This window comes from Brassica rapa, unplaced genomic scaffold (assembly GCF_000309985.2).
Source record: "Brassica rapa cultivar Chiifu-401-42 unplaced genomic scaffold, CAAS_Brap_v3.01 Scaffold0086, whole genome shotgun sequence".
NCBI classification, from domain to species: domain Eukaryota; kingdom Viridiplantae; phylum Streptophyta; class Magnoliopsida; order Brassicales; family Brassicaceae; genus Brassica; species Brassica rapa.
Window position 1 is genome coordinate 1 of NW_022610031.1, and position 55703 is coordinate 55703.

General features: G+C 47.0%; 3 protein-coding genes, 1 non-coding gene and 1 pseudogene across 4 annotated transcripts; 2 read left to right on the plus strand and 3 right to left on the minus strand.

Moving 5' to 3' along the window:
- Nucleotides 1-7306: 7306 nt before the first annotated feature.
- LOC117129735 lies at nucleotides 7307-7953 on the minus strand (the record flags this gene model as incomplete). Its single annotated transcript, XM_033283009.1, has 1 exon — nucleotides 7307-7953. A coding segment is annotated over exon 1 (366 nt), but the record flags the coding sequence as incomplete, so codon positions are not given.
- A 285-nt stretch (nucleotides 7954-8238) lies between these two features.
- LOC117129736 lies at nucleotides 8239-9563 on the minus strand. Its single transcript, XM_033283010.1, has 2 exons — nucleotides 8447-9563; nucleotides 8239-8279 (listed from the first exon to the last, which is right to left on the minus strand). Exons 1-2 carry the CDS (start codon nucleotides 9561-9563, stop codon nucleotides 8239-8241), a joined length of 1158 nt encoding a protein of 385 aa, XP_033138901.1.
- A 12562-nt stretch (nucleotides 9564-22125) lies between these two features.
- LOC117129733 (putative cytochrome c biosynthesis ccmC-like mitochondrial protein) lies at nucleotides 22126-25556 on the minus strand. Its single transcript, XM_033283008.1, has one exon. It carries the CDS (start codon nucleotides 25500-25502, stop codon nucleotides 24759-24761), a length of 744 nt encoding a protein of 247 aa, XP_033138899.1. The 5' UTR covers nucleotides 25503-25556; the 3' UTR covers nucleotides 22126-24758.
- A 2356-nt stretch (nucleotides 25557-27912) lies between these two features.
- LOC117129734 lies at nucleotides 27913-31861 on the plus strand (annotated as a pseudogene).
- Nucleotides 31862-53639: 21778 nt separating this feature from the next.
- LOC117129737 lies at nucleotides 53640-53745 on the plus strand. The gene has a single exon (XR_004453338.1). It is a non-coding gene; the product is annotated as a small nucleolar RNA R71 (small nucleolar RNA).
- The last annotated feature ends 1958 nt before the right edge of the window (nucleotides 53746-55703 follow it).

The window sequence follows — 55703 nt, forward strand, 5'->3', positions numbered from 1 at the left end:
TCAGCATGCTGGCCCTTCCCGTGGACTGTTGGGTGATTTTGTCCCAAGTGGGCTGTCTGTTCAGTACACACAGGACGTCCATGGGTGTCCGCCATGTAAGACCCGATCCCGGCTGCCTAGCTGCGGTCTATGCCTCACGTCGCTCGGTCCACTTCCTGGCTGAACCTCTTAATTTTCGCCCTTTATTAATAATATCCCTAAAGGCGAGGGCTAACTTAGATCTTAGCTAAAGACTTCCCTTGTAAGGCCCGTTCCCGCTCTTTAAGCCCAACATGAACCGCGGCCTTAACATCCGTTCTTATACAATGATTCCGAGTTCCTTTAGGTGACGGTTCGAGTATAACATTCAAGGACAAACAAACATAAGGGGCAAACAGATTGTATATATATAACATAATGAGATCCATACATCATTCATAAGTTCATCTACTAGTTTACACACTTAGTCTATCATAAGTTCACAAGTTGCACAATAGGCTATCAATACTACACGCTTATCAACAAGGACCCATTCACCACACATCTTCCCATGGCCTGAGACTTCACGTACCTTTCCTTTACCACGGTCCAAGTCTGGTCCTGAAACCACATAAATCACATCATGAACACATATGGCCGATAACCTAAGCAACAAGTCTAGAATGGCATGGTTCGGCCCTTAAGAACTAGGATCTGTCCAATTTGGACATACACAGATAAATTCCCAAAAACTAAATAAAATGCATGACAATTCATGATAATTCCCAACTAAGAGATTCCCATAGTCAGATCTCAACGGAACCGACCCGGAATGTGAGATCCGACCATAGATCAGTCCGGCCAATGCCTAGGACTTTATCCCTGGACCGGCCATGGCCTTGGTACAGTGTTCCCTGTCTGAATCAATCCAATAACATCACAACACACTGTAGAACAGGCTATCCAGAAGAAGTAAAGAGAATGGATGCATCTGCCAAGAGAACCGGCCGCAAGGCCGCACGGATCATCCGCAGGCCCGGGGCCGTTCCTTGCAGTCTACACCACTAACCTTAGGCGTTCTCTCCTTCTCCTTCTCCTTGTCTTTTTGTCTGGTATCCATCTTCACGGCCTGGCCTTCCCACACTCAGAACACGCCGGCAAGCCAACACCACCACACACGGTTCTCTTCTCTAACCGCCGGTCTCTCTCTTTCTTTCTTTCTTTTATGAGTTTGGCAGAGCTTTGCCTAAGGAATTTCGTGCCATTTTCTGTGCCAGGGACTCTCTATTTATAGAGAAAGCCAACCCCAACTACCCTGGAGAAATCGACCAAGCAGTTAAAGAGAAAGGGCACAAAACTGCCCCTTTGCACTTTTTCGGGAGTAACCGCCCAACTGCTCTTCCTTTCCTTTGGGCTGTTCGAAAATCAGGCCCATAATCTTTTCCAGAGTCCCTTGCCCAAGGCCAAGACCCCACGGACCCTGGGTGGTTCAGGCCAAGACCCCTCCAGCCCATAACCGCCCATGACCCGGCCAAGCCGGCCCGGACCATAACACTTCACCGAGCTGAGTTGAGCTGGCCACTAGCTGGCCTCAGCTGAGTGAGCTAACCTATCAGATCCAGTGAGCTACCAAGGACCGTATGATCTGGTTTCACACTGTCCCCAGCTGGTTGAGCTTGTACCCGACCTTATCCAGCTGCTAGATTACTCGGCAAGTCTCCTAAGCTTTCTTCCATCCATCCTGGTTAAGGCTCAGCTTCCTGATATCCTTAACCTTCTTATTTGAGCCATGATACGCTTGTCATTAGGCCAAATGACCTGTCTGGTGCGTCTCCTCGCACCATGGCTCGTCCCAACGATCCTACCTAGGATCGGCGATGCTACATCTGTAACACCCCCGAACCCTTCTAGGCATAGGTCAAACCACCGGCCAACAATCAAACAAGAACATGACCGACGGCCCGACCGTCTACCAAGGCTCAGGAGCGCTACAAGATGGGTTAACGGACAATCCAGCCAAAGTTACAAAAAGTGCAATTTGTAACTAGGCCAGGCCGCCCACTAACACGTCCCGTCAGACCAAAGCCTAAGGCTTCTCAACCCGTACTCCAATCTGACGTTGTGTTAGCTCGGACAAGCTAATATCAGAACAACAAGGCAGTTTCACAAAACATTCGCTTTATTTATCTTATATAATATCTGGTTTACAATACACAAAATATTATACAAGTGGTGGCATGCCAAGAAAGCGAAAGTACATACTTATAGTCTGAAAGCGTCTTAAGCAAAAAGATGCAAATCTACACCAGCCAGCCTAGCCTCCCGCGCTTTCTACGAGCTCACTACTGGTCACCTGAAAACAACAACGAGTGAGGAGTGAGTAATCTAGCATTACTCAGCGAGTTACAATCCCCCACTAACAAATACAACCCCTCGCTATCCCACCCCAAACAATCTAAAGCGAGAGGTTCACCTAACAACACAATTTAATAACAATAAGCAATATTCGAAATACGCAGCGGTAAACCATAGCAAGATAACTAGCATTACGCTAATTACTAGCTTATCACCAAACTCAAACTCGATTTAAACCAGGGTTTAACAACCCAAAACACGATATAATATATATAACAAACTCGGGCCCTGGTGACGTTAGGTTCCTCCTTCACTATCGGCAATATCCTATCTCCCTACCACAAAGGCCGGAAGAAGGAACTTTCAACCGACCGCGGCCCACAGTCCTTCGGGTCACCGCGCGACAGCCCACAGTCCTTCGGGTCACTGTCCCATTACACCGTCGTGTAATACTCAGCCATAGTACATGACACCGTTCGTCTGAGTCTTCCCGATCCAGCGAATAAGGGGTTTCCTTGAACCCGCCGGGTACGAGGTCTGAAGGAACACTAACTCACCCCAATATGCCTAGCATTGTGGGTTACACAAATGCTATCGGCCAATATACGATTAATACTAAACCCGGTAAAAATAACACAAGGTTTCAAGTAATAATCACAACACAATCAACCACATTCCAGAATCTAGCATAAAGACTAATTCCAGAATACCTAACTATCCACAACTTAGCGATATCATCTAAGCATTCTGCATTCGCTAACTAACCAATCAACCTAACCATTAGCATGCTACTACGGTTCTCAAGCAATAACTAAGCATGCTATCAACTTAATCAACATAACCTCAATTATTAACTACTCAAACCGTTACTCAGTTAGACCTGGCCTCCTGCCATGATCCAACTTCCAAGTAACGGGACCCTGCATAAAAACAACTCAGCAATCAATTGATTATAACTCACAGTTTTTGGTTGACCGTGGCCTTGACCCCAAACCCGTCTTCTGCGTTCCGAACCCTTTCCCGACCTTCACAAGTAGACCCACTTCTGAACTGATCTTGAGTCGAGCAGAACCTCTCTTAGATGTAGACTCGAATCGAGTAGAATAACTGTTCTCGAAAACTGCCGAAAAGACTCGAAAACGATCGAAACTCGAACTTTCTTTCTCTAGCTTTCTCTCTCACGTTTTTCTCTGAGTTTCAGGTGTGCTGGATGGTTTGAAATGAGCTGGGGTCGTGGGGTTTATATAGGATGCAGCAACCAATCAGAACAAGCCGTGTGGCAGCCCGTGTGTCGCCTCGCATGGCCCCGGACGCATGCGTCGCCGCACCTCGTGCTCCACATGTCTGATGGCATGACCAGGACATCATGCAGAGTGACACCATGCCCTACAGATGTCTGATCCACGGCCTGACCTCATCCAGATTGACACTCAGCGCACACATGTCGCTCAGCATGCTCCGATCGCAGGTTTCGCGGCACCTCGTGCTTCTGGGTGTCAATCAGCATGCTGTGCTCTCCTGGGCTTCAACACCTCCTGCTTCCCTTGCCACATACCATGCAAGGCAGGTTACATCACGTCCTTATCTCATAGATAAGGCCAGCTCGAGCTTCTCGGTCCATTCGACTGATTTCGACCCTTCCGATGAATTTTCGTCCCGCGATCAATCCCGAATATTTTTCTACGCCCGTTCTGATGAGATGAATATTTTTAATAAACTCCAAGTGAATCCTGACCTTGATGGAAAATATTTCTCGAGCCTCCGGCTTCCTCGAAAAATCGATAATACCAAAATTAGGGTTTTCGCCAAACTTCGGGTTTTCCCGTCGTGCTTCGATCCCGTCGTGCTTACTTCCCGTCCTGCTTAACTCCCGTCCTGCTTCCAACTTATAATATCTTCCAAATGATATTCTGGTGATAGCCATTAAGTTTTGCAGAAAACTTAGTGGCTAAGAAATGACGGGTTTCTGAAACGTCGAGCTTCTAAACCATCGTGCTTCCAAAAATGTTATGCTTCCAAAACATCCTTCTGATCAATCTAACACTTTTCTAACCATGGTCCAGCAGCTTATGGTTCACCCATGATCAATTCTTCGACCATCCATTGCCCGCAGTACGACCACTAAATAATAATATATATATTTTTTAAGGGTTTCTACATTCTCCCCCCGTTAACAGAATTCGTCCTCGAATTCTATGGCTCTGAGGGGCCTCCTTCTTTCATTACAACGTCCTCTCGGAATAACTCCGGGTGATCGGTTTTAAATCTCGCTTCATCCTGCCAAGTAACATGAATCCTGTTTTGTCTTCCCCAGAACACTTGTACTTGAGCAATCTCACGCTTTTTGAGCTTCCGAATACGCCGTTCTCCTAATCTGATTGGTCCTTCCGGATACGTAAGGTTTGTCTCCAACTCCTCGATTCTCTCGGGTTCAACAGCACTTGGATCCCGTATATGTTTCCGAAGCATGGAAACATGGAATACTGGATGTAGATGCATATCTGCTGGCAGATCCAATCGGTAAGCTACCTCACCAACTTTCCCGATGATCTGTACGGACCAATGAACCTGACCGCAAGTTTCCCGCCCTTGCCAAATCTGTCCTTCCCTTTCTGTGCAGTAACCTTCAAATAGACCCAATCTCCTATCTCAAAAGTTACTTCTCTTCTTGACTGGTCTGCGTACTTCTTCTGACGGTCTTGAGCCTTCTTCATGTTGGCCTGAATCGTCTCCAGTTTAATCATGGTCTCCTGAACAATAGGTGACCCAAACATTCTTCTTTCGCCCACTTCCGTCCAACACATAGGCGTCTTGCATGGCCTTCCGTATAATGCTTCATAAGGTGACATCCCTATGCTCGAATGATGACTGTTGTTATACGAGAACTCAACCAACGGTAAATGCTTCTCCCAAGTTCCTGCCCAATCGAGAATACACATCCGCAGCATGTCCTCGATGGTCCGAATGGTCCTTTCCGTTTGGCCATCTGTTTCTGGATGGAACGCCGTGCTTCTGTACAGTTTAGTTCCCAAGGCTTCTTGCAGTGCTTCCCAAATGATGCCGTGAACCTTGGATCGCGATCTGAGACGATGTCTGAGGGTACACCATGTAACTTCACGATTTGGTCGATGTACAGCTCGGCCAAAACTTCAACTTTATCAGTGTCCCGCATAGGCAACAAGTGTGTGACCTTGGTTAACCTATCCACAATCACCCATATCGAGTTGTTCGATCTACCTGGAGCAGTAGGTAATCCGGTGATGAAATCCATGGAAATAGAGTCCCATTTCCATTGAGGTATCGGAAGACTCTGCAACAATCCTCCTGGAACTTGATGTTCCACCTTGACTTGTTGACAAGTTGCACACTGAGCAACCCATTGTGCTACTGATCTCTTCATGCCCGGCCAATGATAGTATCTTCTCACGTCTCGGTACATCTTCGAACTTCCAGGATGGATACTGAGTAAAGAATGATGTGCAATCCTTAGTATCTCATCTCTCAGCCCTTGTCCTTTAGGAACCGTGATCCTCCCATTAATTAGCAAGGTTCCGTCCTCCGCCAAGTAGTATCCCGCATTATTTGGCCCGGCTTGTCCTTTGAGTTCTTCAGCAATCTTCAGTAACTTCTCATCCTTAAGTTGTTCTTCTCGAATTCTCTGAATCAAGCTGGCCTGATTCACCGCTTGAAGTCCCAATGGCTCGCTTGTCTGCCCTTCCAAAACGACCAACTTCACTTGTTTCAACTCCTGGTTCAATAGCTCCACTTCTTTCTCTAAATCTGCGTCCAACTTTCTTCGACTTAAGGCGTCCGCAACAACATTCGCTTTACCAGGATGGTAGCGAATCCGTATGTCGTAGTCTGCCACAAACTCCATCCACCTACGCTGGCGCAGGTTGAGATCTGGCTGAGTGAAGAGGTATTTAAGACTTTGGTGGTCCGTGTATACCTCCACTTCTTCCCCGTACAAGTAAGATCTCCAAATTCGCAAAGCGAACACCACGGCCGCTAACTCCAAGTCATGTGTACTGTAGTTATCCTCATGCTTCCGTAGTTGTCGCGAAGCATATGCAATGACTCGCCCATCTTGCATAAGAACACAACCTAACCCAACGCGTGAAGCATCCGTGTAAACCGTGTAAGGTTTACCTTGCTCGGGCAAAGCTAACACAGGTGCGGTCGTGAGAGCTTCCTTCAACTTCTTGAATGCCCTCTCGGTTTCTTCCACCCATAAGAAAGGAACTCCTTTACCGGTAAGTTTAGTTAAAGGCTTTGCAATGGAGGAAAAGTCCTTAACAAACTTCCGATAATAGCCCGCAAGTCCGAGAAAACTCCTCACTTCTGTCACAGTGGTAGGTCGAGGCCATTCTCGTATGGCTTGGACCTTTTCTGGATCAGCAGCCACGCCCTCTCCTGATACTATGTGACCCAGAAATCCTATCTCTCTCTTCCAAAACGAGCACTTGCTGGACTTGGCAAATAGCTTCTGATTCCGTAACCTCTCCATAACCAGTCTCAGATGCTCTTTGTGCTCTTCCTTACTTCTCGAGTACACCAGGATGTCATCAATGAAAATGATCACGAACTTGTCGAGATAGTCGTGAAACACTTCATTCATCAAACGCATGAAAGCCGCAGGCGCGTTTGTGAGACCAAAGGGCATAACTACAAACTCGTACTGCCCATACCTCGTCCGAAACGCCGTCTTCATAATGTCTGACTTGGCAATAGGAATTTGGTGATACCCTGATGCCAAATCAATCTTCGAAAACCAACTAGCTCCCTTTAGTTGGTCTAACAACTCGTCTATCCTCGGAAGAGGATACTTATCTTTTATCGTGATGTTGTTGATACCACGATAATCGATACACAACCTCATGCTTCCATCCTTCTTCTTCACAAATAACACAGGAGCTCCCCAAGGTGAAGAGCTCGACCGGATGAATCCCTTTTCCAATAGATCTTCCAATTGTTTCTTTAGCTCGGCTAATTCCGCAGGTGCCATCCGATATGGTGCCTTAGCTATAGGTTTTGCTTCAGGCTCCAAAGTAATGGTAAAGGGATTACTCCGAGGTGGAGGTAATTCCTTTAGTGGTGCAAAGATATCCTCAAACTCTTGGACCACTTCTATGTCTTCGACCTTAACTTCATCATTAGTGGCTCCTCCACTAACCGATAAGGTCACCAAATATACATCCCCGTCTTGAAACAAATCTTGTACTCTCATCGCTGCTACTAAAGACACGGTCATACTAGGACTGATTCCATAGTATACCATCTCTGGTCGTTTACCTCTGCCGAACAACAACCTTCCCTTTCCACAGTCGATCTGAACTCCGTAGCTCGATAACCAATCCATTCCAAGGATTACCTCGTACCCTTTCAAAGGCACGACTAACAGATCTGCCACAAACTCTTTGCCTTGAATGACCAATGGAACATTCTTGATACACTGATTTGCTTGAAGGGTTCGGTCTGCGGGGGTCAAAACGGCCACGTCTATCCTGTCAACCACAAAACAATCCCAAAACCGGGCAGCTACTTCAGGGGTCACAAAACTATGTGTTGCCCCCGAGTCGAACAATACATGTGTGGGTTTACCAGCAACATGTATGGTTCCTGCCACAGTAATCCAATCAACAATATCTTAATCACAAAAATACTAATCAAAATTCTCACAACCATCAATCATCATCCTAAATTTCTAAACGCGCAACCTAGCGATCAAGCAATCTATACCTAACCAGCATACTAACTAGATTCCAGAAACTAAATTTCCATTCAATAAAAAGAAGAGGTTAAGCACCCACAATACCTGTGATGGGACCGCTTGACGGTCCTGCATTGTCTGGGTTTTCTACACCTAAGGCATAAACTCTACCTCCTAGGTTTTGCTTCTTTGGTGCTGGCTCAATAGCTGGACGGCTAGGAGGAGCTCGGATTGCGAGAGGGGTCGCAGGGATTGGCTTGTTTGGACATGACGATGCATAATGGCCCTTCATACCGCAAGAGAAACAAGTAACATCTTCCATCCTTATAGATGAATAACCCTGCTGGTTACTCCGTTGTCTGTTGGGACAAAACTTAGAAATATGTCCCGGTTGATCACATATGTAACACACCACAGTGTTACCACGATTGTTGGCTTGGCCTCCAAATCCTCGCCCTTTTCCTTTGTAAGATCTTGGACCCTTGTTGAAATTTGGCCTTTCTCCTTGGCTAAACTTGGTGTGTCCACCAGAATGTGGTAAGGTCTTCCTTTCAGCCTCCAATACAGTTTCAACATTAACAGCTTTTTCCACTAGCTCAGATAAGCTGCTAAAGTTGCTTCCAGCTAAACGACTTCCAAGCTCCGGCTTCAATCCGTACATAAAGTTACGGATCATAGTTGCTTCATCTTCACGCCCATCAAAGACATGTCGCCTCAACCTTGTGAACTCAGATTCGTAACTCCTCACTGGCCTATCTCCTTGAACAAGGTTCATGAACTGGCGCTCCAATCGATGCTTTGCTTCTGGAGGAAAGTATTTCCTCTCAAACTCTCCCTTGAACGACTCCCATGATGTGATGTTGTGTCCACGCTGTCTGTCTATGCTGTCCCACCATCCTGTGGCGTCGCCTTCCAAGTAGTACACAGCGATCTTCTTCTTATACTCCTCCGGGCACTCCATGGCTTCAAAATTCTTCTCCATCATAGTAATCCACTTGTCGGCCTCAATAGGATCGGATCCTCCTTTGAACTTGTAGGATCCAATGTTCTTCATGGTAGATAATAGCTTGGAAACTTCAGGGGGTTGAGTACGCCTGCCTTGGTTACCAAGTGCCTCGGTCATCACGTCATGTAAAAGCTTCAAGGTGTTTTCGGTTCCATGATCTTGTGGTCTTTCGGTGGCACGGTTCTGATCTGGCCTTGGGTTTGATTGAGCGGATTGATCATGTTGATGTCTCTGGTCCCAATTACGACTTGGGCCAATACTCGCCATACTGTCTTCTCTCACTCTAGTCATGTTACCGTAAACAGGAAAAGATCTTGTTCTCTGCAGAGGGCTCCTATCGTGTCCAAACATCTCACTAATGCCATTTCCATTATCCTGATCTGATCTGTGACCCAATCCTCCGCCTGTCCAATCCATACCCTCTCCCCATATCCGACCTCGTCCATCATCACCTGTCCCGCGATTAGCCATCTGCACACAATAAAAAGGGTAAGTCATATTCCTACCACGGGAAGCGGCTGGTTTCCTAATCATCTTTTTGCGACTCCTTTGACTCGATAAAACCGTTAAAAAAACACTTGTGTCACGCATGGACGAAACCATGCTCTGATACCACCTCTGTAACACCCCCGAACCGTTCTAGGCATAGGTCAAACCACCGGCCAACAATCAAACAAGAACATGACCGACGGCCCGACCGTCTACCAAGGCTCAGGAGCGCTACAAGACGGGTTAACGGACAATCCAGCCAAAGTTACAAAAAGTGCAATTTGTAACTAGGCCAGGCCGCCCACTAACACGTCCCGTCAGACCAAAGCCTAAGGCTTCTCAACCCGTACTCCAATCTGACGTTGTGTTAGCTCGGACAAGCTAATATCAGAACAACAAGGCAGTTTCACAAAACATTCGCTTTATTTATCTTATATAATATCTGGTTTACAATACACAAAATATTATACAAGTGGTGGCATGCCAAGAAAGCGAAAGTACATACTTATAGTCTGAAAGCGTCTTAAGCAAAAAGATGCAAATCTACACCAGCCAGCCTAGCCTCCCGCGCTTTCTACGAGCTCACTACTGGTCACCTGAAAACAACAACGAGTGAGGAGTGAGTAATCTAGCATTACTCAGCGAGTTACAATCCCCCACTAACAAATACAACCCCTCGCTATCCCACCCCAAACAATCTAAAGCGAGAGGTTCACCTAACAACACAATTTAATAACAATAAGCAATATTCGAAATACGCAGCGGTAAACCATAGCAAGATAACTAGCATTACGCTAATTACTAGCTTATCACCAAACTCAAACTCGATTTAAACCAGGGTTTAACAACCCAAAACACGATATAATATATATAACAAACTCGGGCCCTGGTGACGTTAGGTTCCTCCTTCACTATCGGCAATATCCTATCTCCCTACCACAAAGGCCGGAAGAAGGAACTTTCAACCGACCGCGGCCCACAGTCCTTCGGGTCACCGCGCGACAGCCCACAGTCCTTCGGGTCACTGTCCCATTACACCGTCGTGTAATACTCAGCCATAGTACATGACACCGTTCGTCTGAGTCTTCCCGATCCAGCGAATAAGGGGTTTCCTTGAACCCGCCGGGTACGAGGTCTGAAGGAACACTAACTCACCCCAATATGCCTAGCATTGTGGGTTACACAAATGCTATCGGCCAATATACGATTAATACTAAACCCGGTAAAAATAACACAAGGTTTCAAGTAATAATCACAACACAATCAACCACATTCCAGAATCTAGCATAAAGACTAATTCCAGAATACCTAACTATCCACAACTTAGCGATATCATCTAAGCATTCTGCATTCGCTAACTAACCAATCAACCTAACCATTAGCATGCTACTACGGTTCTCAAGCAATAACTAAGCATGCTATCAACTTAATCAACATAACCTCAATTATTAACTACTCAAACCGTTACTCAGTTAGACCTGGCCTCCTGCCGTGATCCAACTTCCAAGTAACGGGACCCTGCATAAAAACAACTCAGCAATCAATTGATTATAACTCACAGCTTTTGGTTGACCGTGGCCTTGACCCCGAATCCGTCTTCTGCGTTCCGAACCCTTTCTTGACCTTCACAAGTATACCCACTTCTGAACTGATCTTGAGTCGAGCAGAACCTCTCATAGATGTAGACTCGAATCGAGTAGAACAACTGTTCTCGAAAACTGCCGAAAAGACTCGAAAATGATCGAAACTCGAACTTTCTTTCTCTAGCTTTCTCTCTCACGTTTTTCTCTGAGTTTCAGGTGTGCTGGATGGTTTGAAATGAGCTGGGGTCGTGGGGTTTATATAGGATGCAGCAACCAATCAGAAACAAGCCGTGTGGCAGCCCGTGTGTCGCCTCGCATGGCTCCGGACGCATGCGTCGCGGCACCTCGTGCTCCACATGTCTGATGGCATGACCAGGACATCATGCAGAGTGACACCATGCCCTCCAGATGTCTGATCCACGGCCTGACCTCATCCAGATTGACACTCAGCGCACACATGTCGCTCAGCATGCTCCGATCGCAGGTTTCGCGGCACCTCGTGCTTCTGGGTGTCAATCAGCATGCTGTGCTCTCCTGGGCTTCAACACCTCCTGCTTCCCTTGCCACATACCATGCCAGGCAGGTTACATCACGTCCTTATCTCATAGATAAGGCCAGCTCGAGCTTCTCGGTCCATTCGACTGATTTCGACCCTTCCGATGAATTTTCGTCCCGCGATCAATCCCGAATATTTTTCTACGCCCGTTCTGATGAGATGAATATTTTTAATAAACTCCAAGTGAATCCTGACCTTGATGGAAAATATTTCTCGAGCCTCCGGCTTCCTCGAAAAATCGATAATACCAAAATTAGGGTTTTCGCCAAACTTCGGGTTTTCCCGTCGTGCTTACTTCCCGTCGTGCTTAACTCCCGTCCTGCTTCCAACTTATAATATCTTCCAAATGATATTCTGGTGATAGCCATTAAGTTTTGCAGAAAACTTAGTGGCTAAGAAATGACGGGTTTCTGAAACGTCGAGCTTCTAAACCGTCGTGCTTCCAAAAATGTTATGCTTCCAAAACATCCTTCTGATCAATCTAACACTTTTCTAACCATGGTCCAGCAGCTTATGGTTCACCCATGATCAATTCTTCGACCATCCATTGCCCGCGGTACGACCTCTAAATAATAATATTTTTTTTTAAGGGTTTCTACGACATCCCTAGTCATTAATAGCCTAGATCCTTTCAACAGATACGCAGTGGATTATTTTGTAGTTAACCATTGGTCTAAAACCAATCTAACACTTGGCTGGTCGAGTCACCTTAGCCTTGGTCAGTTTACTCAACTACCAATTAGCTTAAAGGTCAATCCTAAACCCAAACCAAGCCATACAATTCTGAGGTTCCATTCCCCTAAACCATTCTATCTATATCTACATAAGTAAATGCTAGATCATACCTTTGCCACATCTACGGGCTTATTAGCTCATTGGTCCTCCATTGACTCGAATTTCTCTTGCTTGACAGCTGGACCACGATCACTCAAGGATCTTACTTAAGGTCCTTATCTTGATTCCTGCATCAAACAACTCCCCTAGGTACTTAGTCATTCAACCAACCATCCCCACAGACATAAGTAATCTTTGAGAAGTCTTTGAAAGGATTAGGGTTTGCATCTGGCCTTTCTCGGCTCATGCACACTCAAACATCCCCTTGCCATATAGGCAATAGTACCCAATCCATATTCTGGACTGACAAATCTCATTAGATCCTAAGTCAATCAACCAACCATCCTCACATGACTTGGAACTGATGAGTCATCATCTGGCCTGACCGGCTTTGGGACTTAACCCAAACAACATATATGATTTGCTCATACCAAACGATGCATTCCTTAATCAGATTAGTTCCGACACCTTGAACCATCATTCAGAGGTCAGGTCGTCCATACTCAACCATGATCAGATCTTACACGGCCTTCCTTGAACAATCACACTTAGGCTCAGTATCTATGGTCTACGACTCATAGTACTAGCCATACACTTCGTCATGACTCTTAGCCAATCTCGAAGCTATCAACACCAAGGTTTATATCTAGAAGCATCACATCAATACTCTTACTCCAGCAACGTGACTATCCATACTAGTGCTCGGCCATCGAACGATCGTCATGAAACATGATCCGACCACCAGACTTGATAAGCCATCGTCTACTTAGCAGGTACTGATATAACCGGCCTTCCATTGCCATCATGTGGGTCTACGCCCTACATAATGCATATGGCGCCTATCCTACTCACCAACCCAAGGTTTATTGTAAGATATCCCACTTAGCCTTTGCGGCTAAAGCCGTCCAACCATAGCCGGATCATCCATAGTGTCGTCTAACCGTCTGGTTAAGATCTAGGTGCGATCGACCAGTTATAAGTCGGGCCCAAAGGCTCACGGACCTTCTTACCTGATCCGACCCAAAGCCTGGATCCATACCAGAGAGTAAGGCCCAAGACCAAACCGGATTGCCTTGCAACCAATCAGACCTTGCGACACAACACTTCGGTTAAACTAACCGTCCGTCCGTTCGACTATGCAGCCGCGGACTGTCCCCTTGGTTCGGCCTAAGCCTTGAACCAATGGCACCGTTTGGAACTCACACCCTTTGGGAACTAGTACACTTTGGACAACTCGTGCCCTTGGCAACTCATGACCCTTGGCATCTCGCACCCATTCAGATGCTCCAACCGTTCGACTTAACAGTCCATATGGCTGTCTGGTCCGTGCGTGTGTCCGCCTATGGCCAAAGACCATGCCTTAACTTACACAATGCATGAACATTGTGACTGTTCACTGAAGGGTTGAAACCGTTCAGAACAGAACCCCCCTATCCAATCGGATCACCTGAGGCCGGTTTAGACCATGCCGCGCCTAACCCAACGGTTATGGACCGCGACTTCATTACTCAACCAGAACCAATGTTATAACAAATCCCAACACATCAACAAGGCCAAGCCAATTACAGAAGGAGTAGCAGAAGAATTGGATGAAAGAAACAATAAGAAGAATAGGACACAATCCAAACGCCCATGGCTAGACCCCGGTTCAGACTGTCCGATTGTCTTAGCCGATTGAGTCGGTGGTTACCCGACTGACCCTATAGACTGAACCCACGGCTTTCGATCCTTCTCCAGACCCTTCTCTACGCTTGGGTATTCATCAACACACCGGCCTCCTCTCCCTAAACCGTTCTCCTTGCCGGAGATACAAAACCACCAGACCGCCCTTTTTCGGCCGATCTCTTGGCCAGAACTCTCTCTCTCTCTCTCTCTCTCTCTACGTTTTTCCATGAGTATTTTACTCTGGAATTGGATAGAAATCGACCAGAGAGCCCCATATGTATATAAAACGAGGGGTAAGTTTGCCCCACGAACAGGTAGACTTGCTAGCGAATGGGCACACCATCGGCCAAGGTTGTCCCTTTTTACGGCCACTTCCATCCCTTCGCCCTTCGATTGGGTTTGGGGTCGGTCATAAGCCCAACCCACGCCCCAAGCCTCCTGACTTAGCCCACGGCCTTCCCAAAGACCCAACAGCCCATGGCCTCATGGCCGGACCTCACAGCCGGCCCTGACCCGGACCGGACCATCGCCTAAAGCCCGAACAGTCCGTCTAGCTGAGGTGAGCTGACTCTCAGCTGCCTCAGCTGGGTGAGCTAGTTGTCCAGATAGTGGAGCTGACTTATAGGACTGAGCTGGAGTGAACCAAACCTAGCTTCATTGAGCTGGCCGAGCTACTTTACTTCGTCCAGTTACCGTCTTACTCGTCCTAGCTGTCTCTTAGCTTGTTATATAGGTTAAGTCTAAGTTTCCTTATGTCCTTAACCATCTTTCTCGACCATGGAACGCTGGCCTTGATGTCCTAAGACTGGCTTGTACGTTTCCTCGAACCATGGCCGTCCCGACAATCCGTTCCAGGATTGGGGGCGTGACAAGTCCCCCACTTGTAATGGATTCGGCTCGAATCCGTGATGATTATACCTTGTCCCAAGACAAATATTCCAAACAAAATTATTCTAGTCTTGATCAGAGAATAGAACAAGCTTGATTAAAACCACCGAATCACCACTTCGTTGATCAATTTTCCTTTGACCATCGTTGTACAAGTCTCCCCCAACTTGATAAGGATTTAACCACAAAAATCCTATCAAGTGGTCCTTTCTGGTTTCGCTGATGGCACCCTTACTTGTCTACTTTGACCACAGTCGAGGGTCCATCAAGCACCCATTCAAGTGATACTTGAAAATCCATCCAAAGACATTCCTTGTGTCACTGGCTGAAATCTCCAGGTTGCGGTCCTAGTATCCAACAAGTCTATGTCTTTCCTTTGAATAGCATCTCTTCAGATTTTATTCTTTCTCTGATCATAGTCCAAGACTAGATCATAATCAGTCCCTAGGAACAGGCGCATACTCGAGCCTTAGTAGATTTGGCAATCCCCAACCACTCGATGTACCAGTCAAGTCCTCACGAACTTGTTCTAATCTTTAGGCTGCTATCCTACAACGAGTCCTAACAGATTATTGTGGTTCTTTTGTCCTTCATGGACAATAAGGCTCATAACCTCAGCACAACGTACTGGGATCATCCCCTTAACCGCCACAACCCTTTCAGGCTTGGCCACATTGCGATCTTTGTCCTCCAGACTAAAAACGCCTCAGACTTGATTCTTTCTATCCTTCACTGGACTTTGTCATAATTCGATCCTGGTCCTTCCTTGGACTCGATCGTACTCTGGTTCTGGTCCACTCAGGGACTCGACCGTTTCACCCCGACCATAGGTCCATCTCCGAAGGTCGTGGGCTGATCCTCGTCCTTTTTTTTTGGACTTGATCATTCTCAACCTTAGGTCAAACTCCGACTTGGTTGTACCTGCGACCATGGTCCTCTCTCGACGTGGTCAACTTCGGCTCTGCCATCTCAGTCGGAGCCGAAAGAAACAGACTCTAGGACAGTGGTGCTGTCCCTGGTTCCAGTTCAATCATAAATGGATCCGACCTACCAGAGGGGAGACTCTGTAGCGAACGGAACACATCTGGGAACTCAGACACCAAGTGGGTCCTCAAACAGATCTTTAGATCACCAGAATTTGCCGCGCTCCATAGTGGTAATTGTGGTAAAAAAAATACTTCACAATCCCGTCTAAGCATCTGATCCACACGGAATGCTGACACCACTACTTTCCTTAAAGCCGGACTCAGACAATGGATCTCGATACCAACGAGATCCCAGACAGATCAACAGAATTGCCGTGCTCCGTAGTGGTAGTTGTGGTCAAAAATACTTCACAACCTGTCTAAGCATCCAATTCACTTGGACTACTGACACCCCTACTTTCCTAAGAGCCAGACTCAGACTCAGACTTTGGTACTGGATCGGGTGAGCTCCAGTCTCCAATTGCACACGAACTTTGTGGCAATCGAGAGTGGTCCGATACTTTCCCAACCAGATTCATGCCTAGGATCATCTCGTGATTCTGTAGGCGCGTGGATATTTTTTCTCGATCAGATCTACAGGCAGATTTCTCTCTGGATCCACACCGGGATATTTTTCATGAGCCGTAGTGAATGCATAATTTGCCCACGGATGCCTCACTAGTCCGAATAATCCCCAGAACTCAGACAGAACAGACTCTTTCCGACCAGTCCCGGACTCACAAACTATGTGTAGCTCTGTGTCGAAAAGTACGTGTGTTTCCACACCACAAATCCACTTGTGGAAACTATCTCAGTGCATGACCACACCACAAAGAACGTCCCCATAACATCCCTCATGGGATTGCCAATAACTTCAATACTTCCAGTTCCAGTGGATACCTAGATGAGTAAGATCTCGGTTTGACCACACACTTGGAAACGTCCCGTACCATTATCCAAGGCGTCTTACTTTTGCGAATGCCTCACACCATTCACAGAGCAATTTTAATATACCCTCAATCCCCATTATACTACAGTAGTTAAGATCATGTTCTTACATTGATTGGAACGAACATCATGAGTTTCCTCTACATAAGTAAATGCTAGATCATACCTTTGCCACATCTACGGAGCTTATTAGCTCATTGGCCCTCCATTGACTCGAATTGCTCTTGCTTGACAGCTGGACCACGATCACTCAATGATCTTACTTAAGGTCCTTATCTTGATTCCTGCATCAAACAACTCCCCTAGGTACTTAGTCATTCAACCAACCATCCCCACAGACATAAGTAATCTTTGAGAAGTCTTTGAAAGGATAAGGGTTTGCATCTGGCCTTTCTCGGCTCATGCACACTCAAACATCCCCTTGCCATATAGGCAATAGTACCCAATCCATATTCTGGACTGACAAATCTCATTAGATCCTAAGTCAATCAACCAACCATCCTCACATGACTTGGAACTGATGAGTCATCATCTGGCCTGACCGGCTTTGGGACTTAACCCAAACAACATATATGATTTGTTCATACCAAACGATGCATTCCTTAATCAGATTAGTTCCGACACCTTGAACCATCATTCAGAGGTCAGGTCGTCCATACTCAACCATGATCAGATCTTACACGGCCTTCCTTGAACAATCACACTTAGGCTCAGTATCTATGGTCTACGACACATAGTACTAGCCATACACTTCATCATGACTCTTAGCCAATCTCGAAACTATCAACACCAAGGTTGATATCTAGAAGCATCACATCAATACTCTTACTCCAGCAACCTGAATATCCATACTAGTGCTCGGCCATCGAACCATCGTCATGAAACATGATCCGACAGCCAGACTTGATAAGCCATCGTCTACTTAGCAGGTACTGATATAACCGGCCTTCCATTGCCATCATGTGGGTCTACGCCCTACATAATGCATATGGCGCCTATCCTACTCACCAACCCAAGGTTTATTGTAAGATATCCCACTTAGCCTTTGCGGCTAAAGCCATCCAACCATACCCGGATCATCCATAGTCCCGTCTAACCGCATGGTTAAGATCTAAGTGCGATCGACCAGTTATAAGTCTGGACCAAAGGCTCACAGACCTTCTTACCTGATCCGACCCAAAGCCTGGATCAATACCAGAGAGTAAGGCCCAAGACCAAACCGGATTGCCTTGCAACCATTCAGACCTTGCGACACAACACTCCGGTTAAACTAACCGTCCGCCGTTCAACTATGCAGCCGCGGACTGTCCACCTGGTTCGGCCTAAGCCTTGAACCAATGGCACCGTTTGGAACTCACACCCTTTGGGAACTAGTACCCTTTGGACACTCGTGCCTCTTGGCAACTCATGACCCTTGGCATCTCGCACCCATTCAGATGCTCCAACCGTTCGACCTAACCGTCCGTATGGACTGTCTGGTCCGTGCGTGTGTCCAGCCTATGGCCAAAGGACCACGCCTTAACCTACACAAGTCATGAACCATTGTGACTGTTCAGGGAAGGGTTGCAACCGTTCAGAACAGAACTGAACCGCCCCTATCCAATCGGATCACCTGAGGCCGGTTTAGACCATGTGCGTGCCTAACTCGTCGGTTATGGACCGCGACCGCATTACTCAACCAGAACCACGGTTATAACCAATCCCAACACATCAACAAGGCCACGCCAATGTACAGAAGGAGTAGAAGAAGAATTGGATGAAAAGAATAAGAAGAATAGGACACAATCCAAACGCCCATGGCTAGACCGGTTCAGACTGTCCGATTGTTTTAGCCGATGAGTCGGTGGTTACCCACTGACCCTATCAGACTGAACCACGGCTTTCGAGTCCTTCTCCAGACCCTTCTCTACGCCTTGGGTATTCATAACACACGGCCTCCTCTCTCCTAAACCGTTCTCCTTGCCGGAGATACAAAAACACCACGACCGGCCCTTTTCCGGCCGATCTCTTGGCCAGAACTCTCTCTCTCTCTCTCTCTCTACGTTTTTCCATGAGTATTTTACTCTGGAATTGGATAATGAAATCGACCAGAGAGCCCCCATATTTATAGAAAACGAGGGGGTAAGTCTTGCCCACGAACAGGCACGACTTGCTAGCGAATGGGCACCATCGGCCAAGGGTTGTCCCCTTTCGGCCACTTGCATCCCTTCGCCCTTTCTGATTGGGTTTGGGGTCAGTCATAAGCCCAACCCACGCCCCAAGCCTCCTGGACTTAGCCCACGGCCTTGCCCAAAGACCCAACAGCCCATGGCCTCATGGCCGGACCTCACAACCTGTCACTGACCCGGACCCGGACCATCGGCCTAAATCCCGAACAGTCCGTCTAGCTGAGGTGAGCTGACTCTCAGCTGCCTCAGCTGGGTGAGATAGTAGTCCAGCTAGTGGAGCTGACTTAGTAGGGACTGAGCTGGAGTGAACTAAACCTAGCTTAATTGAGCTGGCCGAGCTACTCGTCCACTTCGTCAAGTTACCGTCTTACTCGTCCTAGTTGTCTCTTAGCTTGTATAAGGTTAAGTCTAAGTTTCCTTATGTCCTTAACCTTCTTTCTCGACCATGGAACGCTTGCCTTGATGTCCTAAGACTGGCTTGTACGTTTCCTCGAACCATGGCCGTCCCGAAATCCTTTCCAGGATTGGGGTCCGTGACACGCCAGCACACACAGGACGTCCGTGGCTGTTTGTGGCTGTCTATCCAAACGCCCATGGCTAGACCGGTTCGGACTGTCCGATTGTTTTAGCCGATGAGTCGGTGGTTACCCCACTGACCCTATCATACTGAACCACGGCTTTCGAGTCCTTCTCCAGACCCTTCTCTACGCCTTGGGTATTCATAACACACGGCCTCCTCTCTCCTAAACCGTTCTCCTTGCCGGAGATACAAAACCACCACGACCGGCCCTTTTCCGGCCGATCTCTTGGCCAGACTCTCTCTCTCTCTCTCTCTCTCTCTACGTTTTCCATGGATAATGAAATCTACCAGAGAGCCCCCATATTTATAGAAAACGAGGGGGTAAGTCTTGCCCCACGAACAGGCACAACTTGCTAGCGAATGGGCACCATCGGCCAAGGGTTGTCCCCTTTCGGCCACTTGCATCCCTTCGCCCTTTCTGATTGGGTTTGGGGTCGGTCATAAGCCCAACCCACGCCCCAAGCCTCCTGGACTTAGCCCACGGCCTTGCCCAAAGACCCAACATCCCATGGCCTCATGGCCGGACCTCACAGCCTGTCACTGACCCGGACCCGGACCATCGGCCTAAATCCCGAACAGTCCGTCTAGCTGAGGTGAGCTGACTCTCAGCTGCCTCAGTTGGGTGAGATAGTAGTCCAGCTAGTGGAGCTGACTTAGTAGGGACTGAGCTGGAGTGAACTAAACCTAGCTTCATTGAGCTGGCCGAGCTACTCGTCCACTTCGTCAAGTTACCGTCTTACTCGTCCTAGCTGTCTCTTATCTTGTATAAGGTTAAGTCTAAGTTTCCTTATGTCCTTAACCTTCTTTCTCGACCATGGAACGCTTGCCTTGATGTCCTAGACTGGCTTGTACGTTTCCTCGAACCATGGCCGTCCCGAAAATCCTTTCCAGGATTGGGGGCGTGACACGCCAGCACACACAGACAAAATCCGTGGCTGTTTGTGGCTGTCTGTCAGCACACACAGGACATCCGTGTGTGTCCGTGTGTGTCTGTCAGCACACACAGGATGTTCGTGGATGTCGGTAAGCATACACAGGATGTCCGTGGCTGTACGTGTGTGTCCGTCAGCACACACAGGACGTCTGTGGCTGTCCATCAGTTCACATATCAGCACGTTGGTCCTTGGACTCTGCACGCTGGCCCTTCCCGTGACTGTTTGGGTGATTTTGGCCCACGTGGGCTATCTGTTCAGTACACACAGGACGTCGTGGGTGTCCGCCAGCACACACAGGACGTCCGTGGCGGTCCGTGTGTGTCCGTCAGCACACACAGGACGTCCATGGCTGTCCATCAGTATACATATCAGCACGCTGGTCCTTGGACTCAGTACGCTGGCCCTTCCCGTGGACTGTTTGGATGATTTTGACCCACGTGGGCTGTCTGTTCAGTACACACAGGACGTCTGTGGGAGTCCGTCAGCACACACAGGACATCCGTGTGTGTCCGTCAGCACACACAGGACGTTCGTTGCTGTGCGTGTGTGTCCGTGTGTGTCTGTCAGCACACACATGACGTCTGTGGCTGTCCATCAGTACACATATCAGCACGTTGGTCCTTTGACTCCGCACGCTGACCCTTCCTGTGGACTGTTCAGGTAATTTGGCCCTCGTGGGCTGTCTGTTCAGTACACACAGGACGTCCGTGGGTGTCCGCCAGCACACACAGGACGTCTGTGGCTGTTTGTAGCTGTCCGTCAGCACACACAGGACGTCTGTGTGTGTCTGTCAGCACACACAGAACGTCCGTGGGTGTCCGTCAGCACACACAGGACGTCAGTGGGTGTTCGTCAGCACACACAGGACATCCGTGTCTGTCCGTGTCTGTCCGTCAGCACACACAGGACATTCGTGGCTGTACGTGTATGGACGTGTGTGTCCGTCAGCACACACATGACGTCCGTGGCTGTCCATCAGTACACATATAAGCACGTTGGTCCTTGGACTCCGCACGCTGACCCTTCTTGTTGACTGTTCGGGTGAATTTGGCCCTCGTGGGCTGTCTGTTCAGTACACACAGGACGTCCGTGGGTGTCCGCCAGCACACACAGGACGTCTGTGGCTGTCCGTGTGTGTCCATTTGTGTCCGTCAACACACACAGGACGTCCGTGGCTGTCCGTCAGTACACATATCAGCACGTTGGTCCTTGGACTCAGCATGCTGGCCCTTCCCGTGGACTGTTTGGGTGATTTTGTCCCAAATGGGCTGTCTGTTCAGTACACACAGTACGTCCATGGATATCCGCCAGCACACACAGGACGTCGTGGGCTGTTTGTGGCTGTATGTTGATGGCAAGACCCGACATCTGTTTGAACTGATCCAGAATGGAGAGTACACCAGCCACTGAACGGGGAGAACCTTCGGCAAATATAAGCAGATCATCCGCGAAACAAAGGTGTGTCAATCTGAGGCGCGAACAGCGGTGATGATATCCAAACTGGTTTTCCTCGGCACCTCGATTCAGCATATGACCCAGAACATTCATAGCAATAACAAATAAGTAGGGTTAAAGCGATGAAAGTATAGCTGTGCTCCAGTTTTTCGAGTCAAAGTTCTATGGTGAAGAGCCCGGTCAAGGTGACCCTATGAAAGTCAAGAGGTAATGAAGACCTATAAGATCTCCCACATTCCGGCTGGCTTCATGCCGAAAGTATGGACTATTTTGTTTGATATGATTGACCCTGTTTGGTAAAAGAAAGTTCGTGCTATCGGTCATTCACGCAATGAACAGTCTAAGCTCAAATTTCACCGATTTAGTTTACCCCATAACCTGAAGCATCCGAGCCAGCAGGAGAAGCACAAGCAGGTATTTATTACTCGCAAGGGCAGGGAAGTCAAAGCAAAGACGACGAAACCGGTAGCCGAACCACCCCCTTTTTGGTTAAAGCGGACTCATCAAAGGAATCCCCAGCAAGAGGCTCTCCATCCGAAAGAACTGCTTAAACTGGCATCTCCAGGTCGAGTACCAAGATCGGAAGAAAGAAGAGGTGAGGCGTTCCTCGAGCTTACCCGAAGAGAAAAGACAGAAGTCTAAGGGAAGGCACCTATTAGCTTTAGTAGCCCCTTACGGAATGAAAGGAAGGTGCCAAGCCGAAGTGTACAAATCTCATAGGTCTATATCTGCTCAGTCTCTGTTAGCAGCTTCAGTAGGATTCTGGTCTTTTCTTTCCTGCGAGTGTTGAAGTGGGGAAGTCCGGATCAATCCGTCGAAAAAGACGCCATCTCAGTCTAAATGGAAGTAGACCAAGTAGTTTCATAGGAAGAAATGTGAAAGTAGGGGCTGCTAAGCGCCCAGACCCATTGGAGGTGAGGTGAGATAGTCAATGAATGGGGTGGTAGATTCTGGCGCAGTGTCAATTGAGAAAGCGATTGTGACTCTGACCTTCTTATCGGCTGCTGGTCTTGAAGTCTCGCTAACTACTTGGATACCTCCTCTCATTCCTCGGAACGAAAAAGCGAGAGTACATTCTCCTTTTTAGTGCATTTCAGCTGCGTCAGCAGTTTATTCTTTCTTATTCCCTTTCCTGTGTTCATTTTTCAAGTGGTGGATAGGATGAACTTACTGGCCTAAGGTCCTTCTCTTCTCTTTCTTATTAGTAATCTTGTTCAAGTGAGAGGTCCAACGGAACTCGACTGAAAGGAGAGGGACTGACATCTTCTTTTCATTTCTTTCATATCTCCCTTGATTCTGTTTCAGTTTGAAGTAATAGGGAGGAGGCTTGTAGACCTTACAATTGTCTTTGTTAAATACTTATGACCGACTGACTTGAATCTGCTTGCCATTGGTCCTTATCTTTAAGATAATGGTAAGAGTGGTAATGTAGGGCTAGGGGTATAGAATGGAGAGCCTTTGTAGGCCGATAGGTTGATTGAGTCAGTACACCTGACGTATGCTTAAAGAAAAAGAATGAGATTCAGCTCTGATCACCACCACCGGATGCATTTTTCTTGATCTTCTCGGACTCCAGTAAAGTTTATGCGTTGGGCCTAGAAAGCGGTAAACGTCAGCAATGAGTGCTTCGATTGTATTAAATTCTTCTTCTCGATTGGGGAAAGTCCGTTCCATGCTAAGACGCACCAGATCTATGATCTCTATTTTCTACAGAATCGTCTAGCGAGAAAACTCTTTCACTAATCTTTCTTCTTGGCACTTTCGGTCTTCTGCAGAATAGTAGCATTGCATCGTCAATTCAGAATTGATGTGGAGAGCTTGTTCAAAGAACTCGAGTCAACACGCTACTCTGGACCTGGCTCTCTTCTTCATACTTACTGCACGCAGGATAAGATCTACTTGTCCTCCTCCCTTCCCTTTACCTTTAAATGAAAGCTTTCACCCTCTCCTTTTAGTCGAGTAAGAAATACCTCGGGAGATATCGATCTTGCTTCAAGCATGCAATCTTCTTCACTAGTAGGAGAAAGAATCTACATATTCAAGTACAGGTGATTCAATAGCAGCAGACCTCGGTGGAGAGAGGTCTTACTAGCCTTCCCGCACGACTGAGCACAAGAAATGTGTTTTGGTTGTGTTGCCAAAGGAGGCACCACAGTAGTTGGTTTAGGCCACAATAAATGACTACCTTAAAGGGGGAGTAATTGGGTATGATGCCTCCTATTCAAGGAGAAATCCGGTGTTCGTCACACTGGACGCCAACCATCGGACCTGGTTCGTTAGAAGCTCCTGGTGGCCTGAGAGGAAAGAGAATTTCGCCCGAGGAACGCCTTTGGAGGAACCCCTGACTTGTCAAACCTGGTACTAGAAACTTTATTGTCTCTTCTTCACTGATCTGTTAAGATAGCTACTTAATTGAGACGTGGATTAGGATTAATCAAGGGGGGTCAAACCTTCTATTATTAGGGTGGGTTCGTCCCGACTATCTTAACCTATATGGTCTTTATTGACAGCGAAAGCTTTGTATGACTGTTCCGGTAGAGTAATGGGGATAAGGGCGAACTATCTCTTCTCTTCTGTTCGTTGCAATGGAACTGAACGTTCCAAGTGCATCCAGCAGGAATCGAACCTACTTTCCTCTTTATTAGGTTGGGCGCTTTAACCATTCAGCCATGGATGCAAGCGAGTGAACTAGGTTTTGGTATTCCTTCTCGAGCTTCAATTTCTTCCGTTATAGGAGATTCGAGAAAAGATGGAATAGGAAGACGTGTTTCCAGAACAAACAAGATACGGGTTGAGAAGGGGAAGTTAGCAAAGTTAGACAAGATTGGAATGGGCATAGGAACATGTATTGATGTACCAGATCGGCTAATGCTCCCAGGTTGATGCGATGTATTCCACCAGTTGACTGAAGACTTTATTATTGGTATATCGATCGGTCCAGCACGAATTGAAATAGAAGCCGGTTCGACAGGAAGCTTTTGAAAACGCAGTGCACCCAGGTAAATAAGAAACGAGATGAATACAGAGGTCAAACGAGCATCCCACACCCAAAAGGTCCCCCACATTGGTCTTCCCCGAAACCCCCCAGTAACTAAGGTAAACAACGTAAAAAAAGCACCCATTTCTATACCGGTTCCGGAAGAGCGAAGATAAAGGGGATGTTTTGTTAATAGGAACAAGAAAGTGTTTATAGCCGTGGCGATATAAACAATAATACTCATCCGAGCCGCAGGAACATGTACATAGAGAATACGAGAATTTCCACCTTGTTGAAGATCTAGTGGTGCTACCCCAAGACTTAAATGAATAGCCATCGCTGTTAAGAACAACCAAGACCCAATGAGAATTTGCGCGTAGCTTCTGGTCTTTGACATCAAAAAAGAAGGTTGTAATAACGGAACGGACATGTGCAAATTTTGTCCTAGCTAGTGGAACAAGAAAGACATGGATCTATAATACGCAATCAAAGGATTTCCCCCAACGAATACCCTGCTTTGTTTGTTTTCGCTCTGCTTGTGCGTGGCACTCCTTGCTGGCGTAGCGGCGCATAGCGAAAAAAATAAAAAAGGAAACTCACCACCAAAAGAAAAAGGTAGGTTAACTAACGAAACTAAAAACTACATTTGAATTCTTGCTCACCGATAATCCTTTAGAAAAAATCTTATACAACTGTATAGAGGATTATTGGTATAGCTGTCCACTAGCCGAAAATCGGACACCAAATTATTGTGGACTGAATGAAGTAATTGCATAGCTGCCGGGTCTGCCGTATTTGGCAATACGGCATCCTGTAGAAGTTGAGCGCTCACCTTGCTCAAGAAACTTGTCGTTTCTATATAAGGGTGACTTCGGAGGGAACTCGGACATGAAATTTTTTTTATATTTGTCTAGATACTTTTCCACTTCCTCAACTACAAGATTTCTCAAGAAATCCTCCTTCGCCTTTCTTTTATCCTTTCTTTTATTTCTTGAAGAAGAAGAAGAAGAAGAAGAAGCGGGCGCACGAGAAAGATTTAGCATCATGTGGATGACGGAGAGGGGGAAAATTCCATAAAGCGCGAACCAAGATCCATGATACGAAAACCAAAATCAGAAGTAGGACAAAACTCAGAGTTAGCAGCATGAACAAAGAACTAGGACATACCAGGTGAGAAGTTCGGCTAAGCCGGAAAGATAGATCTCTTCGATCCTTGATTGATTTGAACAAAAAGAAAGAAAGAAGCCGGTAGCAAAGGAAATGAAATGGCAGCTGTGCTTTATATAACATAATAGCTTTTTGGTCTTCGTTGATCACTTCTGCTTACCCCACTGGAAGACAGGAAGAGCTAGCATCTCTCTTTCCTAAGGCATAAGGCGTTCCTCGAGGAGTACAAGCCAAAAGGTGCCATAGTCGTCGCAAAGGTTCAAGCAAGGAGGAAGTAGGTCTCAAAAGAAAAAGGGGGAGGTTTCAGAATTCCCAAGCGCCTAGTCAGTTGAAGGGTCAGTTCAAGGTTAGCGTCCGATTGTGCGCAATGAATAAATCAATGTATTTGCGGAAAATGGGACGCTGAAGGGCAGGGGTAGCCCATGTTAGCAACTTCTTAACCTGGCTGCACCACCTTCTTTTTAGTGAAAGGTGAGCTACGGTGCCCCAAACCACAAGCAAAGGTTCTAGGAGTAGAGATCTCGTCTCTGCAGGTTCGGAGCTCCTATCTCCGTACCGAGCAAAGCGCAATGTGGTAATAAATCAAAGTCTGGGTTCGGTCTTCCGGTGGACGGCATCAATCACCGGTGGTTTGTTTGGGTTTCAACTAGAAAAGTGGATTCTGGCTTCAATTCTTAGCATGAAGAAGATTATCGTGGACCGCTTGCCCCGGTGTGAACTCATGAGATTGAGAGAGATGGGGAAGTAGGCGAAGCTGTTTAAGTAAGAGTTACCTAATTGATTGAATACCAGTCAATTTCCCACAAGAGTATACTCATTTCCGCAACAAAATGGAATTGCCTTTGATGCTTCGAGGAACGCCTATGCAATCACAGCTGAGTAATGGACTGGCGAACTAAAATGGATAGCTGCTGGGAGAATTGCGACTGATGAATCGCGATCAGCCGCTGATTCCCTTGCCGTTGGATTCGTGCCTCAATACTCTGCCACTGGGACTCGGTCGGAAGAATCTACTGCGGCCTTCTCTACCCACCTTTATGAATTCTAACCCCAACCAGCCATGACAAGGCTTAATTTATTAGAACCCGTTGTTGTTTAGAAAGATGTGTTATTCCTGTGAAAGTCTCGTTTTTGACTCCGTTTTTTTGAGCATTGTACACGGGCTTTGCTGCGACGAGGATGCCTTTTTTAATAAGGCCAACGTCAAGACCTGAAACAGAGTCCTACCACGTTAAGGGAGAGCACCCAACTTGCTTGTTGACACGTGAGGGAAAATAGGAGTCTGAGGTGGCAGGATTTACCACTATAACCCTATGGTAGTGATGGTTGGTCCCAGTACTCCTTCGAGTGCCTTTTGCGCTTAGCGTCGGAAAGAGGAGTTGCTTGCCTTACCACACCAACCACCTTAGCACTGGAAGTTCTAGCAATGGGCAGCTAGGCAAAGGAAAATTAGCTATCTAATGAATATTCATTAGATAATAGATTGTGGATCTGTTCTTAGCTCGTGCAATCAATAAAAGCGGTCCTTCGCCTTAGTAAGCTAGCTTTCTAAGCCCGGGCGTGGATCGATCGTGACGAAAATGGGACTAATCCTCTGTACTGTAATAGAAGAGTTTGAAACAAAACTAAGGGAAGTAGCTACGATCGCTCGCAGGCCGTTGCTCGCTCCCTCCAAGTGTTGAACAGAGATAGCTACGATAGAACACAGCTAACAACCCATGACAGAATAATATGTATATAAGAAGACGGCTGCTTAGAGGAGTGATCTGTTCATCTAACTCAAAATATTGTAATGTAAGAAGAAGAAGAATCTTACGCCCAAAATTCCCATCTCTTTTTTCTTGGTTGGACCAACCGGCACCAGTCATTTCCGTCTTCCTTAATTGGGAGAGTCAGAATCAGTCTCTCTTTGTTTGGGGGGGGAGCGGAGCAGTCAATGAAGGAACCTTTGCTTTGAAAATGATTGTTCTAAAATGGTTATTCCTCACAATTTCTCCTTGTGATGCAGCGGAACCATGGCAATTAGGATCTCAAGACGCAGCTACACCTATAATGCAAGGAATAATAGACTTACATCACGATATCTTTTTCTTCCTCATTCTGATTTTGGTTTTCGTATTATGGATCTTGGTTCGCGCTTTATGGCATTTCCACTATAAAGAAAATGCAATCCCGCAAAGGATTGTTCATGGAACTACTATCGAGATTCTTCGGACCATCTTTCCTAGTCTCATCTCGATGTTCATTGCTATACCATCATTTGCTCTCTTATACTCAATGGACGAGGTAGTAGTAGATCCAGCCATTACTATCAAAGCTATTGGACATCAATGGTATTGGACTTATGAGTATTCTGACTATAACAGTTCCGATGAGCAGTCACTCACTTTTGACAGTTATATGATTCCAGAAGAAGATCTAGAATTGGGTCAATCACGTTTATTAGAAGTGGACAATAGAGTGGTTGTACCAGCCAAAACTCATCTACGTATTATTGTAACATCTGCTGATGTACCTCATAGTTGGGCTGTACCTTCCTCAGGTGTCAAATGTGATGCTGTACCTGGTCGTTTAAATCAAATCTCTATTTTGGTACAACGAGAAGGAGTTTACTATGGTCAGTGCAGTGAGATTTGTGGAACTAATCATGCCTTTACGCGTGCGCCCGGAAACATAGGCCGACTGTTGAGCCCACTCTGGCTCAGCCGCACCACCCGGGGGTGCGAGCCACCCGAGAAGCAAGCTATTACAGCGAGCGGCTGGAGCTGTAGGGAGCCGAGGAGCAAGGCAGTAGATAAGATAGAAGAAGGGGCCAGGCACCCGGTGGAGCAGAGGGGACGGTTAGGATAACGAACTTGAAACGCGGAGCCCGAGCGGCTGGCGAGCGAGTGGTTAGTGGCCAATAGCGCCCTAGTTGATGGCATTCCTCTCTGCGGCTGGCACTCGAGGAACCACAGGGCACTCCATACAGAGCAAGCAAGTCTTAGGGATGAGACGCCCGCGCAAGGACCTCAATTCTCATTAGGAGGTCGAACCAAGGACCTATGGAAGTCGGGGCTACCCCGTCCCCATGGGCAACGCAATAGTGTCCTGAGGGAGGAGTTTAGAGGCCTTATAGTAGCATGGACTTCTTTATCTTTCTAGGTCATGCGAAGGGGGCCAGTCCAAGATCGTACTGTTCCTCTACAAAGATAATAGACGCTCTCAACGGCTAGGCGCCACTCTCTTTCTGAGTTATTCCAGCTTCTTCATGATTTCGTGCCGCGGTGAACAAACAAAAAAAGAAGGCCGTCTCAGCGGAAGGAGAAGGACCTGCAACGGCAGAGACTACTGACCCTCTTCTTGTTCTTAGCCGTCTATTACGAGTCCGGGAAGCCTGGAATCATAAATATGAGGGATCCAGAAGGGTGGGCAGGGCGTTAGCAAGGTTTTTTATCCCCTCTTCCCGGTCAAGATAGATGGGAAAGGAGTCCTATCAAGTAAAGGCCATAACCAGCCTCTTTTTTTATGTACACCTTTCTTTGTTTCAGGCTCTTCAAGACCTTCCTCCTGCTAATCCGGCCATTTCCGAACCTGTCTTTCCCACCCTTCTCAATTCTTGCGATTCCTAGCCAGCCCCCTTAGCTTATTTTGCTTTATAAAACCACTTTTCCCTTTTTTCAGCTTGCTGCTCGCTTTCTCGCTTCCGAGAGGTGCTTTAGCAACTCGACTGAAAGGAGAGGGCCGAAGGCGCCTGACTTACGGTTTCAAAGCCTGGCGCGAAGCGAAGGGATTGGATTTCACCTATGATCAGATTAGTGGGCAACCATTGTTGACTTTTTTCGTGGTGTTGTTGACGTTGTTGAAAGCTAATTTCGAAGTAGGCCTTGCTTTTCTCCGCTGGGAGCAGCTCACACTATGGTGGAGGAGGTGCCGTGAAGATCTAGGAGTGTGAGCAGTACGAGCTGAAAGGCTCCCATACTGTTTGGAGGGCAGGGGGCATAGATGCCAAAGAAAGCTGACCCCTATCTATCGTCGTAGAAGCTGTTCCTAGTCTCATCTCGATGTTCGTTCCTATACCATCATTTGCTGTCGCAGCAATGGACGCCCCCCTCCTGGTTGAGTCAATGCTCCCATCCCCAAATCGGTCCTCGTCTGAGGATTCATTTGGGCTGAGAGTCCTTTGCGAACCATGGCCTATTATCCCCGATCTGGGATTAGAGTCTTCCATTGTAAATCGAATTCGAGTACTGGAAGCCGCTAATTCCCCCTTTCTGCTTGGAAAGGCAAAAGGGGAATATTGGGCAGAGATAAAAGAATCTCTAAGAAATTCTTCTTACCAAAGGGAGTATTATAGGGGTCTTGATTTCGAAAATCGAGATCTACTAATACGGGAACGTAAACACTCATGTTATGAAGTGTTTCGGGAAATCCTTTTAAGGAACCCTTCTTTGGAAGAAGCGGCGGCCTACCCTCCTCAAGAAAACTTTATTTCCTTCTTGAACGAGAAGCGGGACGCCCTAGACGTTTCCCACCCCGGGCACAGCCCGGCGGAAGTAGACCGTCTGGAGATCTTATTTCTAAAGGAGGTGGAAAAAGACCTTGTCAAAAATGGGAGCGGATCGATCCATATCATTGGAAATTTGAATTGAGATCATTTTTTTCGGCAGATCAAAATATGGTGCAGAAAAACCCAAATCGATATGAATGGAAGATGCCTCTGGAACTAGTATATCGGTCAGTCGATGGAACAATCACAACGTTACGCCCCAAAATCAAACTATATGGAGCCGTTACGAATGACCATAATGGAGTCTACTACACACTAGCCAAGAAAGAGTGTATTTTACTCACTTCGCCCGTTGATGATCCAATTCCATCCATTCATTCATTCATTATTATTATTCGAAATATCACTTTTTCAGGCTAGTTTGTTCCGAGTAGGCATTCCATCCCGACGAGGTATTGTTAGCTAGGAGACGGGGATTCCTTATCTGTCTGTCAAGTAGAGTTCCCCTTCTCCGTCTGCAAGGTTTGTTTGTTCCTTGATGTGTTAGTTAGCAAGCGAAGCGATCTTCCTAAGTAAGCAAGCTGTAGTGAGCGAGTGCCTACCGCGTTGTGCGTATGCATCTACTGAGGTAAGGCACGATTGAGCGGCTAAGGGTTGCTGCTAGCGCATTCTAAAGAGTATTCCTTCTCTTTGTTCGGAGTAGCTTGATGAGAATAGGCTGCTAGCAAAGCGTCCTTATGCGAGCAAGCTGTAGAGAAGGAGTGGCTGTCGGGGGCAGTTACGACTGATCGGCTAGCTGTCTTGTTGCTAGAGCGCAGTAAAGAATACCTCTCCTGCCGGAATCATAAACTCCAGGTTCTTCGGCTGTTTCAGGAGCTGCAGAAAGGGATGCTTTAGCTGTTGAGGCGAAGAAGGGAATTGAGGTAAGGCTGGCATAAGAGAATGGAGTTACTGAGCTTACTGAGCTAATGGCCTAGAAGTAAGTGGAGTTAAGACAGCTCGTAACAGTATCGGAATACAATAGAATCCCTTCTTTACTTACCTATAGGCGAGTGACCACTGAACGATAAGAACAAAGCCACTTTCAGCTATAACCGGAGTGAAATGAGTTCTATAGGCCTTAGCCGGAACACTTTCTAACTAACTGTTAGCCAGTGAAGTGATTGCTAGGAGTGATCACGAACGAAGGATGAATAGAGGCGTAGTCTATAGCCGGCATAAGCTGTAACAGGAGTTCGAGTTTGAGTTACTCCAAGAACTACAGGGAATGCCATAGTAGAGCTAAAGCCAATAGCCGTAGCAGTGAAAGCTGTCTATCATAAGGTAGGAAAGGTCCTCTTGCTCTAGCAGTCAACAAATCGGAATCGGAAAGGGACGATCTTGTTACTGGTTCAATACCATAAAGGGAATAAGTTGAGGAATCTACATATGAAATAGTTCCAATATCGGCACAAAGATAAGGCGTTTCTCGGGAGGAAATGGTGTAACATCAGAGTGAATAGTTTCTGTAGCTGGTAACTCATTCACCTCTCCTTTCAGTCGAGTCACTCCGTGCCTCTCCAGCTTCTCCGAGCTATCTATCTCAAATTCATTTACTTTACTTACGAAGCCAGTCTCCTCTATAAGACTTTCATTCCCTACGAAAGGAAAAGGATATACATCTGGCCTTTCTCGGATCATGCACAATCCGAAATCCTTTTGCCTTATACGCAATAGTACCAAGTCCAAATTCTGGACTGACAAAGCTCAGTAGATCCTAATTCAATCAACCAACCATCCTCACATGACTTGGAACTCATGAGTCATCATCTGGTCTGATCGGCCTTGGGACTTAACCAAGACAACATATATGATTTGTTCATACCAACCGATGCATTCATTAATCAGGTTAGGACCGACACCTTGAACCATCATTCAGAGGTCAGGTCGTCCATACTCAACCATGATCAGATCTTACACGGCCTTCCTTGAACAATCACACTTAGGCTCAGTATCTATGGTCTACGACACATAGTACTAGCCACACACTTCGTCATGACTCTCAGTCAATCTCGAAGCTGTCAACACCAAGGTTTATATCTAGAAGCATCACATCAATACTCTTACTCCAGCAGCGTGATTATCCATACTGGTGTTCGGCCATCGAACCATCGTTATGAAACATGATCCAACCACTAGACTTGATAAGCCATCGTCCACTTAGCATGTACTGATATAACCGGCCTTCCATTGTCATCATGTGGGTCTACGCCCTACATAAGGCATATGGCGCCTATCCTACTCGCCAACCCGAGGTTGATTGTAAGATATCCTACTTAGCCTTTGCGGCTAGAACCATCCAACCATAGCCGGATCGTCCATAGTCCCGTCTAACCGTCTGGTTGAGATCTAGGTGCGATCGGCCACTAATAAGTCCAGCCCAAAGGCTCACGGACCTTCTTACCTGATCCAACCAAAGCCTGGATCCATACCACATAGTAAGGCCCAAACCCAAACCAGATTGCCTTGCAACCGATCAGACCTTGCTACGTAACACTCCGGTTAAACTAACTGTCCGTTCGTTCGACTATGCAGCTGCGGAATGTCCACTTGGTTCGGCCTAAGCCTTGAACCATTGGCACTGTTTGGAACTCACACCCTTTGGGAACTAGTACCCTTTGGACACACGTGCCTCTTGGCAACTCATGACCCTTGGCAACTCGCACCCATTCAGATGTTCCAACCGTTCGACCTAACCGTCTCCGTGCATGTGTCCGGCCTATGGCCAAAGGACCACGCCTTAACCTACAGAAGTCATGAACCATTGTCACTGTTCAGGGAAGGGTTTCAACCGTTCAGAACAGAACCGAACCTCCCCTATCCAATCGGATCACCTGAGGCCGGTATAGACCATGCACGCGCCTAACTCGACGGTTATGGACCGCGACCGCATTACTCAACCAGAACTACGGTTATAACAATTCCCAACATATCCACAAGGCCAAGACAATGTACAGAAGGAGTAGAAGAATAATTAGATGAAAATAATAAGAAGAATGGGACACAATCTAAACGTCCATGGCTAGACCGGTTCGGACTGCCCGATGGTCTTAGCCGATGAGTCGGTGGTTACCCCACTGACCCTATTGGATTGAACCACGGCTTTGTAATCCTTATCCAGACCTTTCTCTATACCCTGGGTATTCATAACCACACGGCCTCCTCTCTCCTAAACTGTTCTCCTTGCCGGAGGTACTAAACCACCACAACCGACCCTTTTCCGGCCGATCTCTCTCTCTCCCTTTCTATTTAGCCTATGCCTTTGGTTTCTCACGAAACTGATTGAATGCCTTGATCTCTGGTCGTGCATCCTTTATATAGGCAACCAAAGGTCATTTGCGAAGAGCCACATCCCTTCGAAGCATCCTTCTGGGACAGATCTTGTCCATCGATTACAATCAACGGTCCAGATCGTACCTGTTCGGATATAGAAGGCTCCAGACCTTCTAGGCACGTCCAACCCAAGCCCAGACTTGGTACTCAAGCCCACGGCCTGCCCACAAGAGCCCAACGACTCATGGACCACATGGCTGGACCTCATGGCCTGCCACTGACCCGGACCCGGACCATCGGCCCGAAACCCGAACAGTCCGTCAAGCTGAGATAAGCTGACTCCCAGCTGCCTCAGCTGATTGAGCTAGTAGCCCAGCTAGTGGAGCTGACCTATTAGTGGCCGAGCTGGAGTGAGCTTAACCTAGTTTCGTTGAGCTAGTCGAGCTACCCGTTCACTTCGTCCAGCTAGCATCCTGACGTCCTTAACCCTCTATCTTGGCCATGGAACGCCTTCTTTAAGGTCCTAAGACCGGCTGGTAAGTTTCCTCGAACCATGGCTTTCCCGACAATCCTATCCAGGATTGGGGGTGTGACGGACTCAGCACGCTGGCCCTTCCCGTGGACTGTTTGGGTGATTTTGGCCCACGTGGGCTGTATGTTCAGTATAGACAGGACGTCCGTTGGTGTCCGCCAGCACACACAGGACGTCCATGGCTATCCGCCAGCACATACAAGACGTCCGTCGCTGTTCGTGTGTGTTCGTGTGTGTCCGTCAGCACACACAGGATGTCGGTGGCTGTCCATCAGTACACATATCAGCACGTTGGTCCTTGGACTCAGCACGCTGACCCTTCCCGTGGACTGTTTGGGTGATTTTGGCCCATGTGGGCTGTCTGTTCAGTACATACAGGACGTCTGTGGCTGTCCGTCAGCACACACAGGACGTCCGTGTGTGTCCGTCAGCAACCACAGGATGTCCGTGGCTATCCGTGTGTGTCCGTCAGCACACACAGGACGTCCGTGGCTGTCCATCAGTAGAGATATCAGCATGTTGGTCGTTGGACTCAGCACGCTGACCCTTCCCGTGGACTGTTCGGGTGATTTTGACCCATGTGGGCTGTTTGTTCAGTACACACAGGACGTCCGTGTGTGACACCCCTGATCGTAGATAACCGGAAATGACATGGTCGATGTTCACCTTAGACCAACAACCAAAGAACACAGACACTCCTATCGGATATTACTCTAGGCTTTTCAACCCGATAAAGCAATATTCGATAGTTAGTTCGTCCCGGACAAGGACTAATATCATATGAGAACTCGTGATTTATAAACATCTTTTATACATTATTTAGCTACTTTAAACATCTTACAAACTGTTATAGTTTACCCTACGGCCTATCGCCCAACAACGTTTTAAGTAAATATACATCAAAACGTACGTTGCAAGGACAACAAAATACTACCGCTGGTTGGCCGATCCTTCCGTCCAAAAGATTTAAGTGTCTCCCGCCTAAGGGTTACATGCACACACAAATGAGTCATGAGCAACTAGTTTACTCAGTGAATCTAGAATCACAACACAATCAATAATAAATCAAGCAATTATCAAATGCATATACATGATCATGCAAGTACTAGTACTATACTTTAATATCGATCATCATTGTGAATTCTTATTTTTAAACATCACTTCCACAACACCCGCCCGTTACCATAATCAGATAATACAATATATAAACTAGACCCGAGAAACCACTAAGGCGAACCGAGACTAGTGAGTTAGCATCACCATCATTGTCGAATGTCCGGTATGAACAATCCGACACTGCATCGTCATGCAGTACACAGTCTCCAGGGAGCTACCCCATCATCGTGTCTTCATGACCTTGTTCCGTTCGCAGGACCAAGTCACGGTAATGCGGAGGCTTTAGGGATAGTGAATATAACAAGACTTCACATGATTTTACTTCCATAATTATTTCAAATTAATACATAATTAATCCTTAATTGATCATAATTTACTCCTTAATTAATCTCATATTAATCTTTAATTAATGCAAGATTAATACTTAATTAATCATGATTACTCCTTAATTAATCTCAGATTAATTCTAAATTAAACCAGATTAATTCTTAATTCAACCAAATTAATCCATAATCAAAACCATGATTATTTCATAATTAAGATTAGTACTTGAGAACAAATACTATGATTATGATTAATCTCACTTTAACCTTTTGATTAGTCTTTAAGTGTAAGTGTTTACACTAAGTAAACACCATACACTTCTTAAAGGATTCAATCATGTACACATTCATCTTCTGTCTAGACTCACCTAAGAGATTAGTCTTGGAACTGGTTGGATACCTAAAGCCTTACTCCACCTCTGACCTGAAACAGAAGTGAATGACTACAAGATCAGTTTGGTTCATACTTTAACACCTTAGATCAGATCAGTTCAAGCTTGGTTCGACTCAAACTATACCAGTTCAGATTGGTTCTAGTCATTCTACCAAAGTTCAGGACAAGATCAGACTTGAGTTCAAATTGGTTTAATCAAAGCTAGATCAGAACATCATAGCTGGTGTTTCTAAGAGGTTGATTCAAACCGAAATTAACAAGAACTGAACTGTATCAGAACTTATACAACTGATCCGACCAAGACCCAAACTAAACATCAACTGTTCTGATCAGATACTGACTGAGGCAAGGAGACCAAAGCTTACCAAGACGAACCAAAGGACTAGATGGCCTCAGCTGATCCTCTTCTCCAAGGTAAGCTTGTGGCTGGACTGATCAAAGAGAAAGATCAAGGTCTGATCATGATCTGAACTCAACTAGGTCTAGGGTTTTATTTAAAAATCTCACCTTTTGATATTTCTCAAGGTAACAAACTGAGCTAAGGTTGAAGATTAGGTCACTACCAATTTTTTTTCTTGATTTATTTTCTTGATTTTTCTCACTGATTTTTCTGTTCTTCTTTCTCTCTTTCTCTCTGAAATTCTCTAGGTTTTTCTGCAGGGTTCTGAACGTGGGAAGCAGCTGGAGAGGGGTTAAATATGAGGTGAGCTTGCTTCAGGTGAGGGTTTCACTCAGGACAAAGCTAAGCTGAGTGGGGACAGCTGGCAAGCTGCTTCAGCACTCTCAGCACAAGCTGCTGTCCTTTCCTTAACCTGAAGAAACTCCAGCCCTTTCATGTGCTTCTCACATGACAATCTAAGAAACAAGGCAAGCAGGCAGCTTGTGATTATCATGTGCCAGTTACTGAAGAAGCTAGGCAAGCAGGCAGGTGCAAGTCTAAGACTGAATAACTGCACAACCAGGCTGGTGAAGGACATAACTTAGTTCTAAAATTAATTCAGAAGTTGGTAAATAATTTTAAATAATTTTTCAACCAAATATTCCTTGTCTTTGGCTCTCGTCTTGTTCTCGGAAAATCTCTTCCAGCTTAATAAAAATTCGACCAAAATATTTAAGAATCGACCAAACTATCAAGTGAAGGTCTTTCAATCACAAGACAGTCCCTTCGAGAAATTAATCTACCGGGTCGATTTTTATTTTTATTAATCCTTGTTGAACCAACTAAAAACTGGTCGAGCGGGATTTTTCTCGACCAAAAATTTATTGGCTCATGAGGGTTATTACACTCTTCCCCCCCTTAAAAGAATTTGTCCTCGAATTCTCAAAATACAAGTGTACACCTTTTACTGGACGACTGGGGTATCTGAGAAGAGTTCTGGATAATCAACTCGGAACTTATCTTCATCCTCCCATGTTATAACAACTCTCTGTCGCTTTCCCCAAAATACTTGAACTTGCAAAATTTCTCTATTTTTCAATTTCTTGATACGACGCTCGCCTATTCGCAAAGGACCTTCAGGATAAGTGAGGTTAGGTTGCAAGTTCTCTGGTAGCTGCGGCTCGACCATATTCGGATATGGTATATGCTTATGCAGCATCGACACATGAAATACCGGATGCATAGGCATATCGTGTGGAAGTTCTAGTCTATAGGCTACTTCTGCAACTCTGGCGACAATTCGGTACGGCCCAATGTAACGAGTAGCTAGCTTCCCAATTTTTCCAAATCGATCCTTTCCTCTTTGTGCAGCTACTTTCAAGAAGACTAAATCATTTACTGCAAAAATGACTTCTCTTCTACCGCGGTCTGCATACTTCTTTTGTCGGTCTTGAGCCTTCTTCATATTGGCTTGAATTATCCTTACTTTCTCTGCAGCCTCATTTACTATTTCTGGACCAAGAATTCTTCTCTCACCAACTTCTGCCCAACATACTGGCGTTCTACAAGGTCGACCATACAATGCTTCATATGGTGACATACCAATACTAGAGTGGTAGCTATTGTTGTAGGAGAATTCTATCAGCGGCAAAAAATTTCCCACGGACCATTCCAGTCTAGGATACACAACCTTAACAGATCTTCCAGAGTTCTAATGGTTCTTTTGGTTTGGCCATCGATTTCTGGATGAAACGCTGTACTCATATGCAAATCAGTTCCCAAGGCTTGTTGAAAGGCTCGCCAAAATTCAGCTGTAAAGCGTGGGTCTCGGTCTGAAACTATATTTGCTGGTACCCCATGAAGCTTTACTATTTCCTCCAAATACAGCTCTTCTAACGTCTCAACTTTTTCTGTAAGTTTCATCGGTAGGAAATGAGCAGATTTGGTGAGACGATCGACAATCACCCAAACTGCATCATTCCCACGGCCGGGTGCTCGAGGTAAACCAGAAATAAAGTCCATCGCTACTGCATCCCATTTCCATTCAGGGATAGGTAAGCTTTGAAGTAAGCCACCTGGGACTTGGTGTTAAGCTTTTATCCGCTGGCAACTCTGACACTGGGAAACCCATATGGCAACATCTCTCTTCATCCCTGGCCAGTGGTAATATCTTCTGATATCTCGATACATCTTTGTGCTCCCGGGATGAATGCTTAAGAGAGAATGGAGTGCAGTCCTTAGAATCTCCTCTTGAAGTCCTTCTCCTTTCGGAACAGTTACTCGACCATTGAGTAACAAAGTTGCATCACTTGCAACTTGATATCCTCCGAAGTTTCCTTCATTCAACTGCTCTCGTATCTTCTTCAGGTTCACATCTCTCATTTGATATTCTCGGATACGAGAAAGTAAACCAGCTTGGCTTACTGCTTGTAGTCCTAGAGGTTCTCTTTCCTCTCCTTCTAAGGCAGCCAAACTAATCATCATGAATTCCGCTTCCAGGTTCTGGAGTTCTTTTTCAATATCTACATCAACTTTCCTTCTGCTTAACGCATCTGCAACAACGTTGGCTTTTCCTGGATGGTATAGGATCTGCATGTCGTAATCAGCTACGAACTCCATCCATCGTCTTTGCCTTAGGTTCAGATCAGGTTGAGTGAAAATATACTTAAGGCTTTTATGGTCCGTGAACACTTGGATCTTCTCACCATACAAATTTGATCGCCAAATCCGAAGGGCAAATACTACTGCAGCCATCTCTAGGTCATGTGTCAGATAATTTGCTTCATGCTTTCTTAGTTGCCTAGATGCATAGGCGATTACCTTATCGTCTTGCATCAGCACACAACCTAAACCAACATGAGATGCATCCGTATACACAGTGTATGGTTGGTTAGGCTTAGGCAATGCTAAGATAGGTGCAGTCGTCAAAGCTTCTTTTAACTTTTCGAATGCTTTCTCGGATTCTATACTCCATTCATAAGCAATCCCTTTACCGGTAAGACGAGTCAAAGGCTTTGATACGCTTGCAAATCCTGGGACAAACTTTCTGTAATAGCCGGCCAATCCAAGAAAACTTCGAATCTCGGTAACAGAAGTCGGATGCGGCCATTCCTTAATAGCAGCTATCTTTTCTGGATCGACGGCAACTCCTTCTTCTGACACTCGATGTCCTAAGAAGCCAACTTCTCTTTTCCAGAAACGACATTTACTAAGCTTAGCAAAAAGCTTTTGATCTCGGAGACGCTCCAAAACTAGTCGCAGATCCCTTTCGTGTTCTTCTGCACTTCGGGAATATATGAGGATGTCGTCAATGAATATGATAACAAACTCATCCAGGTAATCCCAAAATACTTCATTCATCAGTCGCATAAATGCAGCCGGGGCATTTGTAAGACCACAAGGCATTACTACGAACTCAAAGTGTTCATAGCGGGTTCTAAAGGCGGTCTTCATGATATCGGTTTCGAAAATCGGAATCTGATGATAACCTGAAGCTAAATCAATCTTCGAAAACCAGCTTGCACCTTGTAACTGGTCTAATAGCTCATCAATTCTTGGGAGTGGGTACTTGTCTTTTATGGTTACGTTATTGATTCCACGATAATCAATACATAACCGGATGCTTCCGTCTTTCTTCTTTACAAATAGCACGGGTGCTCCCCATGGTGATGAACTAGGACGTATGAAACCTTTGTCTAACAAATCAGCTAACTGCTGCTTCAACTCAGCGAGTTCTGCTGGTGCCATTCGGTATGGTGCCTTTGCTATTGCAGCTGATCCGGGTTCTAAGGTTATACTAAAGGGGTTACTCCTAGATGGCGGCAATCCCTCTAATGCCTTAAACACGTCCTCATATTATTTGACTACTGGTATTTCTTCCATGTTCTGCTCTTTCTCGTCTTCTACTGGTCCAGCAACTAAGGTCACTAAGTATACTTCTTCACCCTTCTCCAAAAGGTTTTCAATTCTCAATGCTGACACTAGTGACGCTCCATCACTTGGTACTATGCCATGGTAAGCTAAAGAGGGTTGGGTATCTCTCTCAAAAACAATCTTCCCTCGACCACAATCCAGGTGAGCTCGGTAACTTGACAGCCAATCCATCCCTAAGATTACCTCGTACCTCTCTAAGGGGAGAACTAACAAATCAGCCGGAAAAACCATATCTTGGATAATGATTGGAACTGTTAGAATACAACCTTCAGTTTCAAGAACATGATCTCCGGGAGTTAGAACGGGAATGGATAAATTCACCTTAGTGAATTCTCCATTGAGTCGGGATGCTACTTCGGGAGCTACAAAACTATGTGTTGCTCCTGATGGTCCTGGTAACTCTAAAGCGTAAGCCCTACCAGCAGTGGCTTGACGCTTAGCAGGTCTAAGACTGAATAACTGCACAACCAGGCTGGTGAAGGACATAACTTAGTTCTAAAATTATCTCAGAAGTTGGTCAGTAATTTTAAATCACTTTTTAACCAAATATTCCTTGTCTTTGGCTCTCGTCTTGTTCTCGGAAAATCTCTTCCAGCTTAATAAAAATTCGACCAAAATATTTAAGACTCGACCAAACTATCAAGTGAATGTCTTTCAATCACAAGACAGTCCATTCGAGAGATTAATCTACCGGGTCGATTTTTATTTTTATTAATCCTTGTTGAACCAACTAAAAACTGGTCGAGCGGGATTTTTCTCGACCAAAAATTTATTGGCTCATGAGGGTTATTACACCGTGGGTGTCCGCCAGCACATACAGGATGTCCGTGGCTGTCCGTGTGTGTCAGTGTCTGTCAGTCTGCGTCCGTCAGCACACACAGGACGTCTGTGGCTGTCCATCAGTAGACATATCAGCACGTTGGTCCTTGGACTCAGCATGCTGACCCTTCCCGTGGACTGTTCGGGTGATTTTGGCCCACGTGGGCTGTCTGTTAAGTCCACACAGGACGTCCGTGGGTGTCCGCCAGCACACACAGGACGTCCGTGGCTGTCCGTGTGTGTCCGTGTGTGTCCATTTGTGTCCGTCAGCACACACAGGACGTCCGTGGCTGTCCATCAGTACACATATCAGCACGTTGGTCCTTGGACTCAGCACGCTGGCCCTTCCTGTGGACTGTTTGGGTGATTTTGGCCCACGTGGGCTGTCTGTTCAGTACACACAGGACGTCCGTGGGTGTCTGTCAGCACTCACCGGACGTCCGTGGCTGTCTGTGTGTGTCCGTCAGCACACACATGACGTCCGTGGCTGTCCATCAGTACACATATCAGCACGCTGGTCCTTGGACTCAGCACGCTGGCCCTTCCCATGGACTGTTCGAGTGATTTTGGCCCACGTGGGCTGTCTGTTCAGTACACACAGGACGTCCGTGTGTGTTTCTCAGCACACACAGGACGTTCGTGTGTGTCCGTCAGCACACACAGGACGTCCGTGGCTGTCCGTCAGCACACACAGAACGTCTGTGGCTGTCCATCAGTACACATATCAGCATGCTGGTCCTTGGACTCAGCACGCTGGCCCTTCCCGTGGACTGTTCGGGTGATTTTTGCCCATGTGGTCAGTCTGTTCAGTACACACAGGACGTCCGTGGGTGTCCGCCAGCACACACAGGACGGCTGTTAGGGTCAAAAACGGTTACGACAGAATTATCACCCGAAAACCCTCGGAAATCACATTTCCGAAAGAGTTAGTAAAAAGAAAGAAATAATTTTCGTAAAAAATAACCAATACGAAGTTTTTACGAAGAAGTATCCTTGAAGATTCAAAACAAACGAACCAAGCTCGATCATTGCGTATCTACCGCACATACACGCTACGTAGCGACCGAGCGATCGTCCCGTTTGGTCGCTACGTAGCGACCGAGCTCGGCCAAGCTCGGTTGCTACGTAGCGACCGAGCGCTCGTCCTGCTCGGTCGCTACATAGCGACCGAGCTCGAGCCAAAGCTCGGTCGCTATGTAGCGACCAAGTGCTCGTCCCGCTCGGTCGCTACGTAGTGACCGAGCTCGAGCTAAAGCTTGGTCGCTACGTAGCGACCGAGCGCTCGTCCCGCTCGGTCGCTATGTAGCGACCGACCTCGAGCCAAAGCTCGGTCGCTACGTAGCGACCGAGCGCTCGTCCCGCTCGGTCGCTACGTAGCGACCGAGCCCGAGCCAAGCTCGGTCGCTACGTAGCGACCGAGCCCGAGCCAAGATCGGTTGCTACGTAGCGACCGGGCTCGAGCCAAAGTTCGGTCGCTGCATAGCGACCTAGCTCTTCCGAAACGTCGAGACGACACCAGTCCATGCATTCTCGTTAAACCTTCAAATGCTATCTCCCGAAGACCGTAGCAAGCTCAGTCTATGTTTTCCGCTATTCAAAATTATCGATCAAACTTTGCGAGTTAAAAACCGCGGAAAGTTCGTTCTTTATCGAAAGAAATCGTAATAAACGTATCGAGTCGGAAGACGGCCCATTGGGACCTAAGACACGACTCGAGGCCCATCCTACGATTTCTTAACCAAAAGCCCGTAAACCACCACACGGTTTACGCTTGGTCCACAATGGAGGATAAATGTCAAGTTTCCGCGGATAAATACGGAAGTTTTGAAGATAATTGTGAAGATCGGGAAAAATGGAATATCTCCATTTTTATGCTATGACGGATTAAGGTCAGAAGAGTAAAAGCTTAAACCGACCTTGGAGCTAGTATATAAGGAGTCCTAGGCGAGGAGCATAAAGAGAGAACTTTTCAGAGCAAACTTAGCACTTAGAGCAATTTAGGCAATTTTCCGTTTTTGTTATTTCGAGCTGCGACTCAATTAGGTTTAGCCGTCTTAGGGTTGCTAAAACTAGGAATCTCGCCGACAGCTCTCGAGCCCAGGCTTATACCTTGTTGTAAACGCTCATACGCAGATTCGGAATAAGATCTACTTTGCTCTCTTTTTTTGATTTTTTATTCTTATCGTTGTTATTCTCGTGTTCTGATTGCTTGACGTGTGGTAATTAGCAGATATCCGGGTCCTCTGGGAAATCAGGGTTTTCCTAGTTTCCTTATTTAAACGGAAATCGACAGTGCAAATTTCGGTTCCCACAGTTTAGCGCTAGAAGGAGGGTGGGTACGGATAACGTGCAGACTCCTCTTAACGGAGGCAGCGGCACCGATCTCCACACTCCAGCAGCGGACGTATCCGCGGCCAACGCACAAGCCAACGCCGGGAAGCTCGAGGAGTTTTAAAAGATGTTCGCCACCTATGAGAAAAGGTCGGAAGAACAGGATAAGCTCGTGAGTACCTTGACCAAACAGGTTGAAACGTTAACGGAAAGGACTGGAGCAATCCGTCCCCGCGGAACCACCAAAATCCACGGGAAGAAGCTCGACTTCGCGACCCCACTCGACAGATCTGGAGTCGCTCGGGAACGACCTTCGGGTCAAAACCCTAGCGAGAAATCTCCCACCAAAAAGGGGAACCCTGAAAGTCCTCCGCCCCCTGCAAAGGACTCGGAGGGTAACGAACCCGAGTGCATTGACCTGGATCCTAGCGATGTCTCCAACGACACCGACGAGGACGTCGACAGACATCCAAGAAGGACCAGAAGCCGATCTACTCGGGAAAGCTCCCCGTTCGAAAACCCAATGACGGAAGAAGAGGAAATCGCCTATTGGAATGAACCAGAGGAGCTGGCTGAAAGGCAAACCGAGCTCACTCGCAGTAAACGCCGACAGGCTCGGAAATCTACTGACGAAACATCGGATATCCGCGATCTTCGCGACTACATCACCAAGCCTGCGGCGGAAGTAAGGGCCGTAAAGTCTCAAATCCATCATGCTACTAGTGCTGCCCCCGAAATCGATCGACTGCTGGAATGAGCTCGGAAGACCCCTTTTACCAGTCGCATTTCGGATATGAGGGTATCTGATCCGGGAAAAATCAAAGTACCAAAGTACGATGGTACGGCCGATCCAAAAGCGCACCTTCAGGCTTTCCACATCGCAATGGGAAGAGCTAAACTGAAGGACGGCGAAAAGGATGCCGGCTACTGCCGCCTGTTCGTCAAAAATCTGGAAGGAGCGGTGCTCGAGTGGTTCGCACGCCTTCATCGCAACACCATCGGGAGTTTCCGACAGCTCGCATCGGAATTTCTCAAACAATACTTTGTATTCATAGACAGAGAAACTTCCGATGTTGATATCTGGAGTCTCTCCCAGAGGGAAGACGAACCCCTCCGCGAGTTTATCAGTCGGTTCAAGCTGATAATGTCCAGGGTCAGCGGGATAAGCGACAAAGTGGCCATCGACGCGCTGAGAAAGACGCTCTGGTACAAGTCGAAATTCAGAAAGTGGATAAGTCTCGACAAACCGCGAACGATCCAGGGCGCCCTCCACAAAGCGACGGACTACATCATAGTCGAGGAAGAAACTAAAGTCTTATCGCAAAAACATAAGGCGGCAAGACCATCCTCGAAGAACGTGGATCCGAAGGGGAGAAAGAAGAACTCTCGTAACGACAAGTACGTTCATCACGAGGGGGAAGATCTCCAAGGGGCGCATAATTATGCGATCAATTCGGATCAAGGCCGAACCATGGGCAACACGTGGACCCGCAATCAAGGGTACGACGAAAACACCTTCTGCGAGCTCCACCAGTCCCGAGGACACTCCACGACCAACTGCAAAGTCTTGGGAGCAAGGCTGGCCGCGAAGATGCTCGCTGGAGAGCTCTCGGAAGTGACCAGCGTCAAGGATCTCATCCTCGACTCTGATCGCCCTCGAAAGACGGACAGAAATCCGCCCGCTGAAAAATCCCCTCAACAAAACCAACCCGGGGATAAACGCGGTAGGAGGCCGGACGACAAGGGGAATGATAACAATCGTCGCAGAGTCAACATGATCATCGGAGGATCACAATACTGCGGCGACACTGTGTCGGCCATCAAGGCTTACCAATGGAAGGCAGAGTCGAGTGCAAATTGGCCTACATGGTCTCCTCCCCGAGATGGCCAAAATTGCTCGATCACCTTCACAAAGGAGGAAGCCGGCAGCATCGATCAACCTCACTGCGATCCGCTCATCATAGATCTTGTCATACGAGACTTAGAAGTCGGAAGGATACTCGTCGACACGGGAAGCACGGTCAACGTAATATTTCGCGACACTCTCAAGCGGATGAGCATCAAACTCGGAGAAGTAATTCCGACGCCAAAACCGCTCACGGGTTTTTCAGGCGAAGTATCGATGACTCTTGGATCGATCCAGTTGCCAGTCATGGCCAAGGAGATCACGAAAATCGTCGAGTTCGCGGTAGTCGATCATCCCGCTATCTACAACGTGATCATGGGAACCCCATGGCTCAACGCCATGCAGGCAGTTCCGTCGACCTACCACATGGGTCTCAAATTCCCAACCCCAAGCGAAGTCGCGGCTATCTGGGGATGCCAAAAACAGTTGCGGCTATGCTTCCTCGCAGAGCACAAGTTAAGGCAAATCACGACTTCTGCAACTGCAAACGGCAAACACACGAAGATAGATCCATCTTCAGCCAAAAACGCCCCAAGAAAAGACGAATTAAAATTGTCTACCAACGCAAACGCATCGGACGCCGAAACTCGACACGAGTCCGAAGCCCACGCTACAACTCAACCGGAACATCCGGAAAATAGCGTTGACCCAGCCACGATCAACACAGTCAAGGCGGACAGCGCGACGTCTACCGCCGAGTAAAAACACTCGCGGCATGAAGCAAAACTACGAGATGGCTTGATCCTCGAAAGGGGTACATAGGCAGCTCGTCAAAAGACGAGTTCAGCTATCCCCCTCTCTAAAAAGGAGGGGGGGGGGAGTGGGTGCGTATACTCGTATACTCCCACTTCGAAAAATCTTCGTTATTGTAATCGAGTTTTTAGAAACTTCAAAAATGAATACTATAATCTACGTTGCTTCTTTTTATCAAAAATGTTTACGATTCGGTTAAAGGCAAAAACTTTCAGGACACGCCTGGAAACGTTAAGACTCTTGTCTGCAGCCTGATACGGCTCAAAATCGTAAAATTATAATCTTTCAAACACACAAAGATTCACGTATAATCCTCGAAACAACTGCGAGACGTCGCAAAGTTTAAATTCGAAGATAATACTAACAAATTGTCCGAACGCGACCACAAAAAACTTACACCCGGTTCGTCGATTGGCCCCGACGAACACGCCAGCCGTCTTAAACATACGCAACTCGATCACTCTTTTGATCTTCAAAAACTTCCAACACTAGGACGAAAGCGCGCTACAACAAAAATCTGAAATTTTGGTTTAGCACTCCCAGTTGGCTTAAAAATTGCCTCTAAGAAGATGCTCGATTCGTACCATACAAGTCATATAAGCCGAGAACCTATCGCGGACTTTAAATCGGTGCGAGTCAGGAAGAAATCGCAACAGGAAAAACGATAGCCAGCTAGTCACCGCACAAACCTCAACCGAAAGTAAACCTAGGTCTTGCCCTAAACCCAACGCTCTGGTCTCAAACATCTCAAGACATGATATCCAAAAGATACGAGATCCTAAACCATGTCTCTCTGTTCACATCTCAATGTTCCCGAAAATCGTAGAGATAAGTAATTTTCTACGAGAATCACGAATGAACCAACAGATTGAACGTCTCAGCGGAACTAAATATGAGACGACAACTCATATTTACTTCGAACATACTCAGGAAAATTCGAGATGAAACATTCATCATATATATAAACCGCGTAAAGCGGTAAGGGATTCAAAGCCACCAACGACCAGTCCCGGAAAATACAAATACAGCCATCTAGGCCTAAACGAAATCCAAATTTAAAAGGCCACACTCGGCCGAAAACAAATAAACGATAATCCAACTCAACCATCGACACAAAGGATCAGTCCGTCCAATCGCTACCTTCTCACCCACCAAAGACGGGATCCTCAACGGTCGGTTCTGCATCATCCTCAGCGTCGGGCGGCCTTTGACCACTGCTCTGCCCAGTGGCATAGACAGCAGGCAAGGAAGTATCTTCAAAAAACACCCCCATGTCATCATCAATCGACGAGCTGAAACAAGATCGATGAGTTTCGACCGCAGCACGGACCCTCTCGGGAGAAAAGTAACCCCAAAGCAGCGGGCCACCATGGAGAAGGTTTCGAACGACGCACAGATCTTCCAGAAAAGGAGGAATGGGGTTGTGCACTACAAAATAGACATAGTTCAGATATAAAGTAAAAAAAATGGGTGGTAAGAAAATAACGAGTGATCATTCAACACGTTACCTCCTACCCACCACAGTCGCCTAAACGAGGGAAGGCACTCCACGGCAACCAAGGCTTGATCCAATCTAACGTAAAAAAAGTAACTCTTCCATCCACGATCGCCCTGAGGGAATCCTTTCAGGACCTCCATAAAAGTACGCGGTCTAAAACCATACAGATGATCGGCCCCAACACGAGACATCGTAAGGAAAGCTTCGAGATATTCAGCAGTAAGCTTTATGCCTCGCTCGTATCCCAAGACTAGCAACCCGACAAGGTGGTTTATACCGCGGGGAGAAATCTGACTTATCGAAACTTCCAAAAGGTTCAGAAACACTACTATAACCGACGGTATGGGAAACCATAGGCGAGCACGCATCAGATGCTCCTCGTACAAAGTAAAAAAGCCTTTGGGATGTTCGTCAGCCCTCTCCCCCTCGAGGGGTAATCGAAAATCCACGTTTTCCGGAACGTGACAGAAGCTGCGTACGGTCCCAAGGAATGGGAGGGTACACCTGCTCGGTCTCCCGATGACCCTTTCCGAAAAAGGCCTCACGGGAACCCACGGCTCGGGAGGCGGTTCTTCCACGTTGGACAAAGCCACCCAATGTGCGTCGGCCTCGGCAGGGTCAGCGGAGTCGATCTCTCGAACAACCTCACCGCGTTGGTCACAGACAGTTTCGCAATTGAAGATAGTAGGCCGAGCGTTTCCCGAAATCCCTTGAGACATTCTCAACAGGGAGGGAAAGGAAAAATCTCAATGCCAGAGAGTGAAAATTGAAAGGACCTTTTCACTCTTAAACTTTGAGAAGATAATGAAGTGAAAAACTAGAAACAAGTTACCTCCCTTCTTATAGGCATGAGAAGTTACTATTCAAACTCGGACTTTCGGATATTAATTCCGTCCAACACGCCTAACTTGCCAAACATGCCTAACCGCACGCTAGGACCCTACGATGCATGGTCCTAACGGGCTGGGGGGCTAACTATTGGGGTCAAAACGGTTACGACGGAATTATCACCCGAAAACCCTCAGAAATCACATTTCCGAAAGAGGTAGTAAAAAGAAAGATATAATTTTCGTAAAAAATAACCAATACGAAGTTTTTACGAAGAAGTATCCTTGAAGATTCAAAGCAAACGAACCAAGCTCGATCATTGCGTAGCTACCGCACATACACGCTGTCCGGTCGCTACGTAGCAACCAAGTCCGAGCCGATCTTGGTCGCTACGTAGCGACCGAGCATCCAACCCGCTCGGTCGCTACGTAGCGACCGAGCCAAAGCTTGGTCGCTACGTAGCGACCGATCTCTCGGCCAAGCTCGGTCGCTACGTAGCGACCGAGCGCTCGTCCCGCTCGTGCGACCCGATGTACAGACAATATGCATGGGATTTGCCGCTTCAATAGCATCCTTTATCCTAGTCGGAGGAGAAATTACCAAACGTGTAGCATTCCCTCACGCTTGGCACCAATGAGTTTTTTTATTTTAAAGAAAAAATACTATGCCTTCGCCCTCGGAAATATGAATTAGTTAAGTAATAATAGCATGGCACTTCGAATTCGATATGAAATTTTTTAGATTAAAAAAATTAGATTATATATTGAAAGAGTAGTATGGGATAAGAAAGGGGTATTTAAAATGATATTTTCCATATTCGGGCACATCTCAACGTCACAAACTTTGTTTTCACACCGGAAGCTTATTTACAAAAACAAAAAAAAAGACACTTTGGGATTGCTGAATTATAGACAGATAAAAAAAATGATATATAAAGCAACGGAACCATCATATTATTTTTTTAACTCCTACAAAACAAAAAAGAAGGATGGTAATTGGATCATTTATGGATCCGCGTATAATAGAACCTATATTTTGTTTTCTTTCGACCGAGAGCTCGTCCCGCTCGGTCGCTGCATAGCGACTGAGCTCTTCCGAAACGTCAAGACGACACCAGTCCATGCATTCTCGTCAAACCTTAAAATGCTATCTCCCGAAGACCGTAGCAAGCTCAGTCTATGTTTTCCGCTATTCAAAATTATCGATCAAACTTTGCGAGTTAAAAACCACGGAAAGTTTGTTCTTTATCGAAAGAAATCGTAAGAAACGTATCGAGTCGGAAGACGGCCCATAGGGACCTAAGACACGACTCGAGGCCCATCCTACGATTTCTTAACCAAAAGCCCGTAAACCACCGCACGGTTTACGCTTGGTCCACAAGGGAGGATAAATGTCAAGTTTCCGCGGATAAATACGGATGTTTTGAAGATAATTGTGAAGATCGGGAAAAATGAAATATCTTCATTTTTATGCTATGACGTCTTAAGGGCAGAAGATTAAAAGCGTAAACCAACCTTGGAGCTAGTATATAAGGAGTCCTAGGCGAGGAGCATAAAGAGAGAATTTTTCAGAGCAAACTTAGCACTTAGAGCAATTTAGGCAATTTTCCGTTTTTGTTATTTCGAGCTGCGACTCAATTAGGCTTAGCCGTCTTAGGGTTGCTAGAACTAGGAATCTCTCCGACAGCTCTTGAGCCCAGGCTTATACCTTGTTGTAAACGCTCATACGCAGATTCGGAATAAGATCTACTTTGGTCTCTTTTTTCGATTTCTTATTCTTATCGTTGTTATTCTCGTGTTCTGATTGCTTGACATGTGGTAATTAGCAGATATCTGAGTCCTCTGGGAAATTAGGGTTTTCCTAGTTTCCTTATTTAAACGGAAATCGACAGTGCAAATTTATTTTGGTTCCCACAACGGCGGACACCCACGGATGTCCGTGGATGTCCCTGTGTGTCTGTGTTTGTCCGTCAGCACACACAGGACGTCTGTGGCTGTCCATCAGTACACATATCATCACGCCGGTCCTTGGACTCAGCACGCGGGCCCTTCCCGTGGACTGTTTGGGTGATTTTGGCCCACGTGGGCTGTCTGTTCAGTACACACAGGACGTCCGTGGGTGTCCACCAGCACACACAGGACGTCTGTGGCTGTCCGTCAGCACACACAGGACGTCTGTGGCTGTCTGTGTGTGTCTGTGTGTGTCCGTGTGTGTCCGTCAGCGCACACAGGATGTCCGCGGCTGTCCATCAGTACACATATCAGCATGCTGGTCCTTGGACTCAGCACGCTGGCCCTTCCTGTGGACTGTTCGGGTGATTTTGGCCCACGTAGGCTGTCTGTTCAGTACACACATGACGTCTGTGGGTGTCCGCAAGCACACACAGGACGTCCGTGGCTGACCGTGTGTGTCCGTGTGTGTCCGTCACCACACACATGACGTCTGTAGCTGTCCATCAGTACACATATCAGCACGCTGGTCCTTGGACTCAGCATGCTGGCCCATCCCGTGGACTGTTTGAGTGATTTTGGCTGACGTGGGCTGTCTGTTCAGTACATACAGGACGTCCGTAGGTGTCCGCCAGCACACACAGGACGTCCGTGGCTGTCCGTCAGCACACACAGGACGTCTGTGGCTGTTCGTGTGTGTCCGTCAACACACACAGGACGTCCGTGGTTGTCCATCAGTATACATATCAGCACGCTGGTCCTTCGACTCAGCACGCTGGCCCTTCCCGTGGACTGTTCGGGTGATTTTGGCCCACGTGGGATGTTTGTTTAGTACACACAGGACGTCCGTGGGTGTCCGTCAGTAACCACAGGACGTCCGTGTGTGTCCGTCAGCACACACAGGACGTCCGTGGCTGTCCATGTTTGTCCGTCAGCACACACACGACGTCTGTGGCTGTCCACCAGTAGACATATCAGCACGTTGGTCCTTGGACTCAGCACGCTGACCCCTCCCGTGGACTGTTCGGGTGATTTTGGCCCACGTGGGCTGTCTGTTCAGTCCACACAGGACATCCGTGGGTGTCCGCCAGCACACACAGGACGTCCGTGGCTGTATGTGTGTGTCCGTGTTTGTGTTTGTGTCTGTCAGCACACACAGGACGTCCGTGGCGGTCCATCACTACACATATCAGCACGTTGGTCCTTGGATTCGACATGCTGGCCCTTCGCGTGGACTGTTCGGGTAATTTTGGCCCACGTGGGCTATCAGTTCAGTAAAAACAGGACGTCTGTGGGTGTCTGCCAGAACACACAGGACATCCGTGGCGGTCCGTGTGTGTCCGTCAGCACACACATGACGTCCGTGGCTGTCCATCAGTACACATATGAGCACGCTGGTCCTTGGACTCAGCACGCTGGCCCTTCCCGTGGACTGTTTGAGTGATTTTGGCCCACGTGGGCTGTCTGTTCAGTACACACAGGATGTCCGGGTGTATTTGTCAGGACACACAGGATGTCCGTGTGTGTCCATCAGCACACACAGGACGTCTGTGGCTGTCCGTCAGCACACATAGAACGTCTGTGGCTGTCCATCATTACACATATCAGCACGCTGGTCCTTGGACTCAGCACGCTAGCCATTCCCGTGGAATGTTCGGGTGATTTTGGCCCATGTGGTCTGTCTGTTCAGTACACACAGGACGTCCTTGGGTGTCCGCCAGCACACACAGGACGGCGGACACCCACAGACGTCGGGGCTGTCCGTGTGTGTCCGTGTGTGTCTGTCAGCACACACAGGACGTCCGTGGCTGTCCATCAGTACACATATCAGCACGCCGGTCCTTTGACTCAGCATGCTGGCCCTTCCCGTGGACTGTTTGGGTGATTTTGGCCCACGTGGGCTGTCTGTTCAGTACACACATGACGTCCGTGGGTGTCCGCCAGCACACACAGGATGTCCGTGGCTGTCCGTCAGCACACACAGGACGTCTGTGGCTGTCCGTGTGTGTCTTTGTGTGTCCGTGTGTGTCCGTCAGCATACACAGGACGTCTGTGGCTGTCCATCAGTACACATATCAGCACGCTGGTCCTTGGACTCAGCACGCTGGCCCTTCCCGTGTACTGTTCGGGTGATTTTGGCCCACGTGGACTGTCTGTTCAGTACACACTGGACGTCCGTGGGTGTCTGTCAGCACACACATGACGTCCATGGCTGTCTGTGTGTGTCCGTGTGTGTCCGTCAGCACACACAGGACGTCCATGGCTGTCCATCAGTAGACATATCAGCACGGTTGTCCTTGGTCTCAGCACGCTGACCCTTCCCGTGGACTGTTCTGGTGATTTTGGCCGACATGGGCTGTCTGTTCAGTACACACAGGCGTCCGTGGGTGTCCGCCAGCACACACAGACGTACGTGGATGTCCCTGTGTGTCCGTGTGTGTCCGTCAGCACACACAGGACGTCTGTGGCTGTCCATCAGTACACATATCAGCATGTTGGTCCTTGGACTCAGCGTGCTGGCCCTTCCCATGGACTGTTCGGGTTATTTTAGCCCACGTGGGCTGTCTGTTCAGTACACACAAGACGTCCGTGGGTGTCCGCCAGAACACACAGGACGTCTGGGTGGCTGTGTGTGTCCTGTGCACACGGGACGTTCCGTGGCTGTCCATCAGTACACATATCAGCACGCTGGTCCTTGGACTCAGCACGCTGGTCCTTGGACTCAACACGCTGGTCCTTGGACTCAGCACGCTGGTCCTTGGACTCAGCATGCTGGCCCTTCCCGTGGACTGTTCGGGTGATTTTGGCCCTCGTGGTGTTAGCAGCTGCACTTCGTTAAATCCGTGGTGTGGACAGTCTCACTGGAAGAACCTAAATCTAATCCACGCATCTTTGAAGGACTCTCCCACCTCCTGCGAGAATGTGGAAATTTTGTTTCGAATTTCTTCAGTGCGCGCCTAATCGAAGAAGTTTCGTAAGAAAGCATTCTTGATGTCGGCCCAGGATGTTAAGGATCCTGTGGGTAGCTGCCTAAGCCAGTGCATCGCTTCTCCATTCAGCGTGTATCTGAAGAGCTTGCACAGCAGGTAATCTTGGGGACTCCTTCCATCCGAATAGCAGCTTTAAATCCTCGAACCGTTCTAGATGGTCCATAGGATGCTCGTGCGGTAACCCAGAGTTGGGTATCTGCGACACGAGAGAAGAGAATAAGAATCAATAAAAAGGGGGTAGGAAGAGAATAAGAATCAATAAAACTAAATCTAATGGCGATCAAACCTCCCGGCAACGGCGCCAAATTTGATACCACTCAAATTACCGTAAGGAGTGTTACTCTCATCAAAAGAGGTTCAGATGTAGTACTTAGGGATCGAATCCACAAGGAGCTAGGGAACAATAAAATCTAGTGTTTATTAATTCTAAGAGTTGTAAATGTTTAAATGAAATAGCAATAGTAACAAGCGAAGAAAATAGTAAATGTAACTTGGTTGGAAATGATATTAGACGCACGGCCACTATTCAGGTTGGAGATTATAATATCTATAGATGCCTATTTGCTGCATGCATGATATGTTAGAGCTCAACCGCTTAACTCAGTGATCAGCTGTCGCATGTTTCACTGGTTAACAAACTAGATCACGTGTCTCAACGGTTAGTATGTTGACAACGAAAGAGTCTCGATCGATGGTCCTATAGGGACGTCGACCGATACACCTTTACCTACATCGACCGATAGTCAGTTGAGGACATCGATCGACGGGTTCTAGCCAGGCCTATGCGCGAGTACGATATGCCCTATTAAGATACTAAATTGGCGGTTAGCCCTCTCTAGCAGTCCTAATATGATAGATAGATGTCAGGATGGGATAACAAGGGTGCTTGAGTATGCAATCCTATGATCATGTTCTAGTTAGCAAGGCTAAAACAAGCAATGAATACAAATCTATCATGAATATCACAACAAGGCAGATCTATAGTTTGGGGCTAATCCACAAACCTATCTGATCCCTGGATCTAATAAATGAACTACTCAGACATAGCAAAGCAATTCATGACAATGAAGAAATGGGAATTCATAGTATAGATGAAAAGAAATGAAAACAAGGAGTTCCAATCACAAGTGATCTTCTCTCCAAACTCTCTCTCTCTCTCTCTCAAAGTAAAACTGTAACAAAAAACTCTCTCTGCCGTCAAAACACTTAGGCAGTAGTATATAATCAACTAGTTTAAAACTCGTCAGGGCATTTTTGTAATTTAGCTTGGACTTGGGCTTCAAGTCTGCTGGATCCAAAATGTCGCATGTCCAATGTCTCGACATCGATCGATGGTACTTGTGTACATTGATCGATATTAATCTTCATTTGTCGAGGCATCTCATGGTGTCGATCGATAGCACTGGATGTGCATCGATCGATTGTTCTTCCTCTCGTCGACCTCTACATGGTCAGCTCAGATGAAATGTCTTTTAAGCTCCAAAATGCTCCAAAGTCAAAGCTTTACTCCGAAATGCACCTGAACCTGAAAACATACCTAGAAGAGTAGAAAACATAAATATATATATATATAGTAAAACACCTATATACCATGGATGAAAACGGGTCAAATCCAAGGTATATCACTCTTCAGCCGCTGGACCCTACCTCCGCTGAGCCGTTTCCAGGGTGGGCAGGCTGTTAAACAAAAAAGATAACTCTTTCTGGAATCCTGCCAATATCTCGGACGGAGTTCCTAACGTACGGTAAACACCCCACGTCCCGGTTCCAGAATTTTAACCAGATCCCCTTTCGAAGTTCGGGCATAAGCGCTATCAGACGGGTTTCCCCTGACTCTTAGGATTGACTAACCCATGTGCAAGTGCGTTCACATGGAACCTTTCCCTCTTCGGCCTTCAAAGTTCTCATTTGA

Coding starts and splice junctions, on each gene's coding strand:
- LOC117129736 (XM_033283010.1), bottom strand. CDS start 9,563: ATGATTAGGAAACCAGCCGCTTCCCGTGGTAGGAATATGACTTACCCT. Junction 8,280..8,446: donor AGGCCAAGCCAACAATCGTG/GTAACACTGTGG, acceptor TGTCCAAACAAG/CCAATCCCTGCGACCCCTCT.
- LOC117129733 (XM_033283008.1), bottom strand. CDS start 25,502: ATGTCCGTTCCGTTATTACAACCTTCTTTTTTGATGTCAAAGACCAGA.